The sequence below is a fragment of the Corythoichthys intestinalis genome, chromosome 15 (assembly GCF_030265065.1).
Source record: "Corythoichthys intestinalis isolate RoL2023-P3 chromosome 15, ASM3026506v1, whole genome shotgun sequence".
NCBI classification, from domain to species: domain Eukaryota; kingdom Metazoa; phylum Chordata; class Actinopteri; order Syngnathiformes; family Syngnathidae; genus Corythoichthys; species Corythoichthys intestinalis.
The window spans coordinates 26,157,081-26,214,215 of record NC_080409.1 but is presented as its reverse complement, the minus strand read 5'-3'; the positions used below and the strand labels follow the sequence as shown (position 1 = coordinate 26,214,215).

Genomic DNA, 57,135 nt, shown 5'->3' with positions numbered 1-57,135 from the left:
CTCTTATCTTTTGGTGCAATGGGGGCTCACTGACATTGGACAGTGAAATGTTCCTTTGATCCGGTTATAGTCCTCGGCATGTGTGCCCTAATTACTGGATTAATGCTGAAACTGTGCAGGTCCTGGATGACATTAATGCAGATTGCTTGAAAGCTGCTAAGCCATTGTGAAGCACATATTTTACGCTGTGTGTGCATGTGTGTGCGTGTTGAGGTAAAGTCACAGCTCTGGTGTGAACGTGTTGACAGCTGTGATGTAAGGTGAGGATGGTAGCTCATCTATTCATGACACTTATGCCGCAGGGTGTTTGTATCCTGCCTCTCAGCCTGACTCCATCTTTTTCCGCGCTGAACTCAGATCCCCGTCTCTTTGTCTTTTGTGTCACTGCACTATTGCACTATTATTAAACCTACACAATTAGAGATCCAGTACAAGAGTTGTGCATCAAAACGGAGAAGAAAATAATTCTCACTCTTGATTGACAATATTAAAGGGTGGGACAACACCTTTCTGTACCTGTTCAATCTGTCACCATCTTTCTCAGTCTGAGACTGAGACGATACCTGCTTGCTGGTTCATCTAACTTTTGTTTTACAGTGTGAGGGCAGACATTGGATCAATGTCAGTATTTTGTCCCAAAGAACACCACAGAGATACACGGACAACCATACAGGTAGTATTGCTATAAGCTATAACATTGTGTGTGACAGCATGTGTGTGAGCATGTGAAAACCACACGTGAATACAATTCAGAGTCTTGGCAAATAAAACACCGTACCCACACAGACGTACACACATTGCCAAGTAGGTGCTGAGGAAGGGAGAGCTGTCATTTGTCAACAAAGAACTTTGGCAGCTCACTGTTACCATGGGAACTGTCTGTTGGTGAGGACTGCTTTTGCATCACAAGGTCCTTAAGAGGCTCAGAGATCCCACTCCTCTTTCTTATCTCTGTGTCCTACAAGTTTAACCCTTTCATGCACTTCATGATATGCATTTCTAATCAGATGAAAATACAGTAATGTAAAAAAAAATAATAATAAAAATAAAAATATTGTCGTGATTAATAATTTGAAAAAACACTGGGCAACAACAAATGGTTAGTTTGTTGGTTTAGGACAATTTTTGATACGCTGAATCCGAAAATGACATTGATTTTGCTCAATCAGGTCACCTTTTTTTTCTCTGACCAAATTGTGGTTTTGCTGTTTCTGGTCGGTCTTCAGTCTTCATATGACATGTTATGAAAGGTCAAACTATGAAAACTATATGCTGTTTTGCTCTAAATTCATCAAGGAATAAGGCAGTGAAGAGCCCACGTTGATATCTTTCGTAACGGCTTCAGTAGAGGCACAGGAAATTGAAAAAAAAAAAAAACGTTATTTGACCACCGGACACACTGAAAATTTGACATTGACATGTCATAGCACGGTCAAAAATTGACCTCAGATCAAAAATGTTATGCTCAGACGCGAGGTCTCGTCGAGAGCAATCTGCTGGTTTTTGTTGCAAGGCGCTAAGACGCTCCATTTGGAATCAACAAAAGAGATCCCATAACCAGTGGACGGCAGGAAGCAGCAACAGTTCACCAAAGCTCTGGACAAGGATGGTTACTGCTTCACTTACTTGTGCCAGGCTTTTTACAGGATTGACCACTGAGAAGCTGAAATCTGGCATCTTTGACGGTCCTCATATCCGTCAGCTCATCAGAGATCCATAGTTTGAACACTTAATGAACGAAGTTGAACTGGAAGCGTGGAAGGCATTCGTTCTGGTTGTGAAGAACTTTCACGGCAACAAAGAGGCCAAGGTCTATGCAGAACTTGTCAACAACCTGCTGACTGCTTTCAGAAACCTCGGATGGAACATGAGCATCTAAATGCACTACCTATCTTCTCATATGGACAGGCTTCCTGAGAATCTGGGATCAATGAGCGACGAGAAGGGGAAGTGATTCCACCAGGATACGAAAGAGATCGAGACCAGGTATCAGGGACGCTAGGACGCAATCATGATGGCTGATTACTGTTAGGCTCTGAGGAAAAGAGGCATCCCTGCCACTGAGCATTCTAAGAGTTCGAAGAAACTCTTAATGTCCTGAATTTTGAACAATGGTGAAGTAACATGCAATTTACATGTTACAATTTACCTTTACCAATGTCCACCATTCAGTTTGCAATAATCGATGTTTTTATCGTGTAATCAATATGTTTTGTTGGAAAACAATTTTTTCTCTCTTGAAAACTTATTTAGGATCATGATATGTGTTGACAAAAATTAGCTGACAATGCCACAAAAATGTTGTAGTTTTTTTCACATCTTTTTTTATTTCAAATCAATTTAGGACAAAATCCTGACCTGATTAAGAGAAAAGGATGCCATTTCGTGATTCAGCAGTTCAAAAATAGCCTAAACCAGTTGTAGAAATCCAGACAACATTCAAAAAGTGAAAAATTGTCAAAAGTTGTTTGGTGAGTGCGGTCTGCCTTCGTTCCTGAGTGGTCCTCTAACATGATTTCAGTATTTCAAAATGTGATTGCACGAGAGTGGAAATTTCCTTTTGTTTATTTCTTTTGTTGACATTGTCAGACACCATTGACTTCATGCACAAAAAAGGCTGTAACCTGTTGCTGAGTGTAAATTAAAAATTATTATTAATGTTTATTTAATTTTTGGGGATTGCATGTCAACCTCAGATTTTGTGCATTGTTCTGCATTTTGTTAACTTTTAATTTTTTTGCAGTGGTTCTTATATTTGTGAAATGCTGTGGAGTCGTTTGTCACCATGCATCTTTGTTCTGACAGTAAAGGTAGGTTAAAGCAGCATCTTGATTTGTCCAATTTCACTAAGGGGCAAAAATCAGACTTCAAATATGAAAGAAATATTGATGTAATAATCATCGTGATGGTTATTGATATCGACTGATAAGAATTTTTTTATCGAGGTAACAATTTTTGTCATATCGCCCAGGCCTAGTGGTAACTCAAAAATGTTTTGATGACATGACCAGTGTTGTCAGTAACGCGTTAGTGTAATCTGATTACTTTATGCGAGGGAATGTTGATCTATGTCCGTCCATGAATGAACGTGAGTATTTTTCCTTCATTCTGGAGGGTTCCAGCGATAGGTTTGACCCCCTACATGCGCAGCTGTTTCGTGGCTTTGCCGTTGCAACAACGGGCAGTCATCGCTCCAAGTTGGCAAGCATTGTTTACATCATATTCGTGTTGCATATTTATGCCGTGAGGTGATGTGTTCGTTTAGCATCTTTGGGATGTGTTTTAAGTCCGATTGAGTGTAAAGTGCTTAGTTGTCGCCACGTTTTGTGGCCAAATTGACCGCATGTGTGTACGGCGTACTTCCGGGTTGTGCGCGCGAATCCGTGCCCGCCCCCACCTTTGTTTTTATTGCACTGTGCAATTCATTGGTGTGATGTTGATTATTGTGCAGTAAATTTGCATTATTTTAAATTGGCACTGATATGCTGTTAACCCTAACCCCTAAACCTAACCCGAAATTCAGAATTTTTAAAATTAGGCTTAATCTTCAAGTTAGCGGGGTTTAATTAGTCGGTGGAGTTGATTTCAACAAATTCCATGCAGTTTCCCAGTTATTTGTACGTTTCAGAGCTCCGGAGTGGCTAAGCTAGCGCGAGTCAACGGTGATTGAAATCAACTCCATCGACTAATTAAACCTCTGCTAACTCGAACATTAAGCCTTATGTGAAAAATTCTGATCTTTCCCTTTAAATTCAATTATCGGAGAGTCAATTACATGTGATGACATTTTTCTGTTGTCATTCTTATGTCGAGGCGGCAAAGGGAGAAAAATGGGTAAAAAATAACTGATGAATTACTTTTAAAGTACCGTATTGGCCCGAATATAAGAGGGCACTGATTATAAGACGACCCCCACCCCCCCCCTTTTCAAGACTCAAGTTTGAAAAAAGACTGTTATAACACCAAATTAATTTTTATACAGAAAATAATTACAGTACATCTGAAACAAATTATTATAACAATATATTTGAGAAAAAAAGCATGTTATTTTACCTCATTCAAATCTTAATATTTGAACAATATGTAAGCTAAAGTGCAATCACATTCATAAATGAATGACTTCTGGTTTTTGAAATGTAAAAATAACAATCTGTTGTGATAAAACAACAAAATTGCAATAACTGCATTAACCATCAAACTGAAGTCTAACTGTAACTGTAGTCTTGAAACAAATCTGAATAAGGAAAAACAATGCAATAAAATAATGTAAACTGGTTAAACTTGAGAGTAGCTGAGATCTGTCATGACAGAACATCGTTTCAGTGATATCTGGCGCCATCTAGCGTCGTGAATGGGTATAATGTCTAACATAAGACGACCCCCACTTTTTCAGTCTTATTTCAATGCAAAAACACACTGTCTTATATTCGGGCCAATACAGTAACTTAGTTACTTTGCTAATAAAGTAATCAGTAAAGTAACTAGATTACTTTTTGAGGTGTAATCAGTAATTAAATTAATTTTTGAAGTAATCTGTGACAACATGTACAAACAAAAGCCCGGGGCTCAATAGGCAAAGAAGAACCAAAGTCAGGACTCACAAATCAACTTACAAGGAAATGAGGTAGGATGGGGGCACAGGAAAAAAAGTGGTGTGCACGCAGATGTTGACCTAATGTTAGTTCATTCGCCCCTCCCTGTCGAAATAGATTAAACTTCAAGTGCCGTCAATGGTTGTCAATGAGTTAAATGAACGCCGAGTCACGACAAAAAAAACGTGAATGAAATTGCAAAACTTGATGATGCAAGTATTTTTTGTGTGTGGGACAGGAGTCTTAATAAAACAAACTGAAATAAGTAGCTTAAATGGGCTAAAGTGACTATATATGTATTTTTTTCAATTATTGTCTGAAATTCCAAGATAACCTCAGCTTCAAGGAAACTATATTTTTTCTGCATAATAGGAAAGTGTACAAAACATTTTCTATTTCAACTATCCCCAAAAGCACCTCATTTCTGTTTTTGTTTGATCTGGCCAATGATGTGCAGTGAAAGCGACCCTTGCCTGCAAAACCACAATTTACCACTTTGACTCTCAAGCATCGCAAAGTACCAACATCTGGCAAACATTTGTTACATCTGGTTTGTGTATTAGCTCCTTGCGTGACTGTCTACTTCTAAAGTCTACCAGTATACTCTAGAGACCCTAACATGAGATGAGCACCACCCCAAGGAAAAATTCTGAAACACACTATGTTCACTATACAGTGGGCCAAATAAGTATTTAGTCAACCTCTAATTGTGCAAGTTCTCCCACTTGAAAATATTAGAGAGGCCTGTAATTGTCAAAATGGGTAAACCTCAACAATGAGAGACAGAATGTGGGGGAAAAAACAACAGAAAATCCCATTGTTTGATTTTTAAAGAATTTATTTGCAAATCATGTTGGAAAACAACTATTTGGTCAATACCAAAAGTTCATCTCAATACTTTGTTATCTACCCTTTGTTGGCAATAACGGAGGCCAAACGTTTTCTGTAACTCTTCACAAGCTTTTCACACACTGTTGCTGGTATTTTGGCCCATTCCTCCATGCAGATCTCCTCTAGAGCAGTGATGTTTTGGGGCTGTTGTTGGGCAACACGGACTTTCAACTCCCTCCACAGATTTTCTATGGGGTTGAGATCTGGAGACTGGCTAGGCCACTCCAGGACCTTGAAATGCTTCTTACGAAGCCACTCCTTTGTTGCCCTGGCAGTGTGTTTGGGATCATTGTCATACTGAAAGACCCAGCTACGTCTCATCTTCAATGCCGTTGCTGATGGAAGGAGATTTTCACTCAAAATCTCTCGAAACATGGCCCCATTCATTCTTTCCTTTACACAGATCAGTTGTCCTGGTCCCTCTGCAGAAAAAACAGCCCAAAGCATGATGTTTCCACCCCCATGTTTCACAGTGGGTATGGTGTTCTTCGGATGCAATTCAGTATTCTTTCTCCTCCAAACACGAGAACCTGTGTTTCTACCAAAAAGTTCTATTTTGGTTTCATCTGACCATAACACATTCTCCCAGTCCTCTTCTCGATCATCCAAATGCTCTCTAGCGAACCGCAGACGGGCCTGGATGTGTACTTTCTTCAGCAGGGGGACACGTCTGGCAGTGCAGGATTTGAGTTCCTGGCGGAGCATTGTGTTACTGATAGTAGCCTTTGTTACTGTGGTCCCAGCTCTCTGTAGGTCGTTCACTAGGTCCCCCCGTGTGGTTCTGGGATTTTTGCTCACCGTTCTTGTTATCATTTTGACGCCCAGTGTTGTCAGTAACGCGTTACTGTAATCTGATTACTTTTTTCAGTAACGAGTAATCTAACGCTTTCATTTATCCAAGCCAGTAATCCGATTAAAGTTAGTTTCCCTAGTGCCTGTGCGTTACTGTTTTGTTTTTGCCTCACAATGTATGTAGAATGAAGAATACTGTAGTCATGTACAAAGAGCATTTCTCATCGGGGGGGGGGGGGGGGGGGGGGGCATGTGTATTACGATGCTGTTTGAGGCTGTCTGTCACGGCGGTCAACAGTATAGCATTCTGACGAGGCAGCGAGGCTAACAGTGAAAGGCAGGATATATACCGCAAATGGATGCCTTTGCTCACTGGAAATACAGCCATTACTTCACATTTCTGTCCAGTAAAGATGACAAAAATCTCCGTGCGTTGCAAACTTTACGCTGACTGAAAAAGACTATCGGCCGCTAAAAACTCTACATTCAGTTCAACAAGGAAGCACTTGGAATTACGGGACAACGCGACAAAACTCCAAACAAAGCCTACAGGTAACAAGACAGCCAGCACTTCTACAGTTTGTAACCAGCCTTTATGAACATTTTATTGTCAGTGTTTGTAAGCATAGGCGGAGTTTTACTTTTGTGGGGCTGGGGGCAAAGCATGTTGATGACTGAAACAAAAGTCAAAAGTTTGGACACACCTAAACATTTTAACGTTTTATATATTTTCACTACTATTGTAAATCCTGTCTGAATACATCAAAACTATGAGCGAACATGTAGAATGGCAAAAAAAAGTATCCACCTTTGAGGTGTCACCAAACTTTTGGCCAATACTGTTTACTGTATATACTGTACATATATATAAAACTGTTCAAGCTGAGTTGTTGTTTGCGTTTGAAAGCTTAGGTTTACAGAAATTCTAAATACCCATCTTGCCTCCACAGGTGTAGTTTTGGCTTAGCAAAGCAAAAGCTCGTGTCTCAGGTGCTAGTCACGTGATCTGCTCGAAAAATGATTTTGACCCATTATGAAATATATTGTAGGATTCTTGTTCATTTCATTAATTTTTGTTCTTTGTTTTATTGCTTTACAACTTTTATAGACAATATTTTAACAGCTAGGTCTTTATTTTAAATGGGAAGTTCATAATTATTGACATTAGGCTTTATCTTGGAGTTAGCCTGGGTTTATTTAGTGGTTGGAGTTGATTTGAACAAATTCCGTGCAGTTTGTCAGTCATTTGTTAGTTTCAGGGCTCCGGGGTGGCTAAGCTAGCACGAGTCAATGGTGGATGAAATCAACTTCATTGATTAATTAAACCTAAGCCTTATGTGAAAATTCAATTACATGCGATGACATTTTTTTGTTGACATTTTTATGTTGAAGCAGCAAAAGGGGGGAAAAAAAATCGTAAAAAGTAACTAATAAGTTACTTTTAAAGTAACTTAGTTACTTTGACAATAAAGTAATCGGTAAAGTAACTAGATTACTTTTTTGAGGTGTAATCAGTAATTCAATTACTTTTTTAAGTAATCTGTGACAACACTGTTGACGCCACGGGGTGAGATCTTGCATTTTACCTATTTCAGATTCAGTCTTCCCAGCCTGGTGCAGGTCTACAATTTTGTCTCTGGTCTCCTTCGACAGTTCTTTGGTCTTGGGCAAAGTGGAGTTTGGAGTGTGACTGACTGAAGTTGTGGACAGGTGTCTTTTATACCGATAATGAGTTAAAACAGGTGCCATTAATACAGGTAACGAGTGGAGCCTCGTTAGAAGAAGTTAGACCTCTTTGACAGGCAGAAATCTTGCTCGTTTGTAGGTGACCAAATACCTATTTTCCACTCTAATTTGGAAATAAAAACTTTAAAAATCAAACAATGTGATTTTCAGTTTTTTCCCCCACATTCTGTCTCTCATGGTTGAGGTCTACCCATGTTGGCAATTACAGGCCTCTCTAATCTTTTCAAGTAGGAGAACTTGCACAATTGGTGGTTGACTAAATACTTATTTGCCCCCCTGTAAGTGCACCATGTGTGCTTCCATTAAACTAAATCAGCCAACGTTGGAATACTTGAGGAACTTTGCTTTAGAATAGGCTGTACATGTTGTACTATACCGCCATCCTGTGTCTAAACTGTATTCTGCATTCTGCCTACGCGTTGAAGCCTGATATGGTGTGTTTGAACCCTTTTTAAAATCTGTTTTAAACTTTCCTTTTCTTTACACTGTTGGACATGTCCTTGTCCCTTTAGTAACTCTTTATTTCTGCTGTGAGTCTGACCCGCCATCACTAAGTTTAATGAGTTTCAAGGCAAATGTACAATAACACACATACACACAAAATTAAATGTTATTTATATTTTCACACATCTTACCATTGAACATCTTGAAGAACCAACAATTTAAGACTGCTGTGAAATATTCTCTAGAAACATTGAAACCAATTGCATTTCAGCCCATTGTTCTAAGACAAATCTGTGTTCTTCATATTTTATAACATTGCCCGGTAAGGGTCAACATAAACAAAATAATTTATTCTCTACACATTTTAATCACTGTGTAATGTGAAAGTAAAGAAGTGAGTAAAGAAAAGAAAATCTTTGGTTTACAGCATATCTTCAATGATCACGTGTTTAAACTTCCCAAAATGCAACTCTTTCGCTGCCATTGACGATAATAGGCGTCCAATCATCCTGCTTTGAATCGAAATGAGTTTATCACTAGTAGACGTCCAGTCCATTTGAAGAAGGGAGGGCGAACATTCATTCACTGCCACCCTCCCAGTTCAAATAAAATGGACATCTATCAATGTCATTGGCAGCCAATGAGTTAACAAATGAAACTTTTGTAATGACTTTCAGAGTTATACCCTGTGTAACACTGTGTGTGGGTTAGACAATACGTCAGGTCGGTTCACAAAGGCATTAGTGACTTCTGTTTGGACTGACGTCAAGAACTGTGCAATATTATAGTTACAAATGCAAAAAAATTTTCCTCTGCTTTTCTTCCCTTGACAAAAAGAGCAGTTATTCAAGCTGAGAATAATTATATTTAAAATAAACCTTGACACATTCGCACAAGATTAACATGATCCATCAAGTTAAAATCATTCTTTTTGCATTTAATGTACTACACTTTGGGCCACCACTGGCTACTTAGCAACCTTGTTAACTCATTGGGTGCCATTGACGACGATAAACGTCTAATCCATTTGAAGTGGGGGAGTTGTACGCTCGCTCAAACGTCCGTTCATTCGCTGCCACACTCCCAGTTCAAATGGATCGGATGTCTCCGTGTGATAAACTCATTTGAATCCACAGCAGAGGGAAAGCCAAATGATTAGATGTTTATCATTGTCAATGGCAGTGAAAGAGTTAAATATTATTATCATTTATTCTTTGTCATATCACTTTGACATGAAATATACTAGAATTTGTAAGAATCAATGCGGTTTAACTGCTAACGTTAACGTTTCTGCATGTGACCCTATGCAGTCTTCTTGCAAACGTGAATGAAGTAACATGGTGCTTGAGCTTGGCCAGGAACGTATGCCATGAAATCTCCGTAGACGTTGTGCTCCACTTTTCCGTGGAAAGCTTCGTGCAGTAGCGCTTTGAAGTTCTCCAGGCGGTGAGGGTAGTAGGAGAGACGGAATTTACTGGGAACACACATTGAGCACACACTTAAAGATCTTGCTCTTTGCTCAATTAATGGGTCGAAAAATGACTAGAGGTGTGCAAAATTTCCGATTCTTAGATTATTCGCGATTCAGCCGTGGAAGATTCAAGAACGATTCACAAACATCCAAATTCCGATTATTGAAATATGCGAAGTAAAGCGGAAGTACACAACAATCAGCGCGCCGCGCGGTCTTCGGGACGGAACGGAGCGAGAGTAGCTAAACATCATGCTTCCCATTATCCGGCCCCTCGGGTAATGCCAATGCTCAACTCACGGCAACATACCTGACTGCTGCCGAAAAGCTGCTACAAGCACATCCATATAATGTTACGGTGGATATCATTTATATAGGACTAGATGCAATATAGACTCGGTAGTGTTAGCAGCACATCTACAAAAAGCTAGATGCGGGCGTTATAAACGGCCGCCATCTTAAAGCAGTACACTTCCCTGCAAGGCTGTTGTGGCGAACCTTCCAAGCAAACCTAATTAACTTTTTATCTAAAATACTCCTAAATCGGTAAAATATTGACTTGAATCTATCTTTAAAATAGTTTTAAAACTTTCACATATCGAAAGTAGACAAAAGGGAAATTATGGAATAACGGGAGCAATTTTAACAAATTTAACGGTTGATTCACAACATCAAATTAATTGAATGTAGTTTAAAGCTTCTGATACAGAATGGGGACTGGAGTTTTTATTTAATGTTATTTTTGTATATTTGTTTACTGCTATATGTTAACTTGATACTGAAATAGTAGTGTGGTTTAGCCTGAGAGTATTTTTGAACAATTTTGGAACTAATGTACAAAACATTGAAAAACAAAAAAGAAAAGAAAAAAAAAAAGGAGGGGGGTGCATTAATAATCATTTTATAATCGAATCAGAGCCTCTGAATCGTAATCGTAATCGAATCGTTCGGTGCCCGCTGCCCAGAGATTCCCAGCTCTAAAAATGACCATACAATTTTTTATCAAGGTTATCTATGACAATACAGCGTGTTCCATGCGACTGATCACCAACAAGTTGAAGCTGTCATCTAACAGTTGTGCACAGTCATAATATTAAATGTCTCTAGTAGTGCTGCGACCTAAAACTATCCAGGGTAAACTAAAACAACACAATTACATACGTATTTTTGCTCAAATGTAAAGATATCTAATCATCTACCAATACTTGTGACTAGTGGTTCTGACTGTTAAGACTGTTGTGTTTTAAGTGAGTATGATGTAATTAATAACATCATTAATAAATAGATTATTACTGCTATTGGAACTAATCTCACAGTGCTGGCCAAAAGTATTGGTACCCCTGCAATTCTGTCAGATAATGCTCAATTTCTCCCAGAAAATGAATGCAGTTACAAATGCTTTGGTAGTAAGTAATATCTTCATTTATCTTTCTTGCGATGAAAAAAAAAAAAAAAAAAAATCATTAGAAACTCCATAAATGGGCCGGACAAAAGTATTGGCACCCTCAGCCTAAAACTTGGTAGCACAACCTTTAGACAAAATAATTGCGAACAACCGTTTCCGGTTTCCATCGATGAATTTCTTACAATTTTCTGCTGGAATTTTAGACCATTCTTCTTTGGCCAACTGCTCCAGGTCTCTGAGATTTACAATTAAGGGTGCCATTTTCAGATCTTTCCACAGGTGTTCTATGGGATTCAGGTCTGGACTTATTGCTGGCCACCTTAGAAGTCTCCAGTGCTTTCTCTCAAACTATTTTCTAGTGTTTTTTGAAGTGTGTTCTGGGTCATTGTCCTGCTGGAAGACCCATGACCTCTGAGTGAGACCGAGCTTTCTCACACTGGGCCCTACATTATGCTGCAAAATTTGTTGGTAATCTTCAAACTTCATAATGCCATGCACACGGTCAAGCAGTCCAGTGCCAGAAGTAGCAAAGCAGCCCCAAAACATCAGGGAACCTTCACCATGTTTGACTGTGGGGATCGAGTTCTTTTCTTTGAAGGCCTAGTTTTTTTCCCCTGTAAACTCTATGTTGATGCCTTTTCCCATAAAGCTTTACTTTTGTCTCATCTGACCAGAGAACATTCTTCCAAAATGTTTTTGGCTTTCTCAAGTAAGTTTTGGCAAACTCCAGCCTGACTTTTTTATATCTCTGGGTCAGAAGTGCGGTCTTCCTGGGTATCCTACTGTAGAGTCCCTTTTTATTCAGACGCTGACGGATAGTACGGGTTGACACTGTTGTACTCTCAGACTGCAGGACAGCTTGAACTTGTTTGGATGTAAGTCGAGGTCCTTTATCCAGCATCCACACAATGGAGTTTTGTGTAAAATGAAAATGATATAATTTTTTCCCCCCATTCTCTTTTGCGTTTTTTCAATTCAACCAAAATAAATGAACATTTTACTATCAAAGCATTTGTAATTGCAATCATTTTCTTGGAGAAATTGAGCATTATCCAACAGAATTGCAGGGGTGCCAATACTTTTGGCCAGCACTGCATGTGTTGCTGTTTTCAATTGTCTTGACTGCATTACTCAAGAAGGTTGGCAGGAGGAACAAGTATGCTAACTATAGAGACGTCTTGATGTCTTCATAAAAAAAAAAAAAAAATGTAGCAAGTACGCGCAAATTGGGCGCCACTGGCAGGCCAAAAAGTGCATTGCAGGAACAGGTCTTTAAATCTGCACAAAATTCTAATTTGTGGATTAAATATAATTCTGATGAACAACTTTGACATCTGGGTTAACCAATGGGTGACACCTCCACTAAGAGCTGGAATTCATGCCCTTACGTCTTTTCTTATTCTATCCTGGTCAACAGCCTGCAAAGTCGTTTTTTTGAAAATGCTTTGTAGCTTATTAGCTATTTTTGAAATTTGTATACATACTGTACTAGAAAACAGTCACTATATTGTTCGTATAGGCATGTGCCAATATGAGACTGACGGTATGATAACATTAAGCAAAAATATCACGGTTTCACTGTATTGCAATTACAGCTCTAAAATGTTTTATTTTGAGATTTCTGGGTTACAAAAACAAACAAAAAAACTTTTTTGCATTGAACAGGATGTTTATTTTTCAAAACAACATAATAGCAGATTCAGATATTAGTGTTAAGTTAAATAAATAACATAACAAAAAAAATAAATGAAATATTCTAAATAAAATTAAACTGGTATGCTAATTAGCCACGTTATTTGCCTTGTTAAGAAGCTTACGTAACAGTATGTTTTACCACTGCTGGACACACTACACACGCTGGAGTTAACTCTCGACGCGAGCGGGAAACGTTCATGACAGCGTTTACCAGCCTTTAATTTTGTATAAATGCAAAATCATATTGGAGATATTGCAATCTCTGGTAGCCATCCCCTGCAAACATGTTTTAATATGTCGGTTGGCCCACCTAACCGTGGCTGTCTGTAACTTTCCTGTACCCGAAGTATTCCCGTACAAGCGACTTCGTCTTCTTCAATGGGTGAAAAAGTTCAGGTGTTTAATGTCCTCAGGCCAACGTGCAGTACAGCTGACTCACTGACACTGAGAAACAACTTGAGCTGGAGGGGTGAGCACTGCATTTTTGGGAAATAAAAATACCTAATACCCTAGGGACGGTATAATGGGAAATTTTAGATGTTTTGAAACCTTGATGTTTTCATACCACGGTATACCTTGAAACCGGTAACCGGTGTTCTGCCAAAATCTGCTACATCGGCGAAACGTCCTACATTAGTCGAATTTGACACCCAAAGTACTACCGTGCGCTCTAAACTTGTTTTGTTTAGATGCATACAGGAATAACATACTAAAAAATGCCTGCAGAAAACACTTAAATGTAGTTATATCAAATAAGGACGGTTTAAATACTAGGGCTGTCGAAATTATCGTGTTAACGGGCGGTAATTAATTTTTGCAATTAACCACGTTAAAATATTTGACGCAATTAACGCACATGCCCCGCTCAAACAGATTAAAATGACAGCAGTGTAATGTCCGCTTGTTACTTGTTTTTTGGTGTTTGGCGCCCTCTGCTGGCGCTTGGGCCCAAATGATTTTATGATTTTCAGCACAATAAGTGAGCATGGTGTAATTATTGACATCAACAATGGCGAGCTACTAGTTTATTTTTTGATTGAAAATTTTACAAATTTTAATAAAATGAAAACATTAAGAGGGGTTTTAATATAAAATTTCTATAACTTGTACTAACATTTATCTTTTAAGAATTACAAGAGAATGTTAATAATGTTAATGCCATCTTGTTGATTTATTGTTATAATCAACAAATACTGTACTTATGTACCGTATGTTGAATGTATATATCCGTCTTGTGTCATATTTTTCCATTCCAACAATAATTTACAGAAAAATATGGCATATTTTATAGATAGTTGGAATTGCGATTAATTACGATTTATTAATTTTTAAGCTGTAATTAACTCGATTAAAAATTTTAATCGTTTGACAGCCCTATTAAATACGCTACGTGACTAATGTGGTCAACTGCTTCAAAGCTAACACAAAAAACACAATGGTTAAAAGTATGAGAGGGTAATACATGCAAAAAGTATCTTTGAGGCAGTGAAAAGGTTCTAAATAACTAAATAAAAACAAAAATAGTGAGTACTCAACGCTTCTAACCCATGTGCGCATGCGTGTGGATGCATGCGCAAGCACGCTGACCATTGTGTAGGATGTTTCGCCGCGTAGTAAGGAATGGCCGAACACCGGCACATGCCTAATTGTTCTTTGACTGAACATGCTTGCTTGTAAAACTAGTTTGCGGGCAGTTTGCAATCTCTAATTGCTGCATGTTACAAACTGAAGGTCTTGTCTAGAGTGGACTTCTACTACAGTATCAGTGGGCCCGACAACAAAATGGCCAAAAACCACAAAAAGCTGACATATATTGAAAATGCATTGGAGGGGAGGGCAACGTTTTTTACTGTTTTTAATCCTCATGTCGTTTTCCTTTGTGTTTTTATATGACATTTTACTTTGCAGTCTTGTGACAAGTAAGTGAGTTAAGCTTATCTACTGTTGTCGATGCTTTCAAACAGACAACACTTACCTGACCTCAGGCAAGCTCTGAGGACTAGCCTGAGGAACTTGGATGGTGTAGTCCAGAGTGATCATATGTGGCTTATTGTTCACCCACAGCACAGAAGTGGAAATGTCCTGAGTTAGATCGCTCTGCAACAAAAGAAAAAAAGAAAGAAAACAATGCCATAGGGCATCAAGTTTAACTCAACTCAAGTCTTGAATTTCAAGACTCCCCCAATCATTGTCTACACAAAAGTTAATGAACAAAAAAGAAGGAAGCTTCTCCGGCAGTTATGACCCGTTTAGACGTTTTGAGCTGCTGTTTTAGTTTGCCTGATACTGCTTTAGCCCTCTGAGATAAAACATAATCCAGACATTTCCTGAGCTTTAATTTTTGTTTTCAGAGTGATTTTGGATTGTATAGTATGGCACCCACCTACTTGAAATGGATGAGATGTCTTGCGCTGTCGATGGCAGCCAATGAGTCAAGCGGTGTTTGACCAAGCCATGATAGCAATGTCTTTATAGATTAAAAATACAAATTGTATATTTGATCAAAAAATGGCATTTCAGTACAGTATCGGTTGATACTACAGAGATGGGTCTCAGAAGCCAAAAAATGGTATCAGTGCTAGCCTAATACTTTTTACGGCGCTAAACCATTGAATGCGCAGTCTTAGACTTCAATGATATTGACGGGTCAGATTCGACCTTCACTGCGCCACGCCTTCAAGGAGGGAGCCATCCCACAATCCACTTTAGTTATTTGCAGTCGGTCGCAGCGACACATGCAGCGATCCAAAGCCTGATTTATGTTGAAAAAGTAAGAAAGCTGTACCGCATACAAACAGGAAGGATTGTCTCAGGAGTGATTTGTTTGAGGAGTCAAGGTAATTACCGTAATTTCCCGAATATAACGTGCACTTTTTTCCCCCCAAATCAACTTGTAAAATCATGGTACGCATTATAAACGGGTACATGGATGGAGACAGATATATATATATTTATATACGCACACCCATCACTGTACATGATGTCACCATTGTGTTTCGGTAATACTTCACTGATCGGCCGAATGATTTCGTCTGTGTTAAATTCAGCTTTTTTCACTCTTCATAAAGCACAGAATTTAGTTTCTTGAACTCATTTGAGTCAATGTTTATTGCAGCTCCGCAACCCGGACCATAACAAACGTAACAACACAGTCTTCCTCTGTGTGTCCGTCAACTATATCTGTCCCTCGGGAAACTCAAACCCAAATAACAATAGTTCCTATTGTTCCTGTCGTGTCGACAGCGATGAGCTTACTGGGATTTCCGACTTACGTTCTCACTTTCATTTTACCGTATCAATCCATGGAAGAAACATTTATTTATCCTTTATCCTGATGAAACGAGCTAGTTATACAGCAGCCTTTAAAAGAAAAGTCACATCTGTTTTGTTTTCTCCTAGAGTCTGGTAAGTTGGAGAAGTTGTCAAATCATATTATTACCGTAAATATTGTCAGTTTATGGTAATGTTTTGAACTACCAATATGCTATGCTTGTGCTGTGTATCACCAGTCAGTAAAATGACATTTCTGTATCTGTACGCGAGCTCTGTTTTCTTGTATTCTTCTATTTATTGGTGCTAAATTTAGGGTGCGCGTTATAAACGGGTACAATAATTTTCCCTAGATTTTACAAGTAAATTTGGGGTGCGCATTATCCACGGGTGCGCCTTATATTCGGGAAATTACGGTATTATATTTTTCTTTTCTTTTTTTAAAAGGTCTTTGTTGTAAGGCGGCCGCCACATTGACTGACAGCATTGTACTTTGACATTTTATGTAAAATAAATGTTGACTGCATGTTTTTTTTTTTTTTTTTTGCCCTTAACCAAGAATTGAGACTGTTTTACGTCCATATTCATAAAGAATTCAGGGATTTAAGCATTTATTCACAAGAATTTTCACCGGAAAAGCTGTGTTTACAAATGGTGGCTGCCACATTGACTGACAGACTAGCATCGTACTTCGACATATTTACGTAAAATAAATGCTAACTGCACTTTTTTTTTTGCTTTTAACCAAGACTCGAGATTGTTTTACGTCCATATCTATAAGGAATTCAGGGATTTAAGCATTTATTCACAAGAATTTTCACCGGAAAAGCTATGTTTATATATGGCGACCGCCACATTGACTGACAGACTGGCATCGTACTTCGACATATTTACGTGAAATAAATGCTGACTGCAGGTTTTTTTTTTTTTTGCTTTTAACCAAGAATCGAGATTGTTTTACATCCATATCTAGAAGGAACTGAGGGATTTAAGCATTTATTCACAAGATTTTTCACCGGAAAAGCTATGTTTACATATGGCGACCGCCACATTGACTGACAGACTGGCATCGTACTTCGACATATTTACGTGAAATAAATGCTAACTGCACGTTGTTTTTTTTTTTTTTTTTTTTGCTTTTAACCAAGAATCGAGACTGTTTTACATCCATATCTATAAAGAATTCAGGGATTCAAGCATTTATTCTTCAAAAGAATTTTCAATGAAAAAAGCTCTTTGTCTGTGATTCCACTTAGTCAGCTTTGATGGCCACGCCAACAATGCAGGCCCCCTATTAATCGTTCCAGCGCCCCGTCAATTTCATTATGAAGCCTATGGCCCAGTTCTGAGTTTTCAACAGTAGATTTTTCAAAATGGGCAGCATCAGTAGATGCATCGTTTGGTGTGTTGCGAACATTAAAGATCTCACTGATATCTGTAACATTCATTCATCTTCTGAACCTCTTATCCTCATGACGGTCGCGGGGGTGCTGGAGCTGGCTCTCGGCAAGAAGCAGGGTATACCTTGAATTGATTGCCAGCCAATCGCAGGGCACATTTAGAAACACAACCATTCTCGCACTCACTCAAACCTATGGACAATTTGGAGTGTTCAATCAGCCTACCCTGCATGTTTTTGAGATGTGGGAGGAAGCCGGAGTACCGGGAGAAAAACCCACCCAGGGACGGGGAGAACATGCAAACCCCACAACGGAGAGGCAGAGTTGGAATTAAACCCCCGATCTCAGAACTGTGAGTCAGACGTGCTAACGAATCTTCCACCGTGTCACATTTCTGTCACAAAATTTTAATCCGCCTTCATACCTTGTAGTAAACATTTTTGCCTTGTGGTGCCCGCCCAGTCTCCAGGATGTAGTCATAATTGCGGTGGTCAATGATGAGGATTCCACCTGGTTTGACCATGCTCGCAATGTTCTGGAGAGCCAATTTTTGGTCACTCTGGTCCCCTAAGAGCAACACAACAGTGTGTTTTATTACTTAAAATTGACATGATAAAGAATACTATAATTCATTTTGATTACGTTGATGGAGGCCCTTTGTTACTGTTACTGTACTTATTGTGACAAGTTTAAAAATTCAATTAGAATGAGTGTAACTTCAACAGAGCCATTGCAATTGGCCCATATACGGTACCTTTAAAATCTGGTAAGTGGGCGAAGGAATTGCCAAGGCAAATAACTGCGTCAAAGCCGTTTCCTCCTGGTTTCTGGACGTCTTCTGGGAGCGTCAGCCAGTTGGCTTCTTCAATTACTGCCACGCCCCCATTACCCCAAAAACACATATAAATGAAAAACGATACTACACATTAATAAAATGCACATTAAAATACAATAAACAGTATTTAAAGATTCATATACGTAAATAACCGACGTTGACCAAACAGCGATATAATTTTACTATGCTTATCATATACTGCATGTATGCAATTTAAATGATTTTACGATTTGATTTAGAATGTATTCATTGTACATTTATATGTAATCCACAATACACACAAAGTGGCATATCAGAAGATAATGTCAGTCTTTACATGAATACATACATATATTTTATTATTTCGGAGCACTATTTAGGTAGGCCTGCTGGCGTGGTTCTCGATAACCGTTCTTTTGCACCGATAGCATTTATTGGCTCCCGATTGTGTACCGACTGTATATTATTGGCCGATGGCTATACTGTACTGATACGTTTTTTTTTTAAATGTTTTTTTTTTTTTTAGACATTTAAAAAACAAATACTGAATTACTGCAATGTTAACTTAAATGAAAAGTAATTGCTACCATGGCTTGGTCATACACTGCTTTTGCTAATTGGCTGCCATTGACTGCGCTAGGTGCGCACTCCAATTTAAGTGGGATGGTGGCAGAGACTGAGCAAATGTTAATTCGCTGCCACCTTCCACTTTTAAATGGCTTGGGTGTCTACTACAGATAAACTTAATGGTGGGAAGGTGCATATTGGCCAGATGAAGAACAAATTTTATTTCTTCCCTCACTGGTTTCCAATGAGAGCGCTAGATGAACGTTGGTTCATACGCTACTTCACTACTATCACTACTAGTGATGAACTAATTTAAATTGACAGTAGAAGGATGATTAGATGCCACACGATTGGACTCCTTTTTTTTTTTTTTTTTTTTTACGGCAGTGAGCGTAGCTGGCGGCCATCTTGGATAGGCAGACAGTGGTTGTAAACTAGATCTCCTTAAGGATATATTTCTTGGCACAGTTATTTCTTAGTACTCGCTGACACTGATGACGTCATTGTAGTACTGCACCATCATCAATACTGATCGTAGTATTGGTGCAACACAAGGTCCATATGAAATCTTATGATTAATTTAAAATGCACAATAATTTGTATGGATCAACTTTTTACACTTCCTTTTAATTGAATTGCATAATCATATAAGTTTAAAAATGTGTGTGGGAAAAACTGGTGGCTACTTTTTGATCACCACCACTGAATATAATAATTAAATTGTTGGTGTCACATTGGAACAGAACTAAATACAGCATCATGTTTAAAATGGCGAGAAAGAGAAATAAATTCCAAAACTCTGTCTTCAACTTTTGTGTCAAACAAGGAAGTAAACAAAAATATCGCACCCCATTGGTCGAATGCTGCTTCTTTTCTTCTCTCCCATCTTGACTTCAGTGCATACTTGAGCATTTTGTCGCTAGCGTCCACACTCATCACATTGAAGCCCTCCTCCACCAACATAATTGAGTCCACTCTACAAAACAACAAAAAATATATACAGTAAACAATTTCTGCAGTGTTACACTAAAAGAATCAAGTTATTAGCTACATATGTGTTAATTTAAATAGTTTATCGTGAGGTGGCTTGGTTACTGAAAGGTTTGTTTGATCCAACTCTGTGTGAGCATTCAAGAGAGCAATATCAAAACAGTGTTTGTAGCTTTGGCAAGTTTATACCTGTCTGCCTACCTGTGAATGAAATGACGTAATTGCAATGTTGAAGTCATATTGTTTGTGTGTGCTTGCATACGTGCATGTGTGGTTGACAACAAACTAACAGCAACTGATGAACATTATTGTATCGTTTTTATTTACTGTATGTTTTACATGGCATCCGATTCCATACTTCATTGGAATTGGGATTTGTATGATTTATTTTTCTATTCTATTTGCCAATTAGTATTTGCTGTCTTATTAAGATATGGGTTGCACTGCTCTAGTCATATCGGACTACTTCAAATGAATAAAAACCAACACTTGACAATTTCTGTCTTTATGAAGATAATATGCAGTTTTAATCAATTTAACAATGTTGTTTTGTCGTCATCATCGTTTCCGCGTTGTCATCACGGGGGCAGCAGCCTCCTCAATGAGGCCCAAATAGCCCTCTCTCCAGTCACTTCCATCAGCTCCTCTGGGAGAATTTCGAGGTGTTCCCAGGCCAGCCAAGAGGTATAATTCCTCCAGCATGTCCTAGGTCGGCCCCTCGAGGTCTTTTCCCAGTTGGATATGTCTGAAACACCACCCTCAGGAGGCCTCCAGGGGACATCTTCAACAGATGCCTGAACTACCTCAGCTGACTCATCTTGACATGGAGGAGCAGCAACTCTACTCAGTCCCTCTCTGATTACCGAGCTCTTCATCCTGCCTCTATAGCTGAGCTTGGCCACCCTGCGAAGGAAACTAATTTCAGCCGCGTGTATCCGCAATCTCATTCTTTTGGTCATTACCCCAAATTCATTGCCATAGGTGAGGGTAGGAACGTAGATCAACCAGTAAATCGAGAGCTTTGCCGTCCAGCTCAGCTCACTCTTCACCGCAAAAGATCAGTTAAGTGCTCGCAGCACTGCGGATGGAGTCCCAATCCAGATGTGGCTCTCGCGTTCCAACCTCCCCTCACTCGTGAACAAGATCCTGAGATACTTATACTTCCTCCAGACCTGGAGTGAGAAATCCACCTTTTTCAGGCTGACAACCATGGCCTCAGACTTGAAGGTCCTAATCTTCAGCCCAGCCGTTTCACACTTGGCTGTGAACCACACCAGTGAGAGCTGGAGGTCACAATCCATCAGAGCCAAGAGGACCACAACATCCGCAAAAAGCAGAGACGAGATCCTCCCACCACCGAACTCAGCCCCCTCAACCATCAAACTACAGCTGAGAAGTTCTGTCCATGAAAGTCATGAATTGAACCAGTGACAAAGGGCAGCCCTGGCAGAGTCCAACCCTCATTGGGAATAGGTCCGACTTGTTGCTGACCGCACGGACCAGATTTATACTCTTCTAGTACAGGGACTGGATGACCACTAACAAGGGGCCATTCACCCCCATACTTTCAGAGTACCCCCCCAGAGGGTGCCTGTAGGGACACAGTCATGAGCCGTCTCCAAATCCACAAAACACATGTGGACTGGAGAGGCAAACTCTCATGCCCCCTCCAACACCCTCACGAGGGTAAAGAGTTCCACGGCAATGACGAAAATTGTATTGCTCCTCCTCAATCTGAGTTTCAAAAATCGACCGGACCTTTCTTTCCAGCACCCTTACCAAGAATTTCCCGGGGAGGCTGAGGAGTGTGATCTCCCCAAAGTTGGTTATGTAATGTCTGGTCCCTTTTCTTTAAGATGGGAATCACCACCCCGGTTTGCCACTACAAAGGCAGTGCACCTGATGTTGTCTGGTCCCCTTTCTTTAAGACTGGAATCACCACCTCAGTTTGCCACTCCAAAGTCAGTGCACCTGATAACCACGCATGTCGCAGAGATGTGTCATCCGAGACAGCCTTGCAACATCCACAGCCTTGAGATAACCAGGGTGGACCTCATCAATCCCCGGAGCTCCACCGGTGTGGAGAAGTTTCACTCCCTCGGCGACTTCTGCCCCGGTGATTGACCCGTCCAACACCGGGCCTTTTTGGTTTGTTTCCTCTATGAATTGCAATGTTGGTGGGATGAAGGAGCTCCTCAAATTATTCCTTCCCCCAGCCGACAATGTCTCCATGTCAGTAGTTCCTATGGGACTCATTTGTATGCTGATGACTGTCAGATCTATTTTCCAATGGCACAAAATGGCACGTTCTGTCAACTCATTGAATGCCTCAACGACATAAAAAATTAAGTGAAAGCCACGACTTTAAGTTTGAATGACAGCAAGACTGAAGTCATGGTGTTCAGAGCAAGTAGCCAGGCCTGCCTTAATGTTGACTTCGGTTCATTGTCTCCATTTCTTAAGAACTGTGTCAAAAATCTAGGGGTCCAATTTGATTCTGATTTTAAATTTGAGAAGCAGATTTCTTGCGTTGTACGTGACTGTTTTTATCAGCTTCGCCAGCTTGCTACGGTAAAATCTATTGTTTCACGCTCTGATTTGGAGAAATTGATCCATGCTTTTGTCATAACTCGGCTGGATTATGGTAATTCTTTGTATGCAGGCGTCGGTCAGGCTGCACTGGCCCGTCTACAACTTGTGCAAAACTCAGCTGCTCGACTCCTAACTAAAACCCGCAGGCGCGAACATATCACCCCGATTTTAGAATCTCTTCACTGGCTCCCAGTACATTCCCGAATACATTTTAAGATATTGTTTTTAAATGTTTGAATAATCTTGCGCCACCATATCTGTCAGAACTGCTTCAGCCTTACAGTCCAACCAGAACCCTCAGATCAGCTGACCACCTGCTTCTAGAAGTCCCAAGATCAAGGCTGAAGCTTAGGGGTGACTGTGCATTTGCAGTGATGGCGTCCAGGCTGTGGAACCAATTACCACTTACTATTAGACAGGCCCCTTCAATTACGGATTTTAAATCACGCCTTAAAACATTTTATTTTTCTTCAGCTTTTAATGTGCAATGACTGTTTATTTTATTTTTGTGTTTGTTTTATCTTTGAAAGTTAACTTATTTTGCTGTTTTATGGTATGTAAAGCACTTTGGTCTCCTTGGCGGATTTTTTTAAATGTGCTATACAAATAAAGTTGATTGATTGATTGATTGATTGATTGATTGATTGATTGATTGATTGATTGATTGATTGATTGATTGATTGACTCAAGAAAGGACGAGTAACCTGCACTACCATTCGGTACATACGCACCGATGATAGTCAGCATCTGTTCCTTGACCCGAAGGCGACAGGAACAACCCTTTTGTGTACTGTGGTAAACTCCAACGGTCAGGCCGAGAGTCATTGGCCTATCATAAAGCTCAACCCAGCCCTCCATCTCTCCCCGGAGCAACTCCAGAAAAGGTGAGTGTCCAACCCCTCTAAAGGACTTGGGTTGCACAGCCAGAGCAGTGTGTCAAGGTGAACTATATCTAGCCGGAATCGCTCAACCTCTTCCACAAACTCTCTCTCCTTTCCCGCCAGAGAGGTGGCTTTCCATGAACCAAAAGATAGTTTCCATAACCGGAGATTGGACCGCCAAGGACCCCGCCGTGGTCAGCCACTCAATCCACAAAGCACCGGACCCTGGTGTTTACTCCTGTTGGTGGTGAATCCAAGGGACAATCAGCCCATGTACCTGGTTCGGGCCGGGCCCCATGGACGAAGGTCTGAAATGTTGTTTTGTAGTTTTCATTGTTTTACCATTGAGCTTGTTCATTCAATCTAGACCACTGGTGTCAAACTAATTCCATTAAGGGCCAAGATGGTCCCAGATTTCATTCCAACTAATAAAGAGGTCATCTTTTCACCAATCTGATCTACTACAAGTGTAATCAATTGATTGCAGTCAGGTGCTGCTTGTTTCAGCAGAAAATTCATTGGTTAATCTGTTTGTGCAGTCCTGTGGCCTATACTACGAAGCCGGTTTTCTGGCTTAGCAGGGTAACTTCGAGAGTAACTTTATCACGTGCGACGTAAGTTCGCGGCTATGCGAGACTACGAAAGGTGGATATGTTGGAACCGAGAAGTGTTGCCATGGCAACACACGCCACACGCCAAACCTGGTCGTGTCAGAGTTAGATCTTGCTTAACATCAGGATTCCAATTAACCACGCTCTATTTAAACAGCACTCCTCCGCGGACGTGTCCTCCTGACAATGACAGCGTACTTGGACGACCCATACGACATTGGCGCGCGGATTGTGAGGGGCTCTCTCCCGAGGGCACGGGTATTTCGGGACCGCCAGAATCCGCTGGCGTACCCGGAAGATGTTCTCCATGAAAGATATAGATTTTCAGCTGAGGGATTTCTTTACCTGTGCCAACTGATCTAGGCAGACGTCACTAATGTAACCCGCCGAGTCAGGCCCTCACAACCGCGCAGATTGTGTAACATATCTTTGGGGGGGTGGGGGGGGGTTGTCGGGCTCGGGCCTGCAAATCAAGTTTATTGATCGGACTCGGGTCGGGTCGGGCTGGATTTTTTAGGCCCAAACTAAAAAAAAACATACGTATTCGTACAGTCAAGGGGACTAAACATAAAATCATCATGTTTCGTGTGGTGATGAGTGACAATTATTTCTTACTGTTAATGTACCAAATCTTATTTTATTGTCCTGACAGCAGGCTTTATTTCTTTTCATGGACATAAGTAAACTGGCATATTGACGCATTCACAAATCACACGATTTGTAAATTCGCTGTCAACAGACCCGTTGCGCTCTACTCGCCGAAGCGGTGTTGGATTTCACAGTGGGGGTGGATTTTAATTCCTCATAATTCCGCATGATCATCGCGCATTCCTCCTCCGTGAAGTAAGGTGCCCGTGCCATCGTCACAAGTAGTGTTTGACTCTGGTCACCGCCCCCTTTTATGTGAACGCGCAGTAACTCTGACTGGGTTGACACAAGTTCGACTAATCAACCTCATAATCAGCGTCGTAGCACCGATTGACCACAAACTAGACAACCAGGTTTTGTCAACTCCGGTTACCCGATGGTAAACTGGATTACTTTTGGGGAGGTTGAACTCGGTTCGTAGTATAGGCCACTGGTTGAAATGAAATCCAGGACCCTTTTGACCCTTTGTGGAATTGGTTTGACACCCCTGATCTATACTGTGGGAAGACTACATGAACATGATCTTACATGTTCTCTTTGCGATCCATTTTTAACAAAACAAGACAGATTGGGTAATCTGCAATGGACAACGACCTGAAAAAGTAGTTCACCAACTACAATGATTAACAGCAACAAAGTATGACAAAGGGAATGTACTGTGGAAGTCATTCCAGCTGACAAACAAATCATATCACCAAATTCATGTTTACACAGTTTCACTGGAAAATATATTGAGCTGGGGTTGGAGAGATTCATCCATTTTTCACATAACAGCCCTGTCCTCATCCCATCCTGACCCTGGACTTAACACCAGTTAATCACAGGCACATATGTTGTGAAAATTTAGAACTTTCAGGTCACATAAGAGACAAGATTATCAAATGTAAGAGAACTACAAGGCGAAAACCCACGCAAACATTGAGGAAAAAAATGCAAATTTCACATAGGATGATCAACTTTCAATTAAAGATACAACAATTAATAGAATAATCAACAACAAATTACTTGTTAAATTAAGGAAAGGCAAATTTAGCAATTGATTAATCGTTTTGAGAGCTTGTTTAACATTTGTTTAACTGTTTTGAATTTCTGCCTATCACAAGAAGAAATTCTCTCATTTTTGTAGTCTGCTTTTATTTAAAGGGATCGAAATGTAAAATCGGTCATTATTTTGTATAGATGAATTGTTGAGTTATTTGTCACAAAAAACTTTCTACGGGAGTTAAAAATAGTGAGGCGAGTCGTAACATAATTCCACTCTGATTTTTACATCACGCCACATTGCTATCCTACAGACACGTCATGACAGGTCATGTGAATGTACAGGGTGTCCATAAAGTCTCTTTACGATTTCAAAAATTTATTAAAAATGCAATTGATTATTTTATTCAGATTTGTTCTATTGTATTCAGCGTTTATAGAAGTTTTTATACCTCTTTAAATGTTCTACATGGGCACCATTAGTTGCATAAAGCAAATCAAGACGGTACTCGATTTCTTGCCATGTTTGCTGTTGCACAGCATCATCAATTGTGGCAATGGCATCAGTAATCCTTCGCTTAAGGTCAGTAATGTCCCTCATCTTTGTTTGATACACGATATCTTTAACATAGCCCCATAGAAAGAAGTCATTTCCAGACCGATGGATTGGAAGGGATGGGCCAATTCCTTGGCCGCCACGTTCACCAGATATCACTCCCCTGGACTTCTTTCTATGGGGCAATGTTAAAGATATCGTGTATCGAACAAAGATAAGGGACATTACTGACCTTAAGCTAAGGATTACTGATGCTATTGCCGCAATTGATGAGGCTATGCTACAGCGAACATGGCAAGAAATCGAGTACCGTCTTGATGTGCTTCGTGCAACTAATGGTGCCCATGTAGAAGTGTATTAAAAGAGGTAAAAAAAAAAAAGCCTTCAATAAACGCTGAATACAATAGAACAAATCTGAATGAAATATCTAATCAATTGCATTTTTAATAAATTTTTGAAATGGTAAAGAGACTTTATGGATACCCTGTAGATCAAGCTCAGTTCAAATTAAATACTGTATTGGATAACAGAAAATTGAGCAAACTTCTTCTGCTTGTACACTGAATGCAAAACATGAGCAGTGTTGACTTTTTATCTATGTTAGTACTGACACGGCTCAGAGAACAAACGGACCCAATAATGCAGTGCTCAGAGAAGATTTATTAACAATGGTTCTGAGACGAAGAAGTCTTGGCCCTTGAAGGCTGTTCGAGCAGGGGGGGACGAGCAAGGCGAAGGCCCAGGCAGGATGCGTCTAGATCCGGTCCTGTAGCAGGGTTCAGGTCGCAGAAAAAAGGCAGAGGTACAGACGAGGAGCAGGCTAGAGGCAAAAATCCACAAGGTCAAAAAGTGTATCAAAGGCAGAGGCACAGACGAGGAGCAGGCTAGAGGCAAAAATCCACAAGGTCAAAAAGTGTATCAAAAATCCGGCAAGACAAGGTAACTAGAAACGCTCGTAAGTTGCAGTGAAGGCTAACAAACTCGCAATGGAGCAGAGGGCTGTGTGTGCTTATGTAGGGAGGCTGTGGTAATGACCAGGTGTGCAGGACAGGTGTGTGGAATGAGTGCTGATGACTGAGGGGGAAAAAAAGGAAAAAGTATACAGGCCTGCTGTGGGGCTCTAACAGAACCCCCCCCCTAGGGACGGACTCCGGACGGACCAGGCGCGTCTGGGTGGAGTCGGTGGAAGTCCCGAATGAGGTCCGGGTCCAGGATGTGAGAGGAGGGGACCCATGAACGTTCCTCGGGGCCATAGCCCTCCCAGTCAACGAGGTACTGGAAACCACGACCCCGCGGTCTGGATTTCAGGAGTCTGGTCACGGTGTAGGCCGGGCCGCCGTCAATCAATCGAGGAGGTGGAGGAGGCGGCGTGGGGGGAACCAAAGGGCTCACACAGACCGGTTTTAGTTGTCCAACATAAAAGGTCGGATGGACCCTCATGGTCCTGGGGAGTCGCAGCCGTACAGCCACCGGGTTGATGATTTTGGAGATCGGGAAGGGGCCAACAAACCGGGGAGCTAGTTTGCGGCTCCCAACCTTAAGAGGGAGATGTTTGGTTGACAGCCACACCTTTTGACCCACCTCGTATGTCGGGTTGCTCGAGCGATGACGATCTGCCATCCTCTTCATACGGGCTGCGCTCCTGATGAGACTGGCTCTGGCTTGGCTCCACACCCTCTTCTTGCGGCGGATCCACAACAAGGCAGAGGGTACTCGTGTTGGTGTCTCTGTCTGTGGGAACAGAGGGGCCGGATACCCAAATACAACGTGAAACGGGGAAAACCCCGACGAAGAGCATGGCAGGCAGTTGTGGGCAACCTCAACCCACATGATGTTTTGGGCCCACGTAGTGGGATGTTTGGAAACCAAACAGCGCAGAGTGGTTTCCAAATCTTGATTCATTCTCTCCGCTTGCCCGTTGCTCTGAGGATGGAACCCTGAGGACAGACTGACTGTGGCACCAATGAGCCCACAGAACGCCTTCCAGAAACGAGCCACGAATTGTGGCCCTCTATCAGACACTATGTCTGACGGAAAGCCGTGGACCCTAAACACCTCGTTGAGCAGAGCACTGGCCGTCTCTTTAGCTGTGGGCAGTTTTGGGAAGGTGATGAACCTGACCATCTTCGAAAACCTGTCCACCACCGTCAGAATGGTGGTCTTCCCCTGCGAGGGTGGTAGTCCGGTGACGAAGTCCACCGAGATGTGCGACCAGGGTCGTGTCGGAACCGTCAATGGGAGCAGCTCGCCCGCAGGTGGCCTACGAGGTGTCTTGTTGGTGGAACAGACCACACACGCCGCCACATAATCCCTGACGTCTCTCCTCATGTGCGGCCACCAAAACTTCCGGGCCAGGAGAGCAAGGGTGCGTCTGGTCCCCGGATGTCCTGCAAACCGAGAAGCATGGCTCCAGTGAATGACATCCCCTCGGAGGCCCTGTGGCACAAACAGCAAACCCGCGGGGGTACCGGGCGGGTTGGTCAGTCCCTTGGTGGCCTCTTGGACCTTCTTGATGATCTGCCACTGGAATCCTCCCGCCAAGCAAGATTTTGGAAGGATTGGTTCTGGGTCCTCCACACGTCCCTCTGAGGGAAACACCCGGGAAAGGGCATCGGGTTTGGCATTCTTGGCGCCGGGTCTGTAAGACACAACGAAATCAAAGCGGGTGAAAAACAAGGACCACCTGGCTTGTCGGGCGTTGAGCCTCTTAGCGGTTCTGAGGTGCTCCAAATTCCGGTGGTCGGTCCACACCATAAACGGCTGTTCAGCCCCCTCTAGCCAGTGTCTCCATTCTTCAAGGGCCACCTTAATTGCCAAAAGTTCACGGTTTCCAACGTCGTAGTTTCTTTCTGCGGCTGTGAGTTTCTTTGATAGGAACGCACATGGGTGCATCTTACCGGTGAGGGGTGAGCGTTGGGATAAGACTGCGCCGACTCCCGAGTCTGAAGCATCGACCTCGACTATAAACTGGATAGTCGGATCAGGGAATCTGAGGATTGGAGCGGAGGTGAAAAGGTGTTTGAGCCGGCAGAAGGCCGCCTCAGCCTTGGGGTCCCACTGAAAGCGACACTTGAGTGACGTCAAGGAGTGTAGCGGTGACGCCACCGAACTGAATCCTCTTATGAATTTTCGGTAGAAATTTGCGAATCCCAAAAAACGCTGTACCTCTTTACGTGAACTGGGCCTGGGCCATTCATGGACGGCTCGAACCTTTTCTGGGTCCATGCGTATTTCCCCTTCAGCGATGACAAAACCTAGGAACTGAACAGATGGCTGGTGAAAAACACATTTCTCTGCTTTGACGAACAGGTCGTTTTGTAGCAGCTTTTCCAGGACTGAGCGGACATGAATGATGTGGGTCTCCAGGTCAGAGGAATAAATCAGAATGTCATCCAAATAGACGAAAACAAACACGTTCAGAAACTCCCTCAAAACGTCGTTGACTAATGCTTGGAAGACAGCTGGGGCATTAGTCAGTCCGAAAGGCATGACCAAATATTCGAAATGGCCTATGGGAGTGTTAAATGCGGTTTTCCACTCATCTCCCTCCCTTATGCGGATAAGGTGGTACGCGTTGCGTAAGTCAAGCTTTGTGAAGACCCGCGCACCCTGAAGCATTTCAAAAGCAGAGGACATTAATGGTAGCGGGTACCGATCCCGGACAGTTATGTCGTTAAGCCCTCTATAATCAATGCATGGACGGAGGGACTTGTCCTTCTTCTCGACAAAGAAGAATCCTGCGCCTGCAGGAGAGGAGGATCTCCTGATGAGCCCTGATGCCAATGACTCATTTACATACTTTGTCATTGCCTGGGTTTCCGGGCCTGATAAAGAGTACAGGCGACCCCTGGGTGGTATTGAGCCCGGGTGTAGGTTTATGGCGCAATCGTGTGGGCGGTGAGGAGGGAGGCTAGTGGCTTTGGATTTGTTGAACACCTGTTTGAGGTCATGGTAGCAGGTGGGAACCTTATCGAGGGCCGGGAACTCTGCTTGTTCGTCTTTTTGCGCGATAAGTGTGGTAGAAGCAATCTGGGTCTTTGCCAAGCCATGTGTTATGCAAGTTCTGTCACATGATGGACTCCAGGAGATCACCGTCCCGGTGTCCCAGTCAATGTGGGGGTTGTGTTTCTTCAGCCATGGCAAGCCGAGAACAAGTGGTTCGTGGGGTGAAGTGTAGACATGAAAACTGATATTCTCGACATGACTAGGGAATTCCATCTGAATAATGGGTGTGCGGTGCGTTACCCGCCATAATGGGCTTCCATCCAGAGCCACGGCTTCTAGAGGTGAAGACATCCTGATGAGCTGCAATCCAAGTCGATTGGCCAGGTCCATGTGTAACAGATTGGTGTCTGACCCTGAGTCGATCAGGGCTTTCTGCCGGAGAGAGAAGACAGGTGAGCTTAAGACCACAGTGGGTTGGACCCGAGAGGTTATGCCTAAAGAAACAGTGCGACTGATGGACACTTTATGTGCATAATCTTGCCTCTTGTTGGGGCATTTGACAGCAAAGTGCCCAGGTTCCCCACAGTAAAGGCAGAGCCTAGCCGAAAGACGACGACTGCGCTCTGCAGCGGACAGCCTAGCTCTGCCAATCTGCATTGGTTCTCCCTGTGTGGGGGATGCGGCCTCCGCGATACCTCGGTTAGCTGTGGGTCCAACAGATGGACTGACGGGATGGGGCATCCACTGGGTATATTGGTCCGACACTTCTATGGCGGTGCCAATGACCTCGTCCAGCGTCGAAAAACGGCACCTGAGCGCTATCTCCCTGCCGATCTCTGGGTTAAGCCCAGTCTTGAATGACGAAATTAGGGCTTTGTTGTCCCAGCCGCATTCCACCGCCAGGGAGCGAAACCGGCTGACATACTCCCTGATGGGTTCTCCGCCTTGCCTCATCTGAAGGAGGAGAGCGCCAGCTTCCTGTTCGCGGAGAGGGTGGTCATAGATCTTTTTCAGTTCGGCTGCCACATGTTCATATGAAGCCAGCAGCGGGGAATTCTGTTCCATTAGGGCATTGAAATAGCCCAATGGTGCCCCCTCCAGGAGATTGGCTAGGAAGGCAATCTTGGCCGTTTCCCGGGAAAAGCGACGGGGCTGAGACACAAAAATTAGCTTCAACTGGTTAAAAAACATTCTGCATGTTGCCGGGTCACCTGAGTATTTCGTAGGTGGTGGGATGTTGGGTTCTGGCCACACTGGTGTTTCCTCTTCGGCAGCGGGTCGGTTGTGGAATGAAGCAGCCATGTGGGAAAGCTGAGACACGCTCTGGGCCAGAAGAGACAGGAGCTGCTCATGCTTGTTTAAACGCTGGCCTTGGTTGTTGACGGCCTGTTCATACAGGGAAGAGCCTGCTGGGTCCATGTTATGGCGAGTTTGTTCTGACACGGCTCAGAGAACAAACGGACCCAATAATGCAGTGCTCAGAGAAGATTTATTAACAATGGTTCTGAGACGAAGAAGTCTTGGCCCTTGAAGGCTGTTCGAGCAGGGGGGGACGAGCAAGGCGAAGGCCCAGGCAGGATGCGTCTAGATCCGGTCCTGTAGCAGGGTTCAGGTCGCAGAAAAAAGGCAGAGGTACAGACGAGGAGCAGGCTAGAGGCAAAAATCCACAAGGTCAAAAAGTGTATCAAAGGCAGAGGCACAGACGAGGAGCAGGCTAGAGGCAAAAATCTACAAGGTCAAAAAGTGTATCAAAAATCCGGCAAGACAAGGTAACTAGAAACGCTCGTAAGTTGCAGTGAAGGCTAACAAACTCGCAATGGAGCAGAGGGCTGTGTGTGCTTATGTAGGGAGGCTGTGGTAATGACCAGGTGTGCAGGACAGGTGTGTGGAATGAGTGCTGATGACTGAGGGGGAAAAAAAGGAAAAAGTATACAGGCCTGCTGTGGGGCTCTAACAAGTACAAGGAACAAGTCAGACATAACCTTGTAATTATAAAATGAAATTTTATAAATGTCCAGTATGAAGCTACTGTTCATTTATACAATGTTCCTGGTGGCTACAGCAGCCCCATTTCAGGCAGCTATGCATTAATTGAGATGGTCGGAAGTAGTGTTATACCGATACGGCACTAAAATAAAGTCATCGGCATCGGGGAGTACTACGAAATAATGTGCCGATGCTGCGCAATATGTGCTTTTCGAGATCTAGTTTCCAACCGCTTGACACTCAAGATGGCCACCAGCTACAGTGGTATGAAAAAGTATCTGAACCTTTTGGAATTTCTCACATTTCTGCATAAAATCACCATCAAATTTGATCTGATCTTTTTCAAAATCAAACAGATTAAAAAAACACTGTTTGCTTTACTAAAACCACCCAAACATTTATAGGTTTTCATATTTTAATGAGGGTAGTACGCAAACAATGATATAAGGGTGCAAAATAAGTAAGTGAACCATCACATTTAATATTTTGTGGCCCACCGCTTTGGCAGCAAAAACTGTTTTTTTAGGCAGCAGTGGCTTCCTCTGTGGAGTCTTGGCCATAGTTTTACATATAGTTGATGTGTGCACAGAGATATCGGACTGTGCCAGTGATTTCTGTAAGTCTTTAGCAAACACTCTAGTATTCTTTTTTACCTCTCTGAGTATTCTGCGCTGAACTCTTGGTGTCATCTTTGGTATACGGCCACTCCTTGGGAGAGAAGCAAAAGTGCCAAACTCTCTCCATTTGTAGAAAACGTCTCTGACAGTTGATTGATGAACATTCAGATTTTTAGAGATGGTTCTGTATCCTTTCCCAGCTTCATACAAATCCACAATCCTTTATCGCAGGTTTTCAGACAGCTCTTTTGACAGAGCCGTTATGCACATCAGACAATGCTTCTCATCAAGACAATTCTTACCGGGTGTGTGTTTTATAGTGGGCAGGGCTGCTTTAAACCACTCATCAGTGTTTGGGCACACACCTGACTTAAATTGTTTGGTAAAAATTGGTTTCAATTGCTCTTTAAGTCTCCTTAGGCAGAGGGTGCACTTACTTATTTTCCCCCTTCTGTCATTGTTTGCATGCTATCCTCATTAGAATATGAAAACTTAAAAATGTTTGGATGGTTGTAGTTAAAGCAGACACTGTTTTTTTTTTTACATCTGTGTGATTTTGACAAAGATCATATCACATTTGATGGTGATTTTATGCAGAAATGTGAGAAATTCCAAAAGGTTCAGATACTTTTTCATACCACTGTACGTACGCAGTTATCAAAACAGGAGTGCTCATCGCCCCTCCCAAGATGATGATAGACGTCCACGTGGCGTTCAGTCGTCCTTCTGCTGTGATTTAAAATCAGTTCATCACTAGTGGACATCTAATCCATTTGAACTGGGGCTGTGGCAGCGAATAGACGTATGTTGGACGTATGGATGAATGCAATGGCTGACAATGAGTAAATAGCAGATGCTTTGACACTGAGAATAATGTTTTAAAAATCGAGTGAGAAATAAGACAGTTATGACTTAATTTTATGACAATGCATTGACGTTGATGGGAACGCCTTTCCTGCCAACATGGCCGCCCTGGGGCCGTTTTGGCAGAGGCAATAAAAGGTCTTTTCATGATTCTGCCTGGAATTGAAATGAGTTTATCACTATTAGACATGCAATCCATTTGAAGCAAGAGGGTGGCAAATGTTCATTCATTGCCACCCTGCCACTTTCAAAGGATTGGATGTATAGCGCTGTCAATGACAGATAATTCTTTAAGCAATGTCTGACCAAGCCATGATAGCATTTAGTGTACAGTCAAGTGAGTATGCAGTAATTTAGTATACAAATGGTATAAAAATTTGGTACTGGTACAGTATCAGCAGAGGCCGGGTGTTGAAATCGGTGTCGGGAGCTAAAAATTGATAAGGGCACAACCCTAGTCGGAAGACAACGGGGAAACGTGATGGCCAAATCGTTCAAATCCTTATTGTCGTGAATGGCCACTGAGGTTTTTACCAGGCATCCGTGTTAGACCATTGGTTGTTTTGTCGTAGACCCTGTGCCAAACCATGGCGCGCCTTTGTGCTCTCAGGACTTATCACAACTGCACCCCTATCACTATATTTTGTTAAACTGAGCGAAAGCCTAACAAGACTTGCAAAAAATAAAAGGTCAAAAACAAAATCCCAGAACACATTAAGTTCCGTATAAACCGGCATGCCATGGTCGCCGGAGACTTATTAGTTTACAAGGCACTACCGCTCTAAACACATCTTTAATGTGAGTACTAGTATAACTCACACTAGACCTTGGCTCACAGATAAACTATCACAAGGTAAACACACAACTGTGAACCAGTCAAAACTACCTGCAAACTGCAGCTGTCAAAGGCAGTTTCATCCCCACAATAAATGGCATTCCTACACAAGAGTTGGTAACAGAAAAGTCATTATATGCCACGTTGCTTAAACCACTAACTGCCATGGAGAGACAGAAAAAGAACAAACAGGTTGTTCAACTCAGCACTTTCATTATTCTCCATCCACATTTTTTCTTCAGTTGTCAATGGTTTCAAAGGCCCCCAAAAAGGAAAAGATCAGTCATGACAACCAAAGTGGCAAATGTCTCATCCATGCAGTTTTTCTAACCACATAACTGTATCAGACAAAAAAATCAATATTACTAAGAAAGCACTGATATGGACTAAGTAGTACGATGCAGTAATTCTAATCTTAATCTTTTTAACATCACATTTTTCTCTTTCCCCGAGGAAAATGCATGCCAATTGCATCATTACATTCCCACATTTTACTCATTCACAGCCATTGACAGTGATAGATGTCAAATCAGATTTTAACTCGGATGAATAATATTGAATCCAGTGCTGCAACGATTAATCAATTAACAGCGAGTAAATCCATTGGAAAAAAGCTTCGAATCAAATTTTGCTGCTTTGAGTATTCATTTAATTAGAGTGGTGTTGTAATGGTTTGTTTTGAAAGTGTTTGCATTTAGTACTATTGATTTGGGTGGATACACTGCCCTCTAGTGACAACAGTGATTATGACATAACTCATTTAACGTGGTTCAATCCAGCTGCTCCCTGTTCAGATCAACATAAGTGTTTTTTTATGCATTCGTAAGTTATATATTTATCCATATTTTGTGGAAATATGTTTTTAAATGATTTGTTAAGAGCATTGTAAAAAAAAAAAAGTTAGCATTTTATAGCATTAAAGTTAGTGAACTTTTGCTAAGCAAGCTAGCCAGTTGTTCTCCCGTTGTACTTAGATCCTAATTTATTTATATATTTTATATCAGTCAGGTATTTTAATTTATTTTTAAATCAAAGCGCAATTCTGCGTAGTTTGAAGAAAAAAAAAAAAGGAATTTTGTCTTCACATTTAATGCTCTTTTAAAATGCAATCTTAGCAAGCCTTTGTTTTACATTTCTTAAAATGTATTCTGCAACGCATTAAAAGTTCCAAATCCGATCACTCAATTATTCGAACTAACTACTTGATAGATTAATCGACTACTAAAATAATCGATAGCTGCAGCCCTAATTGAATCATCATGTTTCAGTGCCACTGACAGCGATAGACTCAATTTCCAAAGATCACTACCAGCCTCAGTCAAGATGGATTGGATGTCAATCGCAGTCAATTACAGTCAAAGGGTTCATTAACTTCATTAATATTAATACATATAACGTAAGCCAATTAGGGAGATTGATGATCCGTTTCCTTAGTTAGTTTCAGTGTTGTAAATCGTGATTTTACAACGTTGCTTTGTGGTCACAGTAAAAACAGCTCATTTTAAAGCAACTCAAGTTCCTCTATCACCCTTGCATGTACTGTACTTATCATAAGCAAGGGCCCCCTGGTGGCCGAAAAGTGTCATTGCATGTAATTGACATTCCTATATGATTTTAAAATTTCACATTTTCTGGTAAAATATTGTCTATAAAAGTTGTTAAGCAATAAAACAAACAACAACAATAAATGAACAAACATATAATGAGTCAAAATTATTTTTCGAACAAATCATTTACTATTGTAACAATATGAGTAAATCATATCTGCATGTTCGATCAGTAATGTCTGCTCGTCACAGCACTTGGAAGTCAGAGATACGCAGCGAGCTCGAGACAGCTGATCAAAAGCCCGCCAGTGAAGTTAATGTTGATGCCTCTATTCTGTTCTGTAACTAAAGATCTGCCAGTAAAAAACATCAACTCTTTCAGTAAGTTTTCAAGATATCCACAAATACAAAGTAACACAACTAGCACCTTAGACGGACATTTGCTTTGCTTAGCCAAAACCACTTGAAGAACAAAGAGGCAAGATGGCTAAACGTAATTTTTTCAAACCTAAGCTTTCAAAAGCGGTGACAACTACTGAGCAAGAACCAAGGATTGAAAATGTGTTTCATGAAAAGCCAGAGAGCACCGCCAAAATGGTGAGCGGAGTTTCAATTTGCCCCACTAATGACTCTAATTGAACAACAGAGCCATCACCGGTGTTCCGCCAAATTTTGCACCCTTATAATATTTTGCTCCCAAAGCTGTTGTGGCAGTGAATAAGCACTCTCATACATTAAGTTGGACTCTCGATGTTATCCACAGGTGCTAAATTAACAAGTAACATCGTAAACATACATGTTCAACACGAATATGGCATAAACTAATTAGGACTGTCAAATTTATCGCGTTAACGGGTGGTAATTATTTTTAAAAATTAATCACGTTAAAATATTTGACGCAACTAACGCATGCACTGAATGACCTACTCACGCATTGCCTCAAACAGATTACAATGACGCCGTTTAAAGATATTGAGAGTGCAGAGAATGCCACTTGGGCTGCTTAGGGGCAGCGCCATTCCATACTAATGTTATTCCTTCTAATAGTGGGAGAATTAGTAGTTGTGAGACGTTTATGCTGTTGCATTGTGCTATTTGTGCTCCACACATATTTCTGTAAGTTTACTTTCTTTTAGTGACAATTATGTGTCTCTTGTTGTATTTTGGGTAAGATATGTACAGAGATATACAGTATATGTTATAAAGGCGAGTGGACACAGGCGTTCATTGGACCGCGCCGTTAATTGGCATAAGCTTCGGCAATTCCTTCACGACAAACATAAGTATCATTTAGTGAAAGCACAACCAAAATAATATTCCTATCTCTCAAAAAATCATAATGTTCACAAAAAGAAAAGCACTTAAATCCGTAGTAATGAGGCCCTATTCTCACACAGTTAAACAACAAAGCAAAGTGAACTGGCATTCCCAATCCAAATAGCTATGCAAAATACACATAAAACTTACTCAGACTTTGGTCACTCTATTCTTATAGTTGTTATTTTTATTCTTATTATTATTATATTAACTCTACTTTTGAGTGAAAATTTTACAAATTTTATTAAAACGAAAACATTAAGAGGCGTTTTAATATAAAATTACTATAACATGTAACTATAACATTTATCTTTTAAAAAACTACAAGTCTTTTTATCCGTGGATCCCTTTAACAGAAAGAATGTTAATAATTTTAGCGCCATCTTGTGGATTTATTGTTATAATAAACAAATACAGTACTTATGTACAGTATGTTGTATGTATATATCCGTCTTGTGTCTTATCTTTCCATTCCAACAATAATTTATAGAAAAATATGGCATATTTTAGAGATGGTTTGAATTGCGATTAATTACGATTAATTAATTTTTAAGCTGTGATTAACTCGATTAAAAATTTTAATCATTCGACAGCCCTAAAATTAATGCTTAACTACACGGCGAAGACGTAAACATTGATAGAGCGGCGTGCAGTTGTTGTGTGCAGCTAACATGGGAGGATGTGTCTGAGGAGAACTTTTCTACATGTCCGTCCGTAATTAAATATTCTTTTACTTTATGAAAGTTTGTAGTGTTTACTTAGTAACTGCGGTATTCGCGGCCATTTTTAACACTAAGTTGCAATTTCTGATTGGGTGCAAAATTTGACTGAACACTTGCGGACGTACCATATTCAATGTATGACGATTTAGGCAAAAAAGTATAGCTGTCCTAAGCAGCCTGATTTAGAATTCCCCTCAAAAATGATGGGAAAAAACGCTTATTTTCAATCTATTATTTTAAATATTCTTGTTAGATAATTTTATTGCTGACACTGCGTTTCGGGGTCATGAACATGTTGGGCCACCCCTGCCCTAAAAGTCAAACACAGTCTATGGTACTGACTAGCAGTGCAACGGTTTGCGGTTCAAAGCCGAACCGTACGGTTCGCCCTGTATGATTCAATACGCCTTTATGAACCGCGCCTTTTCGGTTTTTCAATTAATTTATTCCGAACGCTTGTGGAATTAATTTTTTGAGCTCTGTGTGCCTGTGTGTGACGTGAAGTACAGCTGTGGAGAAATTCCCACCCCGCCGCAAGTAAATGTCCGATCACTGTCATGCACCTGTGTAATAGAAGCTGAGTAACGCCCTCTCTCGCTAACGAGCGAAGTGAAAGTGAAACAAGAAAGAAAACAAAAAGCTATGGCGAGCAGAGGAGTGGAGAGACCGAATTTTGAGGAAGCACTGGCTTCTTTCAAATCTGCGGTGTGGCAACATTTCGGTTTCCCCGTGGACTACAATGCGGAGGGAGAGAAAATAGGAGGGAGAGAAAATATTGAAAAAAAAAATAATAATAATAATTTTAAAAAAAACATTTGCATGCATTGCTCAGCGCTTGTTCCCTATGCTAATGGCAACACTTATAACATGACTCCGGCACCTCAGCCGGCATCACCCACAGATATCACTTTCTCAGAGCAGGACAACCTCGGAGATGACACCAGTGAAAACACATGGCGGGCTTTGTTAATTTATTTGCAACGATTGACCCGCGTTACATTGTTCCCTCGCGGACATATTTCTTCAACAACGTATTCCCCGACATTTATGAAATGGCACGCAAAGCCATCGAAGATGACCTCGCTAAAGCGCATAGTTTCGCCGTGACCACTGATAGTTGGACGTCCCGAGCTACAGAGTGCTACTAATTAACTGTGACGGTCACTATAATTCATACCTGTCAAGTTGTACGGTCTCGGCGTAATTTTTACAAAGTGAGCACTGATTTTTAAATTAAATTAATTAATTAATTAATTAAATGTTACGTTCAAAATCTGTACGTTTTTCGTGCATTACGTTTTTTTTCCTCCGTTCGTTAATACGTTGGTTGAATGATGCGAGAAAAGTCAGAGACACGGAGAGGGAAGACTGTTTGTTGCGACGCTGTAGCAAACGCGATGCTAGGCTAGGTGGCTCCAATATTTCCTGACTGTAGCCGATAGCCTACAACCTACGTCTAGATATCTCATGCATATAGAACTGCATGCGAAATGACAGACTCGGTAGCGTTAGTAAACAGCCGCCATTTTAGACCAGTAAACTTCTCAGAAAGGCTCTGTTTTAGTGAACCTTCCTAGTGAACCTACAGTTGTGTTCAAGAGTTTACATACACTTGTGAAGAACATAATGTCATGGCTCTCTTGAGTTTCCAGTTATTACTATAACTCTGATTTTTCTCCGATAGAGTGATTGGAACAGATACTTCTTTGTTACAAAAAACATTCATGAAGTTTGGTTCTTTTATGACTTTATTATGGGTTAACAGAAAAAGTGATCAAATCTGCTGGGTCAAAAATATACATACAGCAGCGCTAATATTTGCGCTAATACTTCATGAATGTTTTTTGTGAAAAAGAAGTATCTGTTCCAATCACTCTATCAGAGAAAAATCTGAGTTGTAGAAATAACTGGAAACTCAAGAGAGCCATGACATTATGTTCTTCACAAGTGTATGTAAACTTTTGACCACAACTGTAAGTAACTTTTTATCTAAAACACTCCTAAATCGGAAAAATCTTGACTTGAGTCTATCTTTAATTGATGAAACAGTTTTAAAATTTTCACATGTCGAAAGTAGACAGAAGGGAACTAATGCAAAAACGGGAGCAATTTTATCAACTTTAGCGGTTGATTCAGTACATTAAATGAGATCCAAACATAGCAAAGGTCACTATGTTTTTTGTTGTTGTTTTTTTTTTTAGTTTTTTGGGGGGGAAAAAAAGAAAGAAAAAAAACATGAAAGGTAACACCAGTTACTTTGCCGAGTAACTTTTTTACTACTGTGTGTGTATTTCAGTAGTCAGTCACTAAACTAGCCAAAAAGCTAAGAGGCATTTTAACAGTTGAAAATGTTTACATTTTAAGTGTTTATTTCATTTTCTTAAAAGCAAAATAAAGGCAGTTTTTTAAAAAAAATGCAAAAAGCAAACCGAAACCGAACCGAAACCGTGATCCCAAACCCGAGGTTCAAACCGAACCATCGGCTAACTGAACCGTTGCACCCCTAGTACTTACACAGTACTGTGCATTCAATATATTGTTGCAGCACACTTTCTGTCCCTTCACCAGCCTCCACTACATTTAAAACATTAAAAAATTACATAAAACCAAAGCCGATTTACAAAATAAACTTGACTGTTATGAATGATAAAACTGGTGCATTTGAGAGGTAGGTTAGCTTGTTGAGGACAGAAGTAGTAGTCAGCAAATTGCCTTTTATTGATTGGCGTGACGGTGTTACCAGCTTTTCGTTTTATTTACCCTGTTCCGCAGGCTACATCCAGCACTGTTCGGACACCCTGTTTTCTCAGCAGTGACACCACCCAGCTTTTATACTCCTGCGTCCTACTCTGCGTGTTTCCAATGTACAGCTGCCAGACTTTCGCTGCTTTCCCGTCCGCATACTGATCAGGAAGACCCTCAGCGGCCACGCCGAGGGAGCGGGTCCGGAACACGCTGTCGACCGACATGCTGCAGTTGTTGCGTTTTGTCAGTGATTTGTCAAATTAAGAACGGAGCCAGTGAGCTGTCAACGTGGATTCGAGGCACATATTGCGCTTGTTATTATTTATATGAGGAAAACGGGGGCGAACAAACTTTAATCCAATGACACTCTTGTGTGAGTAAACACCTACTTTGTGATTGGCCAAAGAAAATTGCATCACGTCCGTATTTACTTTCGGTGAGCTACAAATTATTTTTTTGAATATTTTGTCTTGCAGGTAAATACTGTTTCCTTTAACACCATATATTTGGATTTTAGCATTTATTTAAAGCATTAATTTTTCCGAAAATTATTTATGTTTTTTTTTTTTTCTACCACTACACAGATTTTGTTTTTGGACGCAGAGTAAAAATTTGGAGAAGTTTTTAGCCTGTAAGTCAAAAATGGGAGCATAGACATTTTGTACATGATTTCGTCAATAGATATCATATCTTTAGGGCTAGATGTAATAAAAGTCATTTTGAGCCAACAATGACGGTGTCATGCCTGGTTGGCCATTTTGCGTCGGAGCCATTCGTCAAATATGTAACATTACAACAAGGGCGTAGGTTTGGTCTCAACTTTGGTAGGGACGATGTAACAGCATTACCTGCATATACACTTTTTGCTCGGGATGGGACATAAATAAGACCAAACAAATTGGGTTAATGGGGGTCAGGGCTACATTTCTCACGAATATGAACCTAAATGATAGGCTAAATCAGGGGTGCTCATTACGTCGATCACGATCATCCAGTCGATCAACGCTCGTGTGGGTAGCTCACGGCATTTTTTTAATGTACATAGTTAATTATGATTATGTTGTGTGTATGTTGTGTTGTGCAATGGAGCCACAAGGGGGTGGCCAGGGGTGACCACGCCCCCTAAAAATTTGTTAGCCACACCTAGGCTTGCCACCCGTCCCTTGAAATACGAAATCGTTCCATAATTGGGAATTAAAAGTTGCGTTCTGTATTGAACCAATGCAGAACGCAGTTCAGTCCATATTTCACAATTGTCCCATGGGGCGACCCCGCGCGACCCGTGGCTTCGGCGGCGGGAAGGGGCGGGCGGCGGTGTGCCCAGCTCATGCACGGCTGGCACAGACAAACACACACCTGCGCTCATGAGTGAACACTGAGCCAACAATAATGAACAAAAACGGCAGAAGATATTAAAGACAGCAAGATAGTTATCTGCCTGCCCGCTGCTGTCTGCCCTGCACTGCGCTCCACTTCCGGATTCGTTGCCTAGTTACATTGCTCGCTCTGCTCAATGCACTGCCCCGCGCGTTTTCAAAACAGATGTCTTCAACACCAGACGCTAAGGACACCCCAGCTCATCCTCAAAAGAGGAAACATCTCCAAAAAATAGACTGGAGTAGAAAGAGGGTAACCCGTGGCTCGATAGAGTCACTGACGATGATTACAAAGCGAACTGCAAGACAGGCAGGAAAGTTTTTGCAGTGTCTCACGGAGGTGTAAAACAGCATGCTGCAGGGGACCTCCACAAACGGAATATTAGGTCCCAGAAGAGCCTTCGTCACAAGTCTTTGTACCTGAAACATCCCCTGAGCTTGATTTGGTATGTTATTATGCGCTTGTACATGGATAACATACAGGCAAAATTTATATTTACCTTCTTACATCTTGCATTGATGGGAGCATAGCTAGGCTATTTCAGTTGCTACTATGGTTGATTATTTTCAGGAATGTTGATTTTTTTTTTTTTTTTTGAAACATGCATTTCTTATCAATCAATATGGAATCAATTTATGTACTCATAAAGAACATCTTGTTTTGTTATGCTAACTAATGCTCCTCATTTGGAATTATTCCTAATAGAATAACAGCAAATAAACACTGAATAAATAGTCCTACTGCAAATATGTATATACTATCTATTGATTGATTAATAGTGATACCAAAATTAAAGAAATAATTTGACATAATCCCACTCCTACCCTCTAAATTACTGCCACTGAGGTGACACAGGTGTAGCACACAGTAAAACGTGGCCAGAGCTACAATAGTGCTGATTGTGGACACATGTTAAATCAGAAGATTTTATGTGATTCCAAAATGCTAAATCAGAAGATTTTATGTGATTCCAAAATGGTGAAGAAAATGACTTTGGGGAGAACAAAGCAAGAGGCACTGTTGAAACAAGTCCTGGGTCCAAATGCAGTGGGTGATGTTCTCAAGATCTTAACGTCACTCATTCCATTCTCCATACAGACCGATGCCTCGAACAAATTGAGCAGGAAGATGTTTCCCCTTGCTGTCCAGTACTTCAGTCCAGAGTCTGGGCTCACCAACAAAATGCTGGACTTCATAGAGAATGCAGACGAGTCAGCTGCTGGAAGTTAGCTTTCCTGGAACATCCCCTTAAGAAATTTGGCTTGTCAATGGGTCTTGTGACCGGGTTCAGTGCCGACAACACAAATGTTAATTACGATATTCTCAACTTCGTTTTCACTAACCTGCAGAAAAGAAAAAAAAAACAGTCTGCTGCAAGGAAACTGCCATGCCCACATAGTGCACAATACAGTTTTCTCATCTAAAAATAGATACAATTCTATGCATTTTAGGAGTTTTGGAGATGCCCCTTTTTTTTTTCGCCTGTAAGGCTTTGGGCGCGAGGGGGGCGTCCCTTATTTCTATTTCTGAAAGGTGGCAACCCTAGCCACACCACTGGCCACCCCACTCACTGGTATAATGTCAGATTGTCGTAGCTGTGGAACTCAAAATGTTGAATGGACTGTTATGGACTATGCACATTTAATTATTAGTAACATTAAATAAAACACAATACACCAAAGTATATCAGTAGGCGTGTCCTTAAAGGGAACCTCAGACTTAAAGACTTGTAGGTTCCAATAAGCCACAATTGTTCTCTTTTACTAAAATATCAACAGTTACTGTACCTGCAAATGCCCGAAAATGAACAGAAAGTTCATTCGCCCCTTCCGATCTAAAAGGATTGGACGTCTAGCACCGTAAATGGCAGCCACTGAGTTAGCAGGGACACTATTACAGGTTTTGGGAGACACTTGTTGGTTCCCTTTTTTTTTTTCTTTTAACAGTGGCACCTTTATAAAACGATATATCGATTCTTGGCAGAAGCATATCGACACCCTTTTGGGATACAAAGTATATTGATATATCACCGTTTCGATATATTGTCACACCCCGAATAAATTTATATATGTTTGTTACTTATTGTAAATTTAAGTTCATTGTCTGTTTTTTATGTATTATTATCATTATTATTGTTTTAAAAATTTTTAAGGTAATAAACATTGTTTTAAAAATATATTTCATTCATCTTTTGAGCCTCTTATACACAAGTTTCTGAGGTATTTCCGCATGTCTGCTGGCAACTTCCGTTTTATAATTTCTCCATCCAAAACAACAGTGGAGCTCGAGTGACATTACTCATCAAAATCCCTTAAAAAAGACAATTTGGAAATACCGCATCCATCTGCCATTATCACAACAGGGGAGGACAATATGTTCATGAAGACATATGTGCAATCAAGCTCGTGCCACCACAAAGACCGGGTGCTTTTGTAGCCATTTTGCCGCTGTGTTATGGAAGGTATGTTCGTCGTATCCCTGCATTTTTATGTGTCCGGTGCTCAAAAAAATACTAAAGCTAAAATCTTGCGCATGAAACGACTTGTTGCCTTTGATATTGTTATTTCAACAAAGCTTTGTAATTATGATGATCTTTAATATTCTTTACTGCAACTACTATACTGCTGTGACTGCAACACATATGCTATCTGCTGCTAGTCTGTTGCTAATAAGTACGTGTACGATGTCAATGCATAAATGCAAGTTTTACAAATTTTTTGTTCATTTGTTTTTGTTTACAGGTGGAAAATGCTGTCAGGCAAGGGAAGACAAGACACTTACTGTACGTTGAAGGACATATATTGAGACTACTTGGATTCTACCCGGAGGCGGCTGGGAGATACGCAATTGGAGCTGGAATTACCGAGGACAGCGGGAGAAAGCCCGTCTGGAGGCCGTTGATGTTCTTCGTATTGTCGGGTGAAAGTTGTCGAGGCGCCGGAGCTATGCTGTCTGATATCATTCTCGTGTGCTATTTTTCGAATAATTTTATAGAATTTGATTTTTTGACCTGTTTTGCACATACACCAATTGTTTTAAATAAAACAAGAAATGAAATCACGTTGTCCAAATGATTTATTGCGATCAACATCTTTAATAAAAAATAATGACGTACTATTTTTGTTTAGCCTATATCTACATACCTTCTAGTATTTCCTTGTAACAACAAAATCTGTGTCAGCCCTCCTTCATTTGGTAATGTAATAAAAGCAATATTATTTGTAATTTCACCTCATTTTGGTCACTCAAATGGCCGGCGTATAAATCTACACCTCAAGTCAACACGGGCTGTTATAATTTTGTCCACGAATAATCAATGAAGTAATAAGAAAAATCATGTAATCTTTTAGGTATATCCGTAGGTTTAAATCACATCCTTAACTTCTTTTCTGCAGCTGGTTTCGATTTAAGGCGTATGGTGAGGTAAATCCACACTAGTGCTTTGAAGCTGGATGCTCTTCAAAATATTCCACTTCAAACTACATATATGGGCACTTCCAGGAGTTCAAGCACAGCACAGAACGTATCGGTGTGTCATCTACATCGTGCTGAATCCATTTTTGGAGGTTCCGTGGGTTCCTCTGGTTTGGTTTTGCAGTTTTAACTTTGCCAACACACTGCTTACTTCAACCGCAACGAATGATGTTTTTTCGAAACCGAAAGTTCGGAGTAGACCTTTTCCAAGATGGCGCCGCCCATCTTTCGCTCAGGAAACTTGTCTATACTCACAAGGGTTGTGGAGGCGCTGGAGCCTATCACGGGGCAGGAAGCAGAGTACAAACTCAACTGGTTGCCAGCTAATTGCAGGCAAAATGAGTTAAACAACCAATCACGTACACAGTAATACCTAGGGACAATTTGGAGTGGTCATTCAGCCTCCTATGCATGTTTTTGGGATGTTTGAGGAAACTAGAGTATCCGTAGAAAACCCACACAGCCACAAGGAGAACACCACACTCGAAGGCCAGGGCACAAGATTGAACCCTTGATATCAGAACTGTGAAGCAAACATGCTACCACACTTCTCCATTATGCCCATTAATCAAGTGGCTTCAGGATCAAACAACTGAACACAATATTAAAAAGGAAGGGAGGGAGTTCCTTTTTCCTAGGGTCATTATTTCTCGTTCACCGATTTCTCTCCACTGATCTATGGCCTTAAAATGTCAAGTTTACTAATGGTGAAGTTGTTCATTTATTACAAGTGGGGGTTAGTGTTTACATATTGTCTTATCTGCTATAGCTAACTGGATAAAGGCAGTTCTGGGTGGTGTTCAAAGTTTCCTCTCCATTTTATTACCGAGAACACACAGACTAACACACTGCTTCATCTGCGTGACATACATTAACCCTGTTGTTACACTTCGCTTTTAACTACCGTGCATAATAAATCATGTTAATTAAACATGATAACATACAAGACTTTTTTTTTAATAATACCATGTTGATATATAAAGCAAATACATTTGAAGATTAAGCAAGGCATGCCCAAAATGATGACTGGTAGTAGTGATGTATTATTTATACAAGCAATAGACATACATGAACTTTACACAATTACACAGATTGCAGGCTGCACAAAATTTTTAACTTGTGAAAATGATTAACAACAACAGTAGATGGTGCTCTACGACAGACAGCAGTGGTGCAGGTTGGGGGCGTTTTCTCTAAGGAAGCCAAGTTTAGCCATATACTTTATTTAGTAAATACCATATATGTAATCAGAAAATGTTGAGAATCATGAAAATTCATTAGGCATTTTGTCATTAACAGTATAAGTCACTGTTGCGGCTGAAAATGTTCTGTGTTAGACATTCAAACACATGTAGCACAGATTTACTTCCACAGAATAGCATTATGAATGGTTGATTAATATGTAAACAGTTTTGGCACTGGTCTTTGTAGTTCAAACATGTTTTACCCATGGTTTTGTAGGGTTTCCGCGAGACTGTGGCTTCCTCCCATGTTGCAAAAGCACACGTTAGATTCAACGATGACTGTAAAAATTTTTTTACATGAGTGAATCTTATTTTAGGGTCATTTGTTTATTGATTGCCTACCAGTGTGTGCTGTACTCCCTGCTGGGATATTTTCCAGCTCAGCTCTGTAGTAGAAATTAGCCGCAGTGGTATCACAATGTAAAACTGTAAGTGCCAAGCATTTACTAGTGTTGCACTGATTTTACCACTGAATTTTACGATACTGTTTCTGACAACCAGTTGGATGCCATCGGTCGATTCCGATACTGTACCGATACCACGTTTTCTTTTAATTTCTTTTAATACTAAATTCCTGCATACCTACTTGACTTTAAAATAATTGCCATCATGGCTTGGTCAGACACTGCTTCACACATTGCCTGCCATTGGTGGCTCTGCTCCACTAGTGATAGACTAATTGGTAGGAGGGTGCATTTTGGCCAGAGGAAGAACACATTTTATTTGCTGCCAAACCTCCCACTTCATGGATTTGATGCTTACTAGTGATAAATTCATTGAAATTCACAGCAAAGCAATATTAGTAGCCACATAATTGGACATCTATCATCATCTTGGGAAGAGTGACATGTTCTTGTTTTTTTATGGTGGAATGTGTAGCCAACAACCATCTTGGGTAGGGCTACCAGCGGTTGGAAACGAAATCTTGAAAAGTACATCAGCATCGGCATGTTATTTCTTAGTACACTACTCCCGATACTGTTGATGCCAACTTAGTGCAGTATCGGTACCGATATCAGTCAACACTAGTAATTACTGAAGCTAAAAATAAAACTTCAATGTACAGTATTGCAAATATGGTATTGAATATAACATTAAACTAGGGCTGTCAAACGATTAACATTTTTAATCGAGTTAATTACAGCTGAAAAATTAATTAAGCGTAATTAATCGCAATTCAAACCATCTATAAAATATGCCATATTTTTCTGGAAATTATTGTTGGAATGGAAAGATAAGACACAAGACGGATACATACATTCAACATACGGTACATAAGTACTGTATTTATTAGAACAATAAATCAACAAGATGGCATTAACATTATTAACATTCTCTTAAAGCAATCCAAGGATAGAAAGGCTTGTAGTTCTTAAAAGATAAATGTTAGTGCAAGTTATAGAAATTTTATATTAAAACCCCTCTTAATGTTTTTGTTTGATTAAAATTTGTAAAATTTTCAATCAAAAAATAAACTAGTAGCTCGCCATTGTTGATGTCCATAATTACACCATGCTCACGCATTGTGCTGAAGCCCATAAAATCATTTGGGCCCAAGCGCCAGCAGAGGGCGCCAAACACCAAAAAACAAGTAACAAGCGGACATTACACTGCTGTCATTTTAATCTGTTTGAGCGGGGCATGTGCGTTAATTGCGTCAAATATTTTAACGTGATTTTAAAAAATAATTACCGCCCATTAACGCGATAATTTTGACAGCCCTATATTAAACATAATATTGGTTTGCTTATCTCTTTTACTGACATTGACAGCAAGAGACGTTAAATCTATTTGAACTGGGATAGCTGAAGGATCATGTTTCACTGCCATTGACGTCTCCCGCCAATGAATTAAAAATGACAGTTACTCCACGTACAAACTTAAATGTTCATTCAAAAAAAACAACAACAACAACAACAACAACAGAAAACCAGTGTAATCATAAAGTATTGTGTTCACCACTAGGTAATTTCCACAGGAACACTTGACCTTTGGTTGGAATTCTGCTCTCTGCGTTTCTGGCGCCTAATCATATAAAAACGTCCAACGCAAATAAACACAATCACAACTGAAACAGCTAAAATCCACAACCAAATAAATGTGCCTGCAGATAAAGAGGAACCTTTCATAGTGTCATTGTCAGGCTTGGCATAACTTCTGACAGAGGGAGTGGTGATGACAAGATGATCATCAACCACTTTAATACATTTCACCTGGTGTTTTAGTACATAACCGTCTTTACAAGCACAGACAAAACTTCCAAATGTGTTTTTACAGTCCTGGTCACATTCATTCATTGAGCACTCATTAATGTCTTCGCAAAATTTTTCATTGATGATAAAACCTTTTGGGCAGAAGCAAGCACTGTCAGTGTTTCTCTCACAAACGGCGGGACATCTCTCCTGCGCACAGTGGATTTGACACCTCTTAGGATCCGTTACGTCCGGTGCGAATCCTTGGAAACAAGAGCATTTGAATCCATCTTTTACTGGAGTGCATTGGTGCTCACATGGAGCACCTGAGCAGCCCTTTGAACTCCGAAAAAATGTTTCATCAGATAACCCTTGTGCATGGCATGCCTCTTTGTGGGAGGTTCTGCACAGAAATCCGTCAATTTTATAAGAGCATGGCCACTCTTTGAGCTTTTTCTCATTTGAAATTGAGACACAGCTAGGAGAACAGATTCTAACATCATTTTCCCACACGATATCAGAAGGAACAAAGTTCCCGTCCCCTTCAGCAGAGCTCCATTCATAACCTCTCATATGAAGTGAGAGGTTGCTGCAAGCATTAGTTGGCAAATGGAGTCCAAGCCAGAAGTTTCCAGTTAGTTCTTGTCTCACCATCTCAAACAATCTCTTATCTCCTGCTGACTGAAATGCCAATAGCTTTCCTTTCCTGGCATGACATTGTTCTTCGGCGGTTGTAAAATCCACTTTGTCTCGGTTGACAAACAAGCAGCTGCTACCAATACAGAAAGGGCTGCAGGCACCAGCATGTCCAGTACAAATACACGTGTTAACAGAAAACATAAAAAAATACCATGCCAAAAGAATCTGGAAATTCAAGCATGCCATGTTGCTGTGCTGTAGTTCATCTTCAAATGTTTGCTGGCTCACGGAAAACTCGGAGCCCTGCAGGCGACTGCGGAAGGAAAGTTAAGGCAGGAAGGAAACCTGATAAAGACTTAACTGCTGTGTTTTTCCAATGTGAAGCACAGTGGCCATAACACACATGTTCAGAACAAAAAAAAAAGTTTTTTTGTCTAAAGAGTTGTAAATGTGAGTGCAAGGTTCTTTGTTCATAATGCATGTGCCCTGTTATTGCCTGGCAACCAGTTCAGGTAGTACCTCAGAGTCACCTGGGGTTAGTGTTTTGGCAATTTTCATGAACAAAATCAAAGTTGTCTTCGAATGTTTGATTACAATTTTATTTCTTACATAGAGGTGTGAACCCTCTGCACTGATACCATTTTTGCTCCCTTTCTATATAATCACTTGAATATAAAGTAGTTCTATCATGGCTCATTCAGACACTGCTTAACTCATTGGCAGCCATTGACGCCGCTAAACTGCCAATCCATTTGAAGTGGGTGGGTTGACAGCGAATAAACGAAAGTTCATTCGCTGCCACCCTCCCAGTTCAAATGGATCGAATGTCTACTAGCGATAAACTCGTTTAAATTCACAGCAGATTGGTGATTGGCCGCCACAAATTGGATGTCTATCATCATCTAGGGAGAGACAACAAGCACTCCTTTACAGCTGGCGGCCATCTTTGATAGAGCGACAGTTGGAAACTAGAGCTCGAAGAGTACATATTGTGCTGAATCGGCATATCTTTTCTTTGTGTTCCCTGATACCGATGAAATGATTTACCAATACCAATACGGTGCTAATGCAGTACTTCTCAAATAGTGGGGCGGGCCCCCCAGGGGGGCGCAGAGTGATGCTGGGGGTGGCGCATGTGATCTTGGGGAAAAACTTTTTTACCGTACTAGAATAAAGTGTAGTTACACATCCACTTTGTGGGTGACAGTGCCGCTCACATTTTCAGCGTGTGCGCGATATTTTTAACCAAACAAGAGCACACAGCAAAGAGCACTGGAGATATGAAAAGGTAAGACAATGAAATATGACAAAGCTTATGTAGCATTTGGCTTTGACTTTTAGTACAGTGGGAGATGAGGAAAGACCAGTCTATTTACTTTTTGTAAAAATGTTTGCAGCGGACAGCAGGAATTATTTTTTTCAGCAAAAACGTGCCGAATATTGCCAACAATCCTACCACTTTGTCAGTGTTACATCAGTAAACCGGCGAGCACTGTCAGCATCATATAATGTGGTATACCAAGTTGCTCAGTGCAAAATATTCCCACACCATAGGAAAGGAGCTGATACTGGCTGCAGCAAAAATAAAAACTGTCCCTCTGTCCAATGACATTGTCATTTTTTTTTTTTCGATTTAATTTTTGTTTTTCAGTCTAATTGTTTGGCATATTGTCCTCGTGAGTCAATGTTGTTAATCTATTTGAATTTATTATAATTTTATTATTACATTATTATTATTATTATTTATTGTTATCAAATTTTATTTTTCCGTATCAAACGGTCAAAAAATGTATCAAGTGCATTTTTACAGTACGGTTGTAGTTTTTTTTTCTCTTTCTACTTTTGTAAGTTGATCTATATAACTTTTTTCTTTAATAATAAAAAGAACAAAATGTTATGCAGAGGTGTTCTTATAATAGTAAGAATTTTATATACAAATGATAATACAGTATATTTACACTGGCGGCAGAGTTGGGGGGGACGCGGAATGTTTACGTCTTCCTGGGGGGGCATAACAGAAAATAATTGAGAAGCACTGTGCTAACGATAACTTGATTTGGTTCGCTATATCAATTAAAATCGAAAGAAATGCAGAACATTTATCGACATCATTTTTTAGACAGGCTGTTTTTGTTTAAACAAGTGTATTTTTTTTCATGTGTCTGATATGTTTCAGCAGCAAAATAGTCAAAAACATCAAAATTGCATTGTATTTTTTATTTAACTATGTTAAATAAGTACATGATATCGTATTAAATCGATCAAATGCCGTTGAATCAAATCGAATTGTGGCAGACTTTGTTGAACTGGAAAATATTGTATCATTGCCCAAAGAATTGATATCTTATCATATCGTCCTGAAATTGGGTATTTATACCGCTAGTGCCAAATAGTCAGCCACCCTGCCACGACACATAAATTATAAATACTCTTAAACTATACACATAATTAAGACAATACGTCCGGTCATAGGTCATCAGTCAAGATGGATTCATAGAGTTTTTCTAAGCGTGGGTCGAATCCAGAGGACACCCAACAATAACTGTCTGTTGCACTTTTCTTTGCTTCCTTTTTCGATCGATGACATCGCACAACGGCAATTGTTAATGTCACAGTGACTAAAAGAAGTAAAGGAATCACTGAGCCGAGGACACAGATGAGCACTCTGGAGTTGACCACCTTGGTGCTCGCGAACAAGGATGCATTACTTGGAGAGGTGGGTGCCGTGCGCGGAAGAGGCGTATCCGTATGTGTGGTCACTCTCTGTGACGTCATTGTCGTCATGGATACAATCTCAAATATGTTTGCTTCATTTTCCGGGCCCACTAAGTCATTTAGTGTTTCATATGTCACATCTGGAGTGCAATTCTTTCCAGAGGCATGCACATGAAAGCCACCTGGGCATCTGCAGATGAAACTTCCTTCAGTATTGACACATTTTAAGTGACATCGCTCAGTTTCACATTCGTTAATGTCCACGCAAGAGAAGCCGTCATCTGATAAAGTAAAGCCATCTTTACAGTAGCAAGAGAATGACCCAACAGTGTTTATGCAGCCGTGTGAACATTTAGAATGTGTGCATTCATCCAGATCACGACAGTTCCCGTTCACCAATTCGTAGCCGTTTTGACACAGACACATGTAACTGCCTGGTGTGTTAACACACGTGTGTTTGCCGCACAGGTGTGACTGTTGACACTCATCAATGTCAGAACAGTTGCGTTGGTTTCCTTCCAATTCAAACCCTGTGGGACACTTGCAGATATGTCCAGACTCTCCCACGATGCACTCATACTCACAGGTGTCCATGTCGCACAGGTCTTCAGCCTGACAAGAAAGTCCATTGTCCTCAAGAGTGTAACCCTGGTGACAGAGGCATTTTACCTCATCCGAGTATTGGTGGCAGATATGTTCGCATCCGCCATTGATGTGAGCGCATTCCCGATGTTCAGTTCGGCAAAACGGACCTGGTACAGTCCATTGATATTTCTCATCACTCTTGACGCACATAGAAAAGTGTGACTGTCGGTCACTGCATGTGACTTTAGCATATGTTCCAAGTGGCAAGGATTTCATCTTGCTTTGTAGTGGCTCAGCAGAGAAAGGAGCCGTGTATGATATGTGTCCGGAGCCTGACAGATGCAGAGCATTGCACATTCCTTTAAAATAAAACTTACACACAGAAAATGAAGGTCCTTTACAAGCTCCAGCACTCCATTTTGGTTGATCGTCATCAAGGGAATTGTAACTAACCCGTACACATCGCTCAGTGCATGTGTCCACAGGCTCTTTATTCCAGTTGGAGTAGTGGGAATCTTCCTCCCCAGAGACCCACTTGAAGCCTCTCAGGGGTTTGTCAGCTAAAACGCAGTCCCCTCTGTATAGCTTTAATCCAATCCAAAATTGCTGACTCTTGTCCTTCCTGATCAGCGAGAGGAGAGAGTGCAGTATCGCTTCTTCTTCTTTGTCTCTTACTGTCATCAAGTAACCTCCATCGTCGAAGCAGCTCTGATTGGCCTTGAAAAAGCTCACCTTCTCCATATGTACAGTGAAGCAGGCATTAGATGTACACATTGTTTCATATTCGATGCCATTAAATCCTCCAAAGCTGGTGAGCAGAAGGAGTAGGAAAGGTATCAACTGCATAGTTTTTCTTAACGACAATTACACTGAAACGCCTCAAGTGTTTTCTCATGAAATGTGAGCAACATGGGATTGTCTGTTTGTAGCGAAGCGGTGCGACTCTGAAAGCAACGTTCATGTATCCTGTTTTGGACCACTAAAGACGGAAACAATGTTTAGCAGCAGTTAAAAGCTCTTTCTTTCGCCTCTGCTGAGCAGTTCCGCTTTGCGCTGGAAAACAATGGCGTACTCCATTGTGTTTTGACTAGTTCTCCAGATGTCTCCGGCCCCTGTAGACTTGAGGCTTTTAAGCTGACTCCATTAATTGTACAGAGTTACAATGCATGAACACATAGGCGTCATGTGACTAGTATTGCACCAATACCATTTTTATGCTGCCAATACCGATTCCGACATCCGGCCGTGTGGTATTGGCTGATGCCGATACTGGACCGATACACTGTCTCTCGATTTTTAAAAAAAATACATTTATTTCGAAACTAAAATAGTGCATACTCAATTGAATGTAAAGTAATTGCTTTCATGGTTTAGTCAAACACAACTTTACTCGTTGTATGCCATTGACAGCAGTAGATGTCCAATCCATTTGAAGTTGAAGAGTTGGAGGGCCAGCCTCTCAAATCAAATTATTTGTTCATTTGCTGCCAACCTCTCACTTCAAATGGATTGGATGTCTACTAGTGATAACCCATTTCAGTTCATGACAGATGCATGAAAAGACCTTTCATCCCCCTACCATCATTGGACTAGTTTTGGCTAGCTAGTCACTCCTGGGAGGTTTCATCACAGTTTTGTCACAATCAGCTGCTGGTAATTATTCTCATTACAGAGTGTGAGCGGTGTTCCCTGGACGCAGGTGCGTCCAATATCATCAGTGGCGTATTTAAACGCAGGCAACCCAAGGAAGGGTTCCCGAGATATTGTGTTGCTGGTCGCCATCGGATGGTTCTGTACTCTGGGGTCTGTTATCTGCTAATTTCGCCCCAGCCTTATTTTGTTGTCTGCCACCCTCGTTTGGAATCCTCTATCTTGTGCAGGTGTTTGACATTGGCGGGGTTTGACTTTTGTGGTGGGGGGACAAAACATATTGATGACCCCGAAACGCATTGTCAGCAATAAAATTAACTTGGAAGATATATGCTCGGATAGTAGCTTAGCCCATGCACGTACATACTATCATTCCAGCTGTGCTTGCGTGTATGAGTGCGCGCGTTTTTCTGTCTTACCTAGTGGAGAAGTAGACGCTCCATCCTTTTTGACTGGCTATTCCAGCCAGAATCTGTCCTCAGGTGGTTTTGGCAAAGCAGAGCAAATGGCCATCTCTAAGGTGCTAGTCACATGATGTGTTAAAATAATAACTTTGACCCATTATATAAATATATTTTTTCATTTTTGTTGTTTGTTTTATTACTTTACAACTTTTATAGACAGTATTTTACTAGCAAGGTCTTAATTTTAAGTTCATATATAGGAAAGTCAATTACATCCAGTGACATTTTTGGCCTCGGGGGGGGGCATTGCCCTCCCTTGATCTATTTGAGTGTATTTGTGGTACTTTTGCTACCTTGTTAGCTTTCTGGATACCACCTTGGTTAACCCTCGGCCTTATTTTGTTGTCTGCCACCCTCATTTGGAATCCTCTATCTTGTGCAGGTATTCGACATAGGCGGAGTTTGATACTCAAATCCCAGCTGTGCTTGTGTGTATGAGTGCGCGCGTTTTTCTGTCTTACCTAGTGGAGAAGTAGATGCCCCATCCTTTTTAATAGGATATTCCAGCCAGAATCTATCCTCAGGTGGTTTTGGCTAAGCAAGGCAAATGGGCATCTCTAAAGTGCTAGTCACATAATGTGTTAAAAAAATAATTTTAACCCATTATTAAATTTTTTTTGTCCATTAATTCATTTTTGTTGTTTGTATTATTGCTTTACAACTTTTATAGACAGTATTTTACTGGCAAGGTCTTAATTTTAAATTCATATATAGGAAAGTCAATTACTTCCAATGACATTTTTGGCCTCCGGGGGGGCTATGCCCCTCCTGAATCTCTGCGTATGGTATTTGAGTGCATTTGTGTTACTTTTGCTACCTTGTTAGCTTTCTGGATACCCCCTTGGTTTACCTTCAAGTAGTTCTAGTGATTCCCATGGACCTGTTGTCACAGACCCTTTTAGTTATCACACTTTTTCGCGATCATGTGTTTTGTTTGTATTTAATAAACCTTTTAAACGCCTCCCTTGTTTTCTGCTTTGGGGTACAACCTTGTTTACCAGATTCGCAGACCGAACAAGTTATACAGTATGCTTTCGCTGTTATATTGGTTCTCACTGTGGTTTGTTTGAGTCCCAAAACTATGTCTTTTCCATTATGTTGACAATTATTTTCTTTCACAGTTGTTCCTTTTTTTTAAGCAATTTATTTTTCAGAACCTGGGCTGATTTTTGGTCCGCTTCACTTTTTCAGGTATTTCCTGCTTAAGTCATTGGGAACAAATATGGCAGTATCAATCCTGAGTGTGTTTAGAGAAACCTTTGTTATACATATTTTTTTTTCTTTTTTTTTCTCGGTGAGGCTGAAATCAAATATGGTAACTTCTCACAAACAATCACTTTTTCAGTCAAGGCCATGTTGTAGTGTTCAATTTTTCTCTCTTTATAATAGAAACTTACACAAATACACACACACACTGTATGTGTGTGTGTGTATTTGTGTATCACAAAAGTGAGTACACCCCTTGCATTTCTGCAGATATTTATATCTTTTCATGGGACAACACTGACAAAATCACACTGTGACACAATTAAAAGTAGTCTGTGTGCAGCTTATATAATAAGCTGCAACAGCTGTGTGCAGCTTATAAGCTGCACACAGACTACTTTTAAAAACTCAAAATATAGCCATTAATATCTAAACCCCTGGCAACAAAAGTGAGTACACCCCTTAGAAACTACTTACATCCCTAAATGTCCAAATTGAGTACTGCTTGTCATTTTCCCTCCAAAATGTCATGTGACTCTCTACAGGAGTGCTTTCAGCATTGCTGCAGAGATTGAAGAGGTGGGGGTCAGCCTATTAGTGCTCAGACCATATGCCGCACTCTACATCAAATTGGTGTGCATGGCTATCACCCCAGGAGGAAGCCT

General features: G+C 40.8%; 3 protein-coding genes across 3 annotated transcripts; all 3 read right to left on the bottom strand.

Moving 5' to 3' along the window:
* Positions 1-8,624: 8,624 nt before the first annotated feature.
* On the bottom strand, positions 8,625-41,278 carry gnmt (glycine N-methyltransferase). The gene is made up of 6 exons (XM_057860179.1): positions 40,940-41,278; positions 19,936-20,063; positions 18,461-18,577; positions 18,131-18,273; positions 15,012-15,133; positions 8,625-9,939 (listed from the first exon to the last, which is right to left on the bottom strand). The coding sequence occupies exons 1-6, from the start codon at positions 41,146-41,148 to the stop codon at positions 9,768-9,770; spliced, it is 891 nt and encodes a 296-aa protein (XP_057716162.1). The 5' UTR covers positions 41,149-41,278; the 3' UTR covers positions 8,625-9,767.
* Positions 41,279-48,940: 7,662 nt separating this feature from the next.
* On the bottom strand, positions 48,941-50,222 carry LOC130930621 (complement component C1q receptor). The gene has a single exon (XM_057858588.1). It carries the CDS (start codon positions 50,094-50,096, stop codon positions 48,981-48,983), a length of 1,116 nt encoding a protein of 371 aa, XP_057714571.1. The 5' UTR covers positions 50,097-50,222; the 3' UTR covers positions 48,941-48,980.
* A 1,227-nt stretch (positions 50,223-51,449) lies between these two features.
* On the bottom strand, positions 51,450-54,115 carry LOC130930620 (complement component C1q receptor). The gene has a single exon (XM_057858586.1). The coding sequence runs from the start codon at positions 53,994-53,996 to the stop codon at positions 52,317-52,319; it is 1,680 nt and encodes a 559-aa protein (XP_057714569.1). The 5' UTR covers positions 53,997-54,115; the 3' UTR covers positions 51,450-52,316.
* Positions 54,116-57,135: the final 3,020 nt, after the last annotated feature.

Bases quoted from the DNA above. Each gene is read 5' to 3' on its own strand.
- LOC130930621 (XM_057858588.1), bottom strand. From the start codon at position 50,096: ATGGCATGCTTGAATTTCCAGATTCTTTTGGCATGGTATTTTTTTATG.
- gnmt (XM_057860179.1), bottom strand. From the start codon at position 41,148: ATGTCGGTCGACAGCGTGTTCCGGACCCGCTCCCTCGGCGTGGCCGCT. The intron at 18,578-19,935 runs GTGCGATATTTT...GGGGCGTGGCAG, and splicing joins AGCAGCATTCGACCAATGGG to TAATTGAAGAAGCCAACTGG. The intron at 9,940-15,011 runs GTAAGTGTTGTC...GTGTGTTCCCAG, and splicing joins CAGAGCTTGCCTGAGGTCAG to TAAATTCCGTCTCTCCTACT.
- LOC130930620 (XM_057858586.1), bottom strand. From the start codon at position 53,996: ATGCAGTTGATACCTTTCCTACTCCTTCTGCTCACCAGCTTTGGAGGA.